At 47.8% G+C, this 65424-nt stretch overlaps 16 protein-coding genes and 1 non-coding gene across 17 annotated transcripts; 8 read left to right on the top strand and 9 right to left on the bottom strand.

Moving 5' to 3' along the window:
- The first annotated feature begins 9320 nt into the window (after positions 1-9320).
- QC764_209080 (uncharacterized protein) lies at positions 9321-10830 on the top strand. The gene is made up of 3 exons (XM_062944614.1): positions 9321-9954; positions 10020-10232; positions 10292-10830. Exons 1-3 carry the CDS (start codon positions 9791-9793, stop codon positions 10758-10760), a joined length of 846 nt encoding a protein of 281 aa, XP_062803464.1. The 5' UTR covers positions 9321-9790; the 3' UTR covers positions 10761-10830.
- A 386-nt stretch (positions 10831-11216) lies between these two features.
- QC764_209070 (uncharacterized protein) lies at positions 11217-15616 on the top strand. Its single transcript, XM_062944613.1, has 7 exons — positions 11217-11342; positions 11404-11502; positions 12121-12744; positions 13629-13834; positions 14026-14214; positions 14265-15167; positions 15210-15616. The coding sequence occupies exons 4-6, from the start codon at positions 13735-13737 to the stop codon at positions 15110-15112; spliced, it is 1137 nt and encodes a 378-aa protein (XP_062803463.1). The 5' UTR covers positions 11217-11342; positions 11404-11502; positions 12121-12744; positions 13629-13734; the 3' UTR covers positions 15113-15167; positions 15210-15616.
- Positions 15617-16127: 511 nt separating this feature from the next.
- On the bottom strand, positions 16128-19344 carry QC764_208720 (uncharacterized protein; the record flags this gene model as incomplete). The annotated part of the gene is made up of 2 exons (XM_062944581.1): positions 16128-18949; positions 18987-19344. 2 exons carry the CDS (start codon positions 19342-19344, stop codon positions 16128-16130), a joined length of 3180 nt encoding a protein of 1059 aa, XP_062803462.1.
- A 622-nt stretch (positions 19345-19966) lies between these two features.
- On the bottom strand, positions 19967-22185 carry QC764_209060 (uncharacterized protein; the record flags this gene model as incomplete). Its single annotated transcript, XM_062944612.1, has 3 exons — positions 19967-21222; positions 21271-21948; positions 22023-22185. 3 exons carry the CDS (start codon positions 22183-22185, stop codon positions 20540-20542), a joined length of 1524 nt encoding a protein of 507 aa, XP_062803461.1. The 3' UTR covers positions 19967-20539.
- Positions 22186-22278: 93 nt separating this feature from the next.
- On the bottom strand, positions 22279-23020 carry QC764_0040440 (uncharacterized protein; the record flags this gene model as incomplete). Its single annotated transcript, XM_062940286.1, has 3 exons — positions 22279-22376; positions 22484-22572; positions 22944-23020. The coding sequence occupies 3 exons, from the start codon at positions 23018-23020 to the stop codon at positions 22279-22281; spliced, it is 264 nt and encodes an 87-aa protein (XP_062803460.1).
- A 2067-nt stretch (positions 23021-25087) lies between these two features.
- On the top strand, positions 25088-28398 carry SWA2 (auxilin-like clathrin-binding protein required for normal clathrin function). The gene is made up of 2 exons (XM_062944582.1): positions 25088-28029; positions 28113-28398. Exons 1-2 carry the CDS (start codon positions 25327-25329, stop codon positions 28212-28214), a joined length of 2805 nt encoding a protein of 934 aa, XP_062803459.1. The 5' UTR covers positions 25088-25326; the 3' UTR covers positions 28215-28398.
- Positions 28399-28879: 481 nt separating this feature from the next.
- ubc7 (ubiquitin conjugating enzyme Ubc7/UbcP3) lies at positions 28880-29646 on the bottom strand (the record flags this gene model as incomplete). The annotated part of the gene is made up of 2 exons (XM_062944583.1): positions 29192-29646; positions 28880-29133 (listed from the first exon to the last, which is right to left on the bottom strand). Exons 1-2 carry the CDS (start codon positions 29436-29438, stop codon positions 28880-28882), a joined length of 501 nt encoding a protein of 166 aa, XP_062803458.1. The 5' UTR covers positions 29439-29646.
- A 250-nt stretch (positions 29647-29896) lies between these two features.
- Positions 29897-31936, top strand: QC764_208750 (uncharacterized protein; the record flags this gene model as incomplete). Its single annotated transcript, XM_062944584.1, has 1 exon — positions 29897-31936. The coding sequence occupies one exon, from the start codon at positions 29897-29899 to the stop codon at positions 31934-31936; it is 2040 nt and encodes a 679-aa protein (XP_062803457.1).
- Positions 31937-32371: 435 nt separating this feature from the next.
- On the bottom strand, positions 32372-32994 carry SMD3 (small nuclear ribonucleoprotein Sm D3; the record flags this gene model as incomplete). Its single annotated transcript, XM_062944611.1, has 2 exons — positions 32741-32994; positions 32372-32680 (listed from the first exon to the last, which is right to left on the bottom strand). Exons 1-2 carry the CDS (start codon positions 32786-32788, stop codon positions 32372-32374), a joined length of 357 nt encoding a protein of 118 aa, XP_062803456.1. The 5' UTR covers positions 32789-32994.
- Positions 32995-33312: 318 nt separating this feature from the next.
- On the bottom strand, positions 33313-34329 carry QC764_0040390 (uncharacterized protein; the record flags this gene model as incomplete). Its single annotated transcript, XM_062940285.1, has 4 exons — positions 33313-33602; positions 33635-33742; positions 33792-33799; positions 33842-34329. 4 exons carry the CDS (start codon positions 34327-34329, stop codon positions 33313-33315), a joined length of 894 nt encoding a protein of 297 aa, XP_062803455.1.
- Positions 34330-35946: 1617 nt separating this feature from the next.
- On the top strand, positions 35947-36445 carry QC764_209030 (uncharacterized protein; the record flags this gene model as incomplete). Its single annotated transcript, XM_062944610.1, has 2 exons — positions 35947-36213; positions 36269-36445. Exons 1-2 carry the CDS (start codon positions 36028-36030, stop codon positions 36443-36445), a joined length of 363 nt encoding a protein of 120 aa, XP_062803454.1. The 5' UTR covers positions 35947-36027.
- A 62-nt stretch (positions 36446-36507) lies between these two features.
- QC764_209025 (uncharacterized protein) lies at positions 36508-37116 on the bottom strand (the record flags this gene model as incomplete). The annotated part of the gene is made up of 1 exon (XM_062944609.1): positions 36508-37116. One exon carries the CDS (start codon positions 37114-37116, stop codon positions 36508-36510), a length of 609 nt encoding a protein of 202 aa, XP_062803453.1.
- A 211-nt stretch (positions 37117-37327) lies between these two features.
- Positions 37328-38973, bottom strand: ndk1 (nucleoside diphosphate kinase Ndk1). The gene is made up of 5 exons (XM_062944608.1): positions 38264-38973; positions 38079-38109; positions 37978-38021; positions 37803-37906; positions 37328-37738 (listed from the first exon to the last, which is right to left on the bottom strand). The coding sequence occupies exons 1-5, from the start codon at positions 38584-38586 to the stop codon at positions 37473-37475; spliced, it is 768 nt and encodes a 255-aa protein (XP_062803452.1). The 5' UTR covers positions 38587-38973; the 3' UTR covers positions 37328-37472.
- ROT2 (glucosidase II) lies at positions 38565-42689 on the top strand. The gene is made up of 2 exons (XM_062944607.1): positions 38565-39287; positions 39358-42689. Exons 1-2 carry the CDS (start codon positions 39203-39205, stop codon positions 42258-42260), a joined length of 2988 nt encoding a protein of 995 aa, XP_062803451.1. The 5' UTR covers positions 38565-39202; the 3' UTR covers positions 42261-42689.
- Positions 42690-43980: 1291 nt separating this feature from the next.
- Positions 43981-44595, top strand: QC764_208760 (uncharacterized protein; the record flags this gene model as incomplete). Its single annotated transcript, XM_062944585.1, has 1 exon — positions 43981-44595. The coding sequence occupies one exon, from the start codon at positions 43981-43983 to the stop codon at positions 44593-44595; it is 615 nt and encodes a 204-aa protein (XP_062803450.1).
- A 718-nt stretch (positions 44596-45313) lies between these two features.
- QC764_208770 (uncharacterized protein) lies at positions 45314-47350 on the top strand (the record flags this gene model as incomplete). The annotated part of the gene is made up of 1 exon (XM_062944586.1): positions 45314-47350. The coding sequence occupies one exon, from the start codon at positions 45314-45316 to the stop codon at positions 47348-47350; it is 2037 nt and encodes a 678-aa protein (XP_062803449.1).
- Positions 47351-59244: 11894 nt separating this feature from the next.
- QC764_0040320 lies at positions 59245-59315 on the bottom strand. Its single transcript has one exon. It is a non-coding gene; the product is annotated as a tRNA-OTHER (tRNA).
- Between the last annotated feature and the right edge of the window lie 6109 nt (positions 59316-65424).

Here is a 65424-nt window from a genome sequence, read left to right as displayed (position 1 = left end):
TTCGACAGAAGCAACACTGCCGAGACATGCCTACAAGACTGGGCCTTTCCCCGGACCAAAACGCCGCCGGATGATGATATCGGAAGCCAGCCTTGAAACCTGCTTTTTGAACCTCATGCTTATCGTGGCTGGGATATTTCCATTTGGCTTTCTGCCTCGCTTGAACCGTCGAACAGGATGCCTTGCGAGTAGGTACTCATGTGTCCTATTCCGTGACTTCGTTGCATGTCTGTTGCTGCCCCATTAACAAAAATCCCATGCTCTTTTAGTCATGGGAACTCCTTGAGTACCTAGGCAGGGTTCTTTTTTTTTTTTTTTTTTTTTTTTTTTTTTTGGCCCACTTCAACCTGCTTCAGCATCCAAACGTACCTACAATGAGGCGTTTTACTTTACAAAAAGGCCTCGCTGCCTTCTTATCTTGGCAGCCATGGGGTATTCATACAATACATCACCTGCTGTTAAATCTCCAGCTCAGGCTTCACATGCCAGATCCTGACCCAAAATATCCCCTTTTAAAAAGAATTGATGGAAATGCGCAATGGAAAAGTAATGAGAGACCAGGAAAGCGACGATCGGATCACTCACCCCCCCTTCCTCCCTCTCGGCTTCGGGTTGTCAACCTGCCGTGTAACCTCTTTCCAAGCGCCAAAAACAAAAACAAAAAAAAAGAAGAGACACATCCAAAACCTCACAAGGCAGAGACAAGAGACACCATCGGAGAGTTTTTCAAGACATTTTCCCCACTCAGCAGTCAGTCGCATTCATCTAAATGACAGGTATAGTCGCATGCGGCGTGCTATAGTGACATGCAGTGCATGTGTAGGAAGTATATTAAGAAATGTCCCAATATAGTCAAGGTCCATTCGGCAGTCATCAGTCAGTACACACCCAAAAGAAATAAAATTAAAAAATTGAAGAAGAAAAAAAAAAGAGCAGTGGGTGTTGTTGTTGAGCCTTACGAGGAGGGGGGTATTAATGTCATGCATATAGTATGCGGTTTGAGTTGTTATTAAATCGTCAGCGGCCTATTGAGACCATTATGAGATGCTTCCATCCGAGGCGATGCCTCGAGGAGGCTGATAACCGATGATGCCTTACCTTGTCTGTACAGTGTAACGAGTGGTGTGTTAATGACAACCCCCAGAGATCATCACATCATCAATGATATGATCCCCCCAAACCCCTCCCTCAAAAACCGATCGATCAAAACCACAACATGCCGTCACGGGTGGTGCGCAACAATAAAATCTCAATATCACCCACACCTACCCACCCATCCCTCCCAGCCCTATCCTTGCCATCAAGGTCCATCGTCACACCAGACCTTTTCGCCCGTGTCCCCGTTCCCCAACAGGCGGAATGTCGTGATGTTACCGGAAAATCGTAATCGGAAATTTATGTTGCACTCCAGAAAAAAAAAAAACACAGGGCTCATCCCAGCCCAGGCAATTCCCAAATAGAAACAAGACAAGCAAGCGAAGGGGAGAAGACAGGTGAAAAAAAAAACACATGGTAACCTGGTTAACAAAACGTAGAAAAATCAACGTCGCATTTTTGCGACAAAGCCGATGCTACACTGACGGTCAGTTTACCAAAACTGAATGTTTCTGAGCGGACAGGACGTGTGAGCTGTTTTGTTGGTGGCCCTTCCAGAAACATTTCGTAACCACACTTGAAGAGAGAAAGAAAGAGAGAGGTCCGTGTGTTTTTTTTTCTTGTCCTTCGGCGAAAGTCCGGACAGTTGGCGTGAATATGTGTAAAAAAGGGGTCCGAGATCATTCGTTTTGGCGATTCACTGCCTCGTTTATTTTCAACTGCAAACCATCTCACCTTACGGGTCGAGTATGAACTGGCTTACAGTATTGCAGTGAGCAATGGATGGTAGTGCCCAGGTCAATGCATCATAGGTATGTCGGTGGTGGGCAAAGACGCAGACACAACACGTCCATGCAGGCAATGATGCGCAAAAGTCAAGAGAAATTGTGTCCTGATCAGGAGCAAGGTGAGCTTGACCGAGGGCCACAATGCGAATTGACCGAAACTCCAAACCCCCACTTGCTTGGGAACGGTGACGGTGACGTTGAACGCAGTCCGGCGGCGGCGGCATCGTCAAACGTGTGTACTTCCTGGAAAGCCAATAGGCTCGCCTCGGGTGTGGATGCTCCCTGGGCTTGAAGAAGGCTTTGCCGTTCACGGAACTTCCTGCAGATGTGTTGGATCGTCTTCCTTGTTGAGCCTTTGGCCCCTGCCTCAACCTCCTTTTCTTTCCTTGAGGAATATCTGATGCAACCACGTCGGCTAGAGAGAGAGAGAGAGAGAGAGAGAGAGAGAGAGAGCCTGTGCCGCCGAGGTACATACGCGGTACTGTAGGGGGTGCTTTGGAATTCTCTAGAAGGCAACGATCCGGCCACAGAACTGGCCGGTCTTTTCATTGTTCATCTCTGCACCGCTGGCTGTGCCGTGATGCTACGTGTAGGGCTCTGGCCAAGGTGCAACACCGGCGTATATCCGCGTTGCGGTGGTGATGGATCACAAGGTGAGAAGTGGAATCCCTATGGGTAGCCGCGGTCTTGGCGGGATGGCGGAGCTTGGGGATTTGATCGGGAGTTGCTTGATCGGCCCTTTGAGCCCAGTCTTGGATTCGCCCGTTGCTCCCCGTTGCCCACCCTTGAACAGTCTGGGGAAAGCGAGGGCCCAGTCTGGGTGGACGCTGCGGTGGAGCAACGGACGACAAATGCCGCCGAGAAGTACCGGATCGTTGCCAGCACCTCCGACCACCGCAGTATCTCTTGTTTCGATATTGTTGAGGACTTCGACGTAGGCGAGACGAGGCTGCCTGTGTTATGATGTGTTGTGTGTGTTGTGTGTGTTGTGTGTGTTGTGTTGTGTATGCATACGGCAGAGGCAGATGCAGTGATGCGGCAACCACCTCGCCTCCCAGGTACGCGACTTCGACAGGAAAACAGAAACAGATGCCGGGTTGAAGACGGTGTGCCAAGAGACGGATCTTGTGTCCCTCCACTATCATCCAACCCAACCGTCAGCCTCTTTTGGATTTGACCGGCGAAAACGCCGTCGTTCATCATAAAAGGCAGATAACTGAATCTCATTCATCTCAAACATGCTGGGTCACCTGCCTGCGGTGCTGACTATGCCATCCTCTTCGTGTTGCCCTGCGGCGGCGTGTCATGCAATCCCACCTCCAGGTCCGTGATGGTGTGTCTCTTTTGCGTGTGTGCTGGCCGGATCGCCATGTGATGAGATCTGCCAGACATCAAGAAGGCTCCGGAATCACGGGCTGGAAGCTCTAACTGTAACTTGCTGTTTGTTGCCCACGTCAACAGGCACTTCTACCAGTGTCGTAGAGTAGAGCCTGCAGCCTGAAGGGCAAGCACCATCCACTAGGTACCTGCCGTCGTCTGCAGAGTGACATTACTAGACCCATGTGGGTTGATGATGGGTTGTCTCTTTCTAATAGTCTCAATCGACGTCGAACAGACCCCCCAATATACTACCAAAACTGTAATATAAGTCAGCATCATGCTTCGGGCTGCCGCTTCCAATAATGGGCAGGGAAGCCGTGCTAAGATCGACCGATATGTCGTGAGCTTGGGTCCTTTGCTTTGCTGTACACGCACGATGGCTGAGATGAGGGCCATTCGCATCACCATTCGTCGTCGGATGATGTGCTCTGCTCTGTCACTCTCCTCTGTCTCAGACCGTTCAGCTGAGCGAGGGCTGGTGCATACATACAGTGTACCCTTCTCCTGACTCGACTGCCGAACCCCCGCGGGACCCCGGAGTGGGTAAGAACATGAGTCTTTCCAATCACAATAATACAAAAAGCATGGCACTTTTCTTGGTTAGCCCGCCGTGGTCGTCCCCCCGGCGCGGCGAAACGCACGGAGCAAGCCCAGCACGCCGAGACAGCACGGAAACCAGGCCCCCCGGAAGCGTTGCGCTGAGACTTTCCGGGGGTCACGGCTTGGCAGGCAAGGGTTGCTCATCGTCTGGCCTTCTAGAATTACGATTTTGGGACAAGACACGCGAGGGGTGTCTCTGAACACGACGTGGCTTGCTGTTGCTACGAGGGCGTCAAGGTTTTTCTTTTTGTCCAGCTTCCGCTTCAGGATCAAGTTCCGGAGGAAGAGCGCTCAACTTTTCTTCCCGACGTCACCGGGTTGCAGTTTACAAGTGGGAGTCCAGCTGGTGGCGGCATCTGCATCCAACACTCTTGGCTAGTGTAGTGACTTCGCTCCTGTGGCTCCCTTGGATTCTGGGCCAGCCAGAGATGGTAGAGTTTGCGTCCGGATACGAGGGGCTGAGGAACCACTGTTGCTGTGCTGCAGACACCACGGCACCACGAGCCCCGATGGACGCAGCACTGGCCGGATGAGTTTGCGGAGCGGGAAGATGGTGCCGACGGTAATGCAGTGGGAGATCGCCGTTGCCCAATGCCGCGGTTTGGCGTGTTGAGCAACATGATGTTTTTTGTTCGTTGCGAGCTTGGTCGACGAATGAGGTGAGCCCGGAGCCGAGTGCAACATATTGTCGGAATGGAGTACCATCGCCTGGGCATCTGGGGTCTTGGGTGGTGGGGTTTGGGATGCACTCGCACTCTGGATTCGAGGTGTCATCTTTGCCTGTTGAGTGTGCTGTCTGGTGAGGATGATGCATAATGCCCTGATCGATGGCAGCCCCCTTTTGGGCAAATGCCGTAGCGTGCCACCTATCTATCTGTCAGACGGAGCAACATCTCGACGCTCCATGGTTACGCTGCTGGGATAATGGAATAAAATAAAAAAAGGCGATAACAGGCCGCCTCGCCGCCATCGACATAGCAAAACGGCAGCTAGGCTCAATGTGTCGAGAGGCGCAGCCTATTTTTAGGACCCGATACACCACCGCTCCATCCAGATGAACACCGATTTCGACTCTTGATCTGGTCCGTGTGCTGTGCAACGCTGGAAGCTCGCCTTGGGTCCAATCAGCAGCCGAGCAGAGCCGGCATGGGTGTTGGAACAGTGGCCCGACAGTGAAGCAATTGTCTCTGTCTTTCTTTTACCACCTGGCATAACGTCGAAGAGCCCACACAGACATCAACGTCGTCTTGTTGGTTCAGGTCGGCGACCCAACCCCAGGAACCAAACAACAGTCAACCCAAAAAAGAGAGTGAACCAGACGATCGAGCCCAAGAGACCCTGGCCAAGGCATCATCGGCTGTCTGTGCCCGGGGAGGCGTAATTTAGCGGCTCTTCACCACCTCCCTCGGTTCGACGATAACGTTGAATGCTTGTCCCCCTCGTTTCTTGCGCGGACGCCGCAATCCTCTCCCGTTCACCGTGATGATGGGTCTGATGGGTTGCGAGCGGCACAGTAAATTGACAGCTCATTGCTGCTCCGGTAACGAATCACGTTGCCTGTGCCTCGTGTGTGGCCGTTTCAACGTCTTCCGTCATGGCGATGGACCGGGCAATATAGAAACAGCAATTAGCCTGTGTTCGCATAGCTGGCAGAGATGCGACCAGGTCAGCTCTACCGCAGCAGACTCGCCTGCTGAGAGGAGAGCCTTCCCTCCCAGCTCTCGCCTCGGCAGGGATATTACGCCGCATCATGCATCGTTCTCGGCATTGCGCTCCGTGAAGGTGAGAAGAAGAGGAGGGGCTGGACAGGGAATGCGGCACGGCCCCAGCGTAACGGTCTGACCCCCTTGCCTTGTTTGCCCTGCGAGTTTCTTCCCCGCCTCCAGATTCCTCCTTGGCTTCTATCCGTGCCTATCATCACATTGTCCCTTTTCGTCCACCTCAAGCTCTAGGCAAGTTCCCACCGAGCTTTTCCACGGCACTTGCAGCCTTCGTTCCGCATCCTGTGGTGCAACTTGGAGACTGCCGTGCATCGCCCGAACAGGTCCTCGTCCATGGCTAGGCTATGCGAGAGGGCCACATCATTGGAACTTTGCGAGGCAGAGAAGCGGGGGAGGCAGCACACCATTCCCTAACTCTTGTGAACTCCAAGTTGCCCGTGCTGCATGAGCAATACCGATGCAATTTCCTCCTGCAGTCGTTGACAGAGGGAGAACCTCCTCCGACATGGGACAATCGGACGAACTCGGATTCCTGCAGGGTCGGTTGGCTGATATCAGATGAATTAACCACCATCTCCTGTAGTTCACGGCGTCGCGAGGCCGCCGCCGCGCGGAGGTGATGCCTTTTCCCACGAGGTGACGGTTACTTTCAAGGGCCCCCAATCTCCAGCCCGACAAACAGGATATCACGAGAACTAGATCTGCCGCTCCAGGCCACCATCGCATCTTGCCCAGACTCTAATAAAAGATCCTGAGCCGTGCCCCGGGTTTGGGGAAAATCATAGCTTATTGTCGCTCTTATAGCCAGGTGGTATACATCCAACCCGGCTTGCATCCGTACCAACCTTATCTGATAGTGACAATGAGCATCTAGTGATACACCAGGTGATGACATAGTCGAGCTGAGCTCACCAAGGCGAACTCCGAATGCAGCTTGCGGCATGTTGCAGAGTGGTACCGGGAATTTTCGACGGCGTGATGCATAGTTGTCTCTCTCCTCTGAAGATTCAGCAACAAATAGAAAGTACACGACGATTTGTTGACATCGTCCGAGAGACCACGAGTGGAAGCGCGCAAAGATGTATTTTGACCAGCATTCCTTTGAGCTTTGGCGCAAGCAAGACGCTGCTACCGCTGACAAAAGAACGCCAGATGTTTGGTGGGGAAGGACGGGTGCCTTATTGTTGAGAGTTTCGATAGTCTGTCTCGCATCTGCCTCCATGACAGCATACATCAATCTCGGCAGGATGCATGCATAAAAGCTAGTACCACACATACTGTAGTCCCGACGTTGTCTTGTCGTGGATACTGTTGTGATATGCGAGCGCGCCAACAGTAGAAGCGTTCCCGGTTTGGTAAGACTATGGAACGTTATGCAATACGGCTCCGCTCCGGCTTGTCAACCGGCGCAGGCAGCCGGAGTAGCATTATGAGTGGAAAGTGAGCTGAAAATAGTCGCCAATAACAGGTGACCATTAAGGTCCTGCGTCGGCAGCAGGATAATGGACAAAAAGCACCTCGCCAGGAACCAATGAAGGGCAGAGTCTGCGCCGTATGTCAAGCAAATGAGCCGGTTGAGCATATCCGAGCCGATCTTGGATGGGCATTGTTATACCCAAACTCCGAGGATGGTCTACTTGGTAGGCAAATAAGCGGACGACACCGGATCGGCAATAGGTTATTGCTTTGATGACGGGCGCTCCGCGCCGTCAAGGCCGCGCCGGGGGGCCCGATTGCTGACCTCCGTCCGCGAATTCGCCGTCGGGCCGATCACTTGGTGAGCTTTTGCCACGGGGCGCTTGCATATTGCCACGGAAAGACTGAAAGGTAACCGTCTGGCAGGTCAACAGTGTGTACTGACCTGTCTTGCTGTCAGTAAGAACGAACCAAATAGGGCTTCATGGCACACCACTGCAAGTAGACTAAGTCGGTGTAGGGTAAAAAGCAGGTCCAAGAATGCCCCAGCAACTTCAGCCGCGGAATGGCGCCGAGTGGACTCCGAGATGTGCCAGCAAACCAGGTTCGGTGCAGACGCCTCGTCCGTGATAACGCCGGGCGCTGAATGAGACTCGATTATGGTCTGTCCAGTTCTCCCGGGGCCCATGGCATTGGGACGGGTAGCACGCTCGAAGAGTGTTTGAAATGCATCTCCAGGCCATAAGCTTACTTGTGCAAAAGTTAGGTCTCACCACCACCTTTGTCGCGCCAAGATGGTTGGGGGCTGGTGTCGGCCATGTGGTAGCAAACCCTCCGAATTGGTGACGCCCAACACCACCGGCACTTGCTGAACGGCAGTGGCGCGCCGCGCATTTCGACAGGATAATAGGGGAGTGTTCTGGTAATTGTGTTCCCAGGCCTCTGTCTCTCACGCCCATCCTCTCTGTTGATGGCGTGGGCCATTGGCTGCTGTGAGCTGGCAGTAAAGTTGAACGTTAGTGCCAGGAAGGCAAGCCATCCAGCAATAATCGCCGACTCTGCTGCAACATGGTGGCAAAGCCTCAAGAGGATGGCGAGGAGATGAGCCTATTTGACGCTTTGCGACCCCAAACGCTTCATGTGATGAGCGATATGCGGGTGGGGCGGTGAGTTCTCCGTGATGTGCCTTTTCCAGTTACTCGTGCATGACAGCTCATTCAACGAGACAGCGTCCATACTCACCGAACTGTTGAACAGTCGTCGTAACGAATGGCACAGGCGTACGCTGGGTCTAGCGGAGGGTGACCAAGACCTCCAGGTCCCCGGCTGGGGGTCGAATCGCTAAGGGGCAATTCCACCAAAAGAAAACAGCCTGAGGTGATTTGGAAGTCTGTAGGTCTCTGGTTAGGTGTCCAGTGTCTGACGGTCTCAGGAGAGCCTCGATAGTCGGAAGTTGCGTGGAGCCGAGCAGGTGGGTGTTGAGAAGGGTCTTTTCAGGCGAACCGTGCTGCTGACTGTGTGCGTAGGTAGTCGCATTCCTCCCATCAGCGACATGGAGCAGTTGTACTGTAACTCCTGAAGGCTTGATAGCCGGAAATCCGAGGAGCTAGTATCCCGAGTCACGAGGCGGAGGGCTATGTAGATTCTTGTCGGCACCGGTTCGGTTGATGAGAGCCCCGTCTCGCGTTCCGCTGTGCCAGAAATGGATGTGCCGTCCCTTTTAGAGGCGGCGATCGGAACTCATTGCCTGTCAAACGGTCGTCCTATGCTGCGATCCCAGTACATGGCTGACGGTCTCAAGTAGGGGGCCCGCTTGGCCTGGCATGTAGTGGCATCATACTGTCCAGTGTGAGGCTCGAGTAAGGATCCGAGCTGCTAACCAGTTCGGTATGCAGCTGTTGATACTGTGTCAGCCGATTGCAGCAAGCAGAGGTTGAAGATTTGCACAAGAGGTACCTGTATCAGGTCGTATGTTCATGAGGAACCGCCCCGGACATCGTCATTATCTGACTTATCAAATCCTCGCAATAAAACGCAGGTATGCCGAAGTCGATGAGATATGAAACGCATTTTGGGCAGGAAGTGGGACAGCGAAAGGTTTCAAGTAAAAGGGTTCAAAGTTTTCAAGGCAGTGATTGACTCATTGATGTCAAGTGAAAGAGCGATCGATGGTGGTGGTTGAAGCTGCCCATCAAGGAGTTGATCAACGCTGGCAGCTGTCAGGCTACTCTGTGACAGCTGGTCAGGGCGGCTCGGTCAATCGTGGGGTCAACTGGTCAGGGTGTCGCGTGTGCGCTGTTAGGACTCCGTAATTCTGGATCCATTTGGGCCGGATTTTGAACGGTGTTTGGCCTCTGGCTTTCGGCGTTGGACCCTGCCGGCCTCTAGACCGGGCCCGAAAATTTGCAATTGGAGGACCCCGTCGCGTCTCCTGTTTTCTTCATTCTTTCTATCTCCGTTGTTCCGATTCTTGATTCTGGTGCTGCGGGTTGTTTACAGGGCTGTTCATCGAGGATGGCATGCGTCTGAAAGAACACCATATTTCAACTTCCGGTTCCATCCACCGTCCAATTCTTATCTCGGGCACTCCCTACGAGCCCGCCGTCCCTGCAACCTACAATTTATCCATTGCGACAGCGCACAGCGCACAACAGACGCCTCCGTGTCCCTTCGAACGTCCTCCCTCTTCGACGAATATAATATACCTTACCTTGCCTACCTTACCGCGCCCGCGCTCCCCTAATAATAGCAACACTCGCCAGCGAACGGGACAATATCAACCAACCCAACATGAGCTGGTTAACCACCTTGTCGGGGTATCTGACCCCGGGGTTCCTCGTGCTGTCACCGCTGCTCTCGTACAGTGACCAGGCCTACTCGATGCACCGCGCAAAGTCGAGCGCCGGCTTCTCGCTCGACATACCCCTCATCATGCTTGTGGCCTCGCTGCTCAGGTTCGTGGTCCCCGAGATGCCGTGTCTTTTTTTGGCTGCTTCTTGCTAACGCGCCAGCCCTGCAGGATATTCTACTACCCTGGTGCCAAATTCGACATTGCCCTCCTTATACAATCGCTTGTCATGACCGTCATGCAGGTCGTTCTTCTCAAGATTGCGCTCGACCATCGCCCCGCGCCCTCGTCAAAGGGCGGTGACGCTGCTGTCCCCTTCGCCAAAGTAAATGAGCGAGAGAGACAACGGCCGTTCAACTTTTGGCAGTGGAGGTCTCCCAAACCGTGTGTTCCTCTCGACACTATCATAATGTAAAGAAATCGCTGGCTGACGTTGGGAGCAGATACTGGCAGTTTATAATGTCCCTGTTTGTCGGCCTGGTGGCTTGCGAGCTCTTGCTCTCCCCTATTCCGTCGGTGTACCAGGGGTATTCTTCCTTGATCGGCTACATCGGGCTCGCTGTTGAGGCTATACTGCCTCTGCCACAGATTATCGCCAATGCGAAGTCCCGGTCCTGCAAAGGTTTCCGGTTCTCCGTCTTGGCCAGCTGGCTGCTCGGTGACAGCATGAAGATGTTTTGGTTCTTCACCTCCAAGACGACCATCCCATGGGCGTTCAAGCTCTGCGGTATCTTCCAGGCCTGCTGTGACTCCTTTCTTGGGGTTCAATACTGGATGTATGGAAAAGGCCCAACTGAGATCAAGGAGCATGAGCTGCCCAGCACGGCGACTTGGGCCGAGCCCAAGGCCGATATTTTTGCAGGCGGGCGCCGCAGAGGTACTTCGGTGCTCCAAGCTCAAAAGACGACATGAATGATGTAAACGAGTACATAATATTATATAGATCTTGTAATAAATTTTGATGTGATGATTGAAACACTCACGTTTGAACACCACCAACCCATTGTGGGTTGGGGAAGCCAAGACCCGCATCGCCTCCTCACTCCATATGTGCAGGGGCTCCAACTTTCTGTTAGAACAGGACTTCTGATCGATCGCATACTGAACTTGCCGAGGCGCCGATATGGTCCTTCGGTCCCTAATCAAGTCTGCTGGTCACTTGCATCAGAAGGCTGTTTTAAGTCAAGATAAATCCAATGCCGGCATCTTGGTGATAACTTGCAAGGCTGGCTTTCGAGGTTCCAACTGTCATGTTCTTGGCAACCAGGCGACCAGTCCCTCTTCACCCCTGGCTCTCAAAGTGGGGCTAGAAACACCAAGAATCTCCAGCCTCAGCGCTGGAGATTTTCTCCTTTTCACATGAAGGCATCACCTCTGCAACAGCCAGTTCAACCCCCATCGCGAGTCCGAGAGCAGCTGTCGCCCGCCAGATTAAGAAGCGTTCACTTTAATCAGTTGGAATTTGCTGCAAAACCCGACGCCTTTGATGAGGTGGTAAGTGTCCACATGTGGTCCTTTATTGACTTTGGTCACCACAGCGACTGACCCATTTCAGTTGCAGCCTTGTTCACGGGCTTTGTTAAACATATGCAGCTTCATACAACAATTCAATCGCCAGCTCTATCAAAAATAAGCATCAGTCTTTAAGTTATCGGTTAGTTGAGTCTGATTTCTTTTCATCTCTATAACAAAATACCTCTCAACTTGGAGCAAACTTTTGCTTTTTTCTTGGCTTCCACTGTACCCCTTTTCTTACCTTCAACATCAACACTGCAAAAAGTCATTGCAAGCATCATGTTAGTGCAACATCAGTGTAACAGCAGCCTTATTGGCTACTGTGCCTTTTCCATTGACTACCATCAGACATTCCGAATGAAAGTCTACTGGGCACCTACGTAGAGCAATGCATGTCCATCCCAGCATTTGCTCCATGCCTTGTAGTATATCCACCCCTTTCGTATAACCCCTGGCTGCCCGTCGAGTCCTCTATGGACAATGACAATGAAGCAAAGCACCTAGCTATCTATCTACTTGCCTGAATAGCTTGATTGAATGGCAAGGGAAAGATGAGCAGACTTAGCTGCTCGCTGTATAGTCTCTACCGCACGAGTCTGTGTCTTTGCTTACCTTGTCACAAAGTTAGAATAAGGAGATAGACAAATACCTAGTGGTATAGTTTGTCACGGCTTAGCATGAGTGTTCTTTTCTCCCCACATAGTTCATCTCAACATACAGACCGCCTTTCGAAGACCCATGTTGACGCATTATCTAGCGAGCTTCAGTCGCTCATCTCAACAAATAGACGGCAGCTGCCTTCTTTTTCTTCTCAAGACCCGTATCGACAATATCATCCAGCCGGCTCAGCCAACGCAGCTCAAGTCACGCAGTTCAACATATAACGCCGGCGCATTCTTTTTCTTTCCACGAAACATATCGACAGCTTCGTCCGAGCCAACGGCAGACATATCTCAAGTCCCACAGTTCAACATACAAACCTCCGACGTTATTTTTTTCCCTTTCTGAGACCCATATCAACGACATCCTGTCGTCCGAGCCGGCAGCGGACATAGCTCAAGTCCCATCCCATTGTTCGACATACAAACCGCCGCCGCATTTCATTTCTCTTTAGGACCCATATCAACAACATTGTCAATCCGACAGACGCATTATCTTCTTTTTAAAACTCATATCCACGGCATCGCCGTGCCGGCGGCGGCCGCAGTTTCAGTCCCGCATTTTAACACACAGACCGGCCCGCGCCCGTTTCTGTTCTCCCACAACTATATTTACCTCAGATTCTGCAGCCCTGTCCTTCTTCTGTTCTTCTTTTCTCTCGTAGGAATCCAAGCACTGAGCCACCACACCAAGGCCAAGGGCAGAGCACCATCACCGCTAGGTATGTACATTATTTTATTACTCTCCTCCTTTTGCCCCATTTCCTTTTTGCCTCTATCCCTTTTTTTTTTTTTTGCCTCTATCCCCCTGTCATCTCCTTTTTCATCAGAGCTTTTTTCTTCGTCGGAGTTTCTTGATCAGGGCTTGTTCTTCATCAGAGTTTCTTCGTCTGAGCTTCCTCTTCTCTCGATACTTCTCAAGAGTTTCTCACTTGGGGTTGAAGAAATTCTTCGTTGGAGCTTTTGAAGACATCACCGCTTGGCCTCCAGTCACGATCACCGCCAGGCTCCAAACAGCTGGCTCCAGCTCGATACTGCTGGCTTGGACACCCACGTTGTGGACAACATACCGAACTGGACACTGAAGAAGTAAGTCAACGGAGGATGGTATTTTGATACGCCTTGGAGCATGCTTAATGGGCTTCGGAAGACAGTTAATAGGCGTCCTTGCTCTCTTTGTAGGCCTATTGACTATCCTTTGAGGCCTGTTGACTATCTTTCGAGGCCTATTCCCTGTTTGGAGAGGTGTAAGTTGACTGTCAGTATACGCTTTGCTAACTCGCAGTGCCGGTTATTCTGTCCAGAGCGTGACAACATCTGAGCCAGGTGGCTACCCCTCCAAGCCAGCAGCATCGAGTTCGAGGAGCTGTTTACAAGCCGCAGTCATCGATCGTTCTTTCCATCTAGAGTCCTTTGGCGGAATCCTGCTCTTCCACCACCACGTGATCTATTTAAGCTATCCCCCCCCTGCCAACCTTCGCGGGATTTTCCTTTATTCACCTCTGCTCTCTCCCCCACCTCCCTCAACTCTACAGACCGACCTTCGGCTCTTCTCTTTCTCACAATTCGATCACTGGTTGACCTTCTTACTCTCTCAAATAAACAGCTGCGACTACACCTTGCCCCTCAAGCGAACACCTCCAACTCTGCTCGACCGACCTCGCCCTCCCGCCTACAACTGGACATCTTCGCTCGTACACATCATCGTCAAGATGTCGCGCAAGGCCGATTTCAAGAGTACCGAAACCCAACAGCGCTTGCTCGCTGCTCTCATTGCGAGTCAAGTCCAGAACATGTCTATTGATTACAAGAGTATGTTTGCTTCTTTCTTCTTCTACCCTTCCCTCGCGTGACCTTCATGTGACCCGCCCTGAGCCGCTCACCGCCGGATTGTTCTAGACTTTCGGGCTGTAAACAGAGGGCTCATTGCTGGGCTCGGCGCATCTTGTTTTGCCTTGGAGTCTAGAGCAGTCACTAACGTCGGTGGTTGGTGGTGTGAATAGAGATTGGTGTCATGGTGGGCATGACCGCCTCGGCCGCCGAACACCGCTTCCGTGGTGTCAACGCTCAAGCGAAGGGTCTTCGTCTTGCTTATGAGCTTCATGCAGAGGGCCGGGGCCCTCCTCCCTCGGAGTATGATTTCACCAAGATCACCTCCAACGTGTGGGGTAGAGGAGGTCCTCGGGCTGAAGGTGTGCTTGCTTGGATTCAGATGAAATTACATGACTAACACTTTGTTTAGATCTCCAGAAGTACTTTGGTGCTTCCACGGAGCAAGGTCTTCAGTACCACTTCAGAGCGATCAAGCAGCAGGCGAACGTGCTTAAGGAGGCCGTAGAGAGCGGACAAGACCCTGCCGACGCGTTTGAAGAGTATCTCCAGAACGGCGGCCACAGCGTTCGAAAGGGCGTCAGCGTGAAAGGCGGCACCACCAAGGCTGCCAAAGCCGCCACCGGAGCCAGAGCCTCCCCTGCGAAGCCTGCTCCCACCAGAAAGCGTGCTGCCGCCGCACCTGCTCCCAAGACGCCCCACAAGTCCCCCACCAAGAAGCAGAAGGTCAAGGGGGAGCCGGACGTCACCTCGCTCGATGATGAGCCCGAGCTCGTCTTCCCCCTTGATGATTCCCCCGCCTTGCCCAAGGTTCTCGACTCGCCCGAGGTTGTCACCTCATCCTCCGACGTCGACTCGCCTGAAGTTAACTACGATGCTCTCGACGAGGAGGCCCCCAAGCCGAAGGCGAACTCGCCCTGGAAGAAGATGGCTGGCCAGATTGGTAGGCCGGGCCAGTGGTCGAACCTCATGACTGGCGAGAGGGCCAAGTTGAAGTCCAAGAACGACCAGGTCATGGCCCAGCACGCGGCCAACGGCAACGTTATCGATCTCGACTCTTCCTCTTCTCCCGATAATGCGCTCCCTGGTCTCCATGATTCTGCCTCCTCTACACCCACTTGCCCCCAGCGCATCAAGAAACAGGGCGGTGCTCAACCCCCTAGCACCCCGGGCTTCAAATTCGACAACATTGACATCAACGACGGTGGAGATGAGGATGATGAGATGGAGGATGATGACGAGGATGATGGTGCTATTTGAGCAACATCTTTTCATCTCACAACAACAACAACAACAACAACAACAACAACAACAACAACAACAACAACAACAACAACAACAACAATAACAACAACAACAATATGAACTTTATGTCGGAATTTTGTAAAAAAGACACGCTTGCTGACGACACCTTTTATGCCGTTTGCTCACGCCGATGATCTATTTTTTTTTTCGGCGTTGGTAAACGCCTGGAGGAGGAAGGAGAAGATCATGGGATAAGAGGGTTATTAGGGCAGTGAGAGGAGGCAGATAAGGGTTGTGGTTAATATAGAGCGTTGTTTTCTGATATTTGATTTTATTTGTCTGCGGTTTTTTTTATCTTTTTTTTTTTGGTTTTTTTTTTTTTTTCATAACCCCACGCCCCTCGCTTTTTCACTTGGTATGGGCAAGAGGATTTAAATGAGAGGAGGAGAGAAGGAGACAAAAGTGGATGGGGCGTTGATTTCGATTTGTGAGGTTATGTATGTGTTGATCATTGCGGTGGCTGGGACGGGGACATCTAGGGCTCAGATGATGAGGGTGAGGAGAAGGGATCATAACACCTCAGCATAGGAAAGGGAATAAAGGCGTTGATTTTTATGTGTGGTCTGAAGGTGATGGTGATGTGATTAGACTCTGGATGTTATATATTCTTTGAGTGTGTTGCGAGTGAGTGAATAATGTAACTTGATGCCGTGACACCTATCATTAACATTCAATTTTGGGACGGTTATGTGTTATGTTGAGACGATTACGTGTTATGTTTGGACGATTGTGTTGTTGTATTGGGACGATGATGTGCTAATGTATTGGTGTGTCAAAGAAAGGGGCCATACATACAAAATAGGAGAAAGAACATGGCCAGAGATGTAAATGGCACAGCTCGATGGGTATTAAACTGTATTATAACGTGTATTATAATAAGAAAGCCGGACCCAACCTTCAAACTCCATACCGAAAACAGAAAAACATGTGGTATCCGCTGATATATACAACCTCCCCTTCCACCCCAAACTCAAACCCTCAACCTCGAAGGACTACTCTGCAGCCGATCCTGCTGCACCATCAACCCCCTCAACGGCGACCCGCCATTATTATTCCCACCACCACCAGCACCACCCCTCACAGGCGAAGTAATCAAAAATCCCTGCCTATCATACAACCCTAAACTCTCTACACTATTCCTCCCTGTCCCTGTCCCCCTTGCCCTCCTGCTCGGCGTCCCAAACTGCCCCAAACTCACACCCCCCCCCAGCCCAGCATACCCACTATGAAAAGTAAACTCCTCCCTCACCGGCAACTTGAACGGTCCTCCCTCTCCATCATTCTCCTTGTTACCACCACCACCACCCACCACCTCAGGCGACGAATCCGTCACCGTCTCCAACACACTCATCCTCAACAAACTCTGCCTCCGCTCATGCACACTCCCCGGCTTCCTCCTCTTATGCGGCGGCGACACATTCCCCGCCCCTACACTCCCACTCCACTCCCACCCCTCCTGCCGCTTCTCGACTGGATACGCCAGCGGAATAACCTCCCTACTCACCCTCGGACTCCCCAAACTGGTCTGACTGAGTGAGGCGTTCATCGCCCCACCTCCGTTCCCTCGACTCCCCCGTCTCCTATGCTGCGGCAAGGCAGGCTGGGAGTTAGATCTATCATGCGAACCACCGCCCCCGCCCCCATTGGCAACCGACTGACTCCTCTTCCTCCGCCTCGCAGTGTCAACATTCCCCCCAAGCGAAAGATAATTCCTCGCCCCAATCGACTTCCTCTTTTGAAAATTCTGCAAAGTCCCCGAAAACCGCTTCGGGTTCTCATTATGCAGCGAGGTCACACTCGAAGTCGACATCTGCGAGTTCATCCTCCTCAGCGAGGCGACAGTATCCGCCAGGGGGATGTCGTCCTCATCTTCTGACTCCCCCTCCCCCTCAGAGCCGGCGGCTGTGGTTGGTGGTGGGGAAGTCGCTGCTGACTTGAGGTTGAGCGGGTCAGGAAACAAGAGTGAGTTGGCAAAAAAGCTGGCGTTGTTCACCTCTGCCGATCTTTTGAGCACGCTCGCCGGGGCGTTGTCCACCGAAAAGGTTGAGCAAGCCGAGTCTCTGTTGCCGTTGCGGGAGAGGGAGAGTTGGAGTTGGTGTTGGGAGGGAGACATTTTGATGCCGGGCTTTTTGGATGGGCGGGTGGGGGAGTGGCGGGGGACGTTGTGGATTCGGGGGAGGTCGTCGGCGAAGGAGACGGTTTTGGTGGGGGAGAGGGTCTTGCGGCGTTGTTGGTGTTGGCTGAAGACCGGGCCGGGGGCGGCGGGGGGTGGGAGGATGGGGATTGTGCTGAGGGTGCTGGTTTTTGTGAGGCGGAGGAAGAGAGGGCCGGCTGGGATTCGTGGGATGTTATCATCTTGTTGTTGAATGAGTGTTGAGCCAGGGGCTACACTGGGTCCCGGGGCGAGGATGAGATCTTGGGTTGGGCTTGCGAGTGTCATTCGGCGCTGTATGGTGGACCGCTCGAGGCTTTCTCGGAACAGACCTTGGGTTTTGGGCTGTTGTCTCAATCCAACCGAGGTGGTGCTGGGGGAATATCTGTTGATGGACAGCGGCAGAGGAACTGGCGCCGTGATGAAAGGGTCGTTCATGGCAGGCGCTTGGACACTGGCGGCGGGCTGGGGTGCAACGACAAAGCCATTTAATGGCATGATTGCCTTTTTGACCTCATCTGGCATCTCGTCCTCACTGAAGACTGTCGACAGCGAGGAGGAGATGGAGCTTCTCGGCGATTGGATCACCATCTCCACCTGCCTTTCTGCCTGTTGGGGCTGTTCCTGCGCTGGCTTTCGAACCAGCCCACTGCGACTGGGCGACGTCAGTCCAGCCGGGTTCTCAGTCGGGCTCTCCTCACCAGCCAAGCTATCAGACTCAGACACGGCCGACACCTCAGAGTCCTGTCGTTTGTGGCCCATCCCCTTCTTCGGCAGCAAGCACTCTTGACTCGTGCCCGCCATCGACACGGTTCGAGCATTCAAGGACCCCATCCTCATATGCCTTCCTCGACCAACACCACCAGTCGCACTCCCGGCCCTCAGCCTCTTCTCCGTCGACTTTAAAATCTCCGACAATGTCGAATCGGTACTCTGCGCCCTCGACCGCCTCCTCGCGACAGCCCTCGGCGGTGTCTGAGGCAGCGACCGATGCGGCGGAGGAGGGGGAACAACGCTCGGCTGCACTTGAGGTTGTTGTTGCTGCTGCTGCTGCTGCTGCTGCCCACAACTCCCAACCATAGCCCCAACAGTATGACTCCTCACAATTCCCCCCTGTCCCCCCGTGACAACAGCCCTAGGCGGCTCAGGCAACACCCTCCCCGCCCCATCAGCAAACCCAGGCCCCAACCTCAAACACCCATACCCCCTGATCTTATCACTCCCAAGCCCAATCTCCCTCTCCTTCTCCTCCTGCTGCCGTCCCCACGCAGACACACCGCCGGAAGGATACCCATGAACGGTGTGATGAACCCTCGACAACCCCCCGGTCAACTCCCTCACCGGCCAGGACCCCCTCTCCCTTCTTTCCTTCAACGACCCGCCCCGGAAGAAACTCCGTTTAGGCAGCTCAACCCCCGCGGCAGCAGTCGTTTCGTTCACCAACCCCCCCTCCGCCTTCTTCTCGTCACCCTCGCCCAACCTCTTCATCTCACTAGGCCAAGCACACGACTGGCTCCTCGAAAGTTTGTTCCCCCCCTCTCTCTCCTTTCTCAAACCCCTCTCCTCCTCCTCCTCCTCCTCCTCCGTCAACCGCCTCAACATCCCCCCTCCTCTCCTCCCCCCACAAAACAGGAAGCGACCTAGCCCTTTTCTGCCCCCCCCCGTCACTCGCCATACTCGCTAGACTCGGCGCACTAATCTCAACAACCTCGAACGCTTCCTTGCTTCCCCATTTTTGGAGTCTGCTACCCTCTTGATGGGCATGGGTGGTGATGTGTGACCGTTCAGTTTCTGTGGAGTCACCAGCGCGGATCTCAGGCATGCCGCTTAGGCGGGCGGCGAGTCTGCGCTGGGCGGAGCGTTTGCGCTTGCGGAGGTAGAGGAGGAGGAGGGCGATTACGAGGCCGAGGGAGATGGTGGTTATGAGGACCATGACTACTATTCCTGTGGCCGAGGTTAGGGGGTTAAGGGAGGAAGGGGGTAGGGATTGGGAGGCTGAGCCGGAGCCGGGGTGGGGGTTGTTGTTTGGTGGCATTTTTTGCTGCTGTTGGAGCTGTGGTTAATTATGGGGGTCGATTGAAGGAGTGTGGTTTTGCTAAAGGAGCGTGTGGTGATGGTGGTGGAGGTGGTGGAGGTGAAACCACAACCCCGGTGGTGATGCAAAAATGCAAAGAAGGAGAAAAGAGGGCTGGTGAGTGGGTGGTGAGGGGGTGGTAAGAAAAGGTGTCGGGTGGTCGGCAGTGAGAAAGAAAAAAGAGAGAGGAATGTGGTCGTGCTGAGCAACGCCATTCCAGGCCTTGGGTGGGGGGGGGGGAGTTGAGACATGCTGTCATGACATACTGATGGGGGCGAGATGGGCACTGGAATGGGAGGGAAATGAGGTAAACATGAGTGAAATGTGGGATTTCTTTTTTGTCGGGATGGGTTGGTGGAGGTAAGGTAGGTAGAGTGGTGTTGATATAAACAATTGTTTGTTGACTTGTTGGTTTTATTCGAGCCTTTGAGGTTGAGGGGGATGACCAGAGATCATGCAGCTGAGTCTGGCACCAGATCTTCAGGGAAGAGAGGGGGTAAGGAGGATGAGGTAGGGGGGAGGGGGGTTGACTGTCGTGGTGTGGTTTGATGATGTATGGCAACGAGATACACGTTAGAGTCACCTTTGTTTTTTTTATTCTTTTTACCTTTTTTTTTTTTTTTTTTTTTTTTTGTTTAATTTATCAAAGAACACTCTGGTAGCGAAAAGTCTTCTGAGAAAGACTCTGGTGATAAAGTATTACCCCAACGGCATTGCAGATATCCTCCTCCTGCAGCAGGCCTCTTGTTTGGATAAGAACAGCCCGGCAGTTGTTAGGCTTCTTCAAGTTTAAGCAAAAAGGAATTCACATAACAACATGACATCAAGAGGCAATAGTTCATAAGAAAAGAAAACTTCCTCAATTTCATTTCATAATGCTGGATAAAATAAAAAAGCCTTCGCTGAATGCTCCCATTTTTCCACCCATCTAACCCACACCACCCCCCCTCCCCCATACCAGGTTCCATGTCAGAAAACACAACCACAAAATAATCCCCTAGTATCCACAGTGAAGAGAAGTGAAGAAAAGCCACCCCGCAAGTCCTGTTCTTCAAAAAGACTGGGCGAGATAGAAAAAAGATGTGACCATAACCCATATGTGCAGCTGGTAGATCATGGATCATAACACTACAAGGCAGAAATCAATCCGGCCTTTTTAGTGCGATCCCGCGTGCCTGTGGCGGTGGAGGTGGTTGAGCCCGCGGCGAGCCTTCTGGGCATCAAGAGTGGCTGTTACGGTGACGGTCTCAATCTCGGTGGCAGCAGCCAGCATGACGTACTCGACGGTCTCGATGACGACAATCTTGCTGACAACCTTGCCGTTGGTGACATACTCGGTGCGAACCAGTTCGTAGCCGGAGGGGAGGGGAGCCTCGGAGGGGGTAGGGGTGGGAGCAGGGGTCGGCTCAGGCTCGGGCTCGGGCTGAGCAAGGGCAGTGACCTTGACCTCCTCAGAACTTGAGCTCGAGTTGGAGCTGGGGGCGTCGCCGTTGAAGATACCGCCGGGTTGGTAGGCAGAGGACTCGGCAGGCTGGTAGGTGACGGTGGGAACCGGAATGTGGCTGGTCTGGTCCGCTCCTGGGGCCTGGACATTAGCAGGAGCCGGCCCATAGCGGATAGGAACATCTCCGGGAAGAGATTTGCCGCGCTTTCCAGTGACCTTCTCGTTGACAAGATCCTCGGGGAGCTCAATCTGGCACTGGCGCTGCTCATCCTCGCTCTGAAGGTTGAACAAGGGGCAAGCCGAAAGCAAACCGCTGGGGTCAGTGCAGGTCTCGACAGCATCCTGGAGGAACTCTTCGTCCCAGCCGCTGGCGAAGTCACCGTGGAAACCGAAACCTACAATTGTCAGTGACTTGTTCAAGTTCGGAAGACATCAAAACATACCCTGAGCATCACCGTTGGCCATGACAAACTCGCCAGGGATTCCCTTGAACTTGTTGGTCTCGTAGATGATTTCGAACATCAGACTGGGAAGCTTGGTGTCAAATCCCTTGGGGCACCACCCATCCGTAATAAGGTCGGGATATGCGACGTGAGACTTGTGGTTGGCCGAGTCCAAGTCCTTGCCATTCCAGCACGAAGGGAACATGAGCTCCAAACGGATGCCGTCGGGGCAGTTGCCATCGAGGTAACCCTTCTCGGGGAGATAGTGGCGCACCAAGGCACCCTCGGGGGTTTTATTGTAGTCGAGGCAGTTGAAGCCGACAGCACGCTGGGCGAGATCCTCCTGGCTCGTTTCGCCGAGCATGGCCCATAGAGACTTCTCGGGATCGGCATCCTTGAAGTTGCGGCTGCCGATAGAGTAGTTGCGGCGGTTGCTGTCGCCGGCAACCATGCGGAAGCCGTTGGGGAAGGCCTTGACACCCTTGTCTGGATTGCCAGCGTCCTTGTTGAGGAGATAGTATGCGAGCATACCGCCCGCCTGTGTGACCTCCTCAAAGGTGCCATCCTCGTGCTTGAAGTACATCTGGGGAGACCAGTAGGCCGACTTGTCCTCGACAGCGGCGCACGAGGTGCACGAGCCAGCAGCGAGCTCAGCGTGTCCCGAGTTCATGGAGAAACCTGCACTGACCCCGTTAGCTACTTGCATCCGCCAAAGTCTCAACGTTCAAATCGCATAGCCAGGCAAGACTCACCACTGGAACCAAAAATAGCATGGGCGTGCTGAGAAACCCTGCCAGGGGCGACAATGGGATCCAAACGGGCCAAGCCTGCGCGACCACGGCACTCCATGCGCCAGAAGGCCTCAGAGAGGCCGGCGGAGGCGAGAACCGCGGCGAGAGAGTTTGTGACTTTCATGATGATTGGGTTTAAAAGAATGACTCTGGTGGAATTGCAAACAAAAGAGTTGCGATGTTAAGGAGTGTGAGAAGGGTCGAAAATTGATGCTTTTCAGAAGTTGCTGCCGAAAGTACTGTCCTTGCAGAAACTCCTCGAGGCAAGATGCTGAGGGGATTTGACAACAAAACGATCCTGGTGTTTCGACAAATCTAGACAGATATCTGGTCAGCTTTGGTGGAAAAAATTGCATCGCGGCCAATGAAAGTTGGCCCTATCATGCAATGACTGACTGAGTGACCTTTTTCGAGTAACATACCAATTCGATCCAGTCGAGGCGAGTTGTCGTTTGTCAGGAATGGCACGCAGCAGTCCAACCACCCGATATTCAGAGCAAGCCCGTGACGTCTATTTCCACTCCTCAATTCTGGAGGTTACTGGAAGCAGTCGCTGACGTCGAGTTGACCGTGAGGAGGCACCTGCGCTGGGTTCTGTACCAGACTGTCGGAAACTGTGTCGTTGTCGTTGTCGTTGTCGTGGTGGGGGGGAAGTAAGTCGCAGAAAAGACGAAGAGCACCAAGAATCAAAAGGCCCGCAAAACAACACACAAAAAGAAATGAAATGTTAATGAATGAATGAGTAGTATTTGAAATGAGTGTGGTTTTCCCAAAGGGAAAGTTGAAAGTGAGCGTGAGCGGTGGGTGGGAGTGTTGTTGCGGGAGAGAGAGAGTGAGAGAGAGAGAAAGAGAGAGGATGGATGGAGATCCAGGTCAACAGACTCGGTCGGGTTGGAGGTTCGTTCGCAAAAAGGCGAGAGAAGGGAGCTGTCGCAAAGGGAGGACGGCGGATAAGACATGTGCCCACGCTGAAGATAAAACCCAAGCCGCTGAAGAAAACGGGGGCCTTGGAATTCGGGACAGGGGAAGGGACCCCTTGCTGTATACGCAGGACGCTCTTTCCCGAAGCGGCTCTCAGCCACAAAAAGGCCGTCTGTGATTGGCCGGGTGGGGGTGACCAAGACCTTAACAGTTGGGATTAAGGGGACGCTGGTGAACCTGGCTCCAAGGATCTGTCACCATAAGGTATGGGATGTGCTGCTAATAATTGTAGTTGGGTATTATCAAGTTTGTGTTTAACAGAGACGGCCCATGATAATGAGCTAAGAGTCTTGGGGGTCTTGGTAGGAGGAGCAGAGGAAATGCCGCCGCCTTCTGGAAGCAGCAAGACAGCAAAAAAGTGCTGAGCTATCATGTCATCTTGGACAAGACAAGATATACCACAGACCGAGCACTTCATTTCGGGTCGTGAGGTTACGGGAGGTCAGGGCAGAAACGACGGCAGCACCTGTGATCTTTGAACTGCTAGGTATACCAGATACACGTGTTATCTCTGCGTCCCGGTGGCTGCATGCTGGGTCGGACAAGCTGTAATTGCCCTCTCGCTGGGCCGTCCAATCTCATTGCTCTTGCAAACAACTCCACCGCAATCATCATCATCACCCACCTTGCACCTTGGCTGCATCCATCTCGCACAGCCTGGAAGCACATGTGCTGTACCTGCGTTAGCCTGCCGCTGTTGAACCGCTCTCTCCTGGTCACAACAGTTTTTGGTCAGTCTGCATGGTCCAGTGAAAAGTGATGTGAGCGGTGTCGGTGTTCGTATCAGATTGATGGATAGGAGAAGCAGTGCTCACCTAGTAGGAAGACCGTTGCATGAAAGAGTCGCCGCAAGCCCGCCGCATTGGTCGCTGGTGGCCGCAGTGGCGCGCTCTCCCCGTTGCATCAAGCGGGGTATCCCGGTACCCTTGAGCCCTGCCGACCCTGCAACGCCAGATAAAATGCGAGGGGCTTTGGGTCAAGCCAATGACGAAAGGTCATGGTTCCTGAAACGAGTTTCAAGCTTGTCGTTGCGCCAAAAGTCATTCCAGGGTTTTCACCCGATGCCAAACGCCCACCTCCAACCAATCAGAGGCCAAAATGGCGTCTTTTTGCCCAGAGCTCAATGGCACATCCCAAGAAACACCATTTCCTCGTGAATGGCATCCTGTTTCCCCTTTTCTGATGTTCGCTCACCTTTCCCTTTGCCGGCGCTACCAAAGAGGGAATTCTTGGTGCTGATGAGCCCAGCCGTTGGTGGGATGGTGGACCGTGAAACAGAGCAGGTCGTGCCGTGTGGTGCCGCTCGTTATTTGCCATTTCCCCTCTCCTTGAATTTCGCTCCCGTGTGCTGAGGATCAGCTAGGAGATCACTGGGATCAACCGTTCATCGAGCTCTCCCGGGTTCCTTGGTCCAACAAGAAAAAAGAGCTCATCAACTTCCTCAGCAGCGGTGGCATCACATCACATCACATCGCATCGCATCAACATTGACGCAGTTGCCCGTGGGAAGTGTGATCACGTGTTGATAAAGGTTGGTTGTAGACATCGGCGGTGGATGTGCAAGTGCGAGTGTAATGATGTGTGAGTACGAGCCTGATGTTGGGTGGTGTGATGGTCTGCGATGCCTTCATCCAAATCTATTCCTAGTGCCACACCAAGAAGACAGGCAGTTAATTGATCACTAAAGCTTCGCTGCTGGCTGTTCGGATGACGGTGTTTATTTATGGTGATATCTGATATTGAAAATATGCGAGGCACGATTCCCCGTCTTTGCACTCTGCAAAGCAACCAGACCACACCCTCTGACCAAAAAAAAGAGTGGTTTGTCCATTGTGCCTCGTCTTGGCATCTGAACCCCTTCTTCTTCTCCTGAAAGCCAGGTGAACCGTGCACAGTCTCTTCGGAGTTTGATGTCGGTGGTGAGGTGTGGCTGGTGGGCCGACTTGCCTTTATGGGACCCCACATTTGCGCCGCACCTTATTGCTGCCCCTTCAGCGCCCAAGGCTGGCACGCTGGCTGGCACGCTGGCTGGCTAGCTAGCGGGGTCACGCAGGGTCGGCCAGGTGGCATGCATTCAGGGATGAGTTCAGGCGATGCGTGTTCCATAGGGGCCGATTGATTGATGGTGGTGTGGCGCATCGACTACAACATACATTGCTTGCTTGCTGCATGGTTCACGATAAACAAACTACGTGTTGTCTCTTTGTTTGCCCCGTTCAAGATCCAAGCAGTCATTCACCAACTACGCCAGATGCCGTGACCGCCTCCGAAATCACTTTGTACGATGGATGATCTCGTTGACCTGACCTGGACAGCTCCCGATGCCGGGAAGAAGCCCGCGCAACAACCGACGCCGATCTCGAACCCCGCGACCTCCAACCTCTACCCTTCGCTGCGCCCGACTCCTTCGCCCTTCAACTCGGGGCGCAACACGCCGCTGTCAGTCCAGGAGTCCGGAAATGCTGGCGCCAGACCTCCCACCGCCAAGCCCGCGCAGGACAGCTTCAGCAACCTCCTCAACTTTGGCCCTGCCAAGAGTAACGCGAACCTGAGCTTGAAGGAACGGCAGGAACAGTTGGAGGCAGAGAAGCGCAGAAAGGAGGAGGAGAGAAGGAAACAAGCCCAGTCGAGCTTTGGGGATGGACGTTTCTTGGACTCGCTGGGACGGAACCTCTCTGGATCCCAGAGCTCTTTGAGGACACCTTCACCAGGGCTAGCTCCACCGCCGCAAATAGGGACACCGACCGTACAATCTGGATTACGAAAGGGAACAAACATATCAGAGGGAGATGAGGATTTGTTTGCAGCATTCAATGCCAGCACCAAGGTCGATAACTCGAGCCACTACCCACCACCCGCTTCCCATACTCCTTCGCCCGCGCCAGGCTTGGACTTGAGCAATCCAAGTGCGTGGGGTAAGCCAGCAGCTGTGGCTCCCACTTCTGGAGGATTTGGTGACGACGACGACGACGACCCGTTTGGGCTGAACCAGCTCAAGCCCAAATCAAGCACCCCAGCGCCCCCACCTCCTGCCGGTGATGACTTTGACATTCTGGGGGATCTGGGTAAGCCAGTGGATCAGATCAAAAAGAAGCCAACTCCAGCTCCGACATTCTCGCGAGAGCCCGAACCCGGAAAGGCCATTGAAGATTCATCTTCGGATTCTGAGGATGACCGACCACCACCGCCGCCACAACCCTCGAGACCATCCAGGCCATCGGATGATCCTTTTGACAGAGCGGTTGCTCAGCTGGTGGACTACGGATTTACCCCTGAAAATGCCAGAAGGGGGCTTACTGAAAGTGGGGCTGGGCTTAACGTTCAAGCAGCGGTAAACTGGCTTCTGGATGATGCCCACCGCCAGGCCAAGGAGCAGGCCAAGTCAAAGGGACAAAGCGGATCGCGAGAACAGCCCTCCAGAGGCGGTGGCGAGCGCGCTTCTAGTCAATCACGGAATGGTGGTCCTGCTTGGGCAAGAGAGGAGCACGCCTCAAGAAATAGAGACAACCAATCTCCCGTTTCCATGGTGGACGGTGACTTTGCGAAAACTGCTGCTGCCGTAGGTACCAGTCTTTTCAAGACGGCCAACAGCCTTTGGAAAACAGGCCAGAAAAAGGTACAGAAAGCCGTCGCCGAACTTCAGCAAGATGGTGACCCGAATCAACCGAAATGGATGCGGTCTGCCCAGGATCATTCGGGAGGGAGCGCCAGGAGGGAGCCGCCCGACGTCACGAATGAAGCCGCGATGTTGGAAGGTGGCGGGCCGCCCCCGAGGAAAACAGGAAGATCCGGTGCCGACAGTCGACCATCCAGCAACGCGCCATCGCGTGACAGATCTCCAGCCCTCCCGGTCCGGCCTGGATCGGGTGCCCAAGAACCAAAGTGGCAGCAAGGCTCCCGGCCAGTTCTCGATCCACGTGCCAGACTTGGCAGGCTTGCGGCCGAGGACGAGGGTGCTCAAGCCTATGTCAGTCCAGCACGCAGGAAGAAGACGACACCACAGCCACAGCCAGCACCGGCGCAGCCGGAAGAAGACCTGCTGTTTGGTGCCTCCTCAGCACCAAAGCCGCGACCCACAGCTCCATCTCGATCACCTCAACCGTCACCCGCCCCTCGTCCAGCAGCAGCCCGTTCATCACCAATGCCCAAGCCAGCCCCTGCTCGCCCGCCACGTCAGATCCCTCCAGTATCAGCAATCGCCCTCCAGTCCTCCACCCAACACCGTCTTCAAGGCACCGCCCACTTCAAGCGCGGCGACTACGCATCTGCTCACGCTTCATACGCCTCCTCTCTCGCCGCCATTCCAAAAGAACACCCCCTCGCCATCCTCCTGCTCTGCAACCGCTCCCTCACGGCCCTCAAAACAGGCGAACCCCGCCAGGCGGTCGAGGACGCCGACAACGCCGTCAAGCTCATTGGCCCGGGCAGGGGCGAGGGCGAGCACGTCGAGGTCCAAAGCGAAACCGGCACCACCGAAAAAAGAGACATGCGCGAGCTGTACGGCAAGGCCCTCACCCGCAAAGCGGAAGCTCTCGAGCAGATGGAGAAGTGGGCTGACGCCCTCGCCGTCTGGCAGACGTGTGTTGAGGCTGGTCTTGGTGGTGCCACCGCCGCGGCGGGAAGGCAACGCTGCCAGAAGGCGCTTGCGCCGAAACCCGCTCCGAGACCGGCCTCTGCCCCAGCTCGTCCGAGACCAGCGGCTGCTACCGGTCATAAAAGCGCCGAGGCTGTGAGGAGACTGCGGGAGGCGAATCAAGCTGCTGAGAAGGAAGGGGATGAGAAGTTCCAGCTGGCTGATAAAGTCGATGCGAGGATCGCGGCGTGGAGGGATGGCAAGAGGGATAACTTGCGGGCGTTGCTCACGAGCTTGGATGGTGTGTTGTGGGAGGGGAGCGGGTGGAAGAAGGTTGGGTTGCATGAGCTGGTGATGGCGAACAAGGTCAAGGTTGTTTACATGAAGGCTATTGCTAAGACGCATCCTGATAAGGTACGATTTTTTTTTTTGTTTTTTTTTTCTTTTTCTTAGATGAGGCAACGTGGAGATGGTCTGGCTAACGCGATCGGGAATAGATTGCGCAAGACGCGACGACGGAGGTTAGGATGATTGCCGGGACGGTGTTTAGCACGCTGAATGAGGCGTGGGATAAGTTCAAGGCGGAGAATAAGCTGTAGTAGTTACTGGGAGTTATTGGGAGTCAAGCATGGAGTGGTTCTTTAGGGAGGCGTAGAGTAAAAGAAATGGAATAGAAGATCATGCATGTTGCGTATGGGTTGGTCTTGACCAAACTCGCGGAAGTCGTGGATGATAGTGTTGGCTAGAGGAAAACCACAAATAATTGAACCTCAAAAGGAATCGATCCCTCAACCAAGGCATTCCAGCTCAAGGCCTCACTGGGTGGGGTTGGTTTCCGAGAGACCAGAGCGACCCAAACCGGTGGTGCGAAGGAATCCACGTTCTTGTCGCGGTTGACCGATGCGCCATCCAGTCTGGAGCACTCCTTTACTCTCAGATACTAGGTGCTCCAGAACCCTGACCTATAAAAAGCAAGGCAGGAGCAAGAGGAGTCCCCGTGGCCAACGGTGTTGGGAGAAGAGCAACACACCAGGTGCCAATCCCAGACCTGACCAGGTAGGTAGATTTGCAAAAAAAACAAAAAACGCATGATATTCCCATCCGCTATGTATCACCCCCCCCCATGCCGCTATTATAACCAGTAGATTTTAACCCCCCCACCCAACCCCACGCCATATAAACACCAAAACCAGTGCCATGCTTATAACATCAAACCAAACCAACCCAACCCAACTCAAACCAAAGTCCATATCTTCCCATCTCATCACAACCCCAAACTCTTCCTCACCCCCTCCCTCACCCTCTCTTCATACTCCCCCCTCTTCTCCCTCCACATCTTCGCAGCCTCCACATTCGCCGGGCTCTCATCGTTCGGCTCAGCAAGCATGCTCATGACGCTAATCAAGATCTTTTCCACGCTCTGGATCGGGGACCAGCGCTCGCTCGCGTGCTCGTAGTGGTTCGGGTCGTCGCCGGGGGGGTGCAGGATTGAGATGCAGACCATGCCGGAGGGGTAGACTATTCCATCAATATCATCAGTGCAATACTACCTTATTTGGGGAGGGGGGAGGGCTACCATTAGGATGCCAAACATCACACAGAAACTTCATCGTTGGTGGCGCGAGGGGGTAATCCCTCGGAAATTTTAACTCGGCGGCAAAGACGCCTCCTTCGAAGGGGGTTCCTTCGGGGCCTTGGATCAGCGCTTCCCAGTGGAGGAGGTCGTCTTCTGTTACGGGGCCGGCGGTGATGCCTTCGGGGGGGTTGTTGGTTAGGGCGCGGTATTCTTGGAGGAGGCGGCGGTGGGCGGTGGAGGTTGCCATTTTCTGGTTGGGGCAGGTGCACGGAGGGAGAGGGGGGGGGGATATATGACGCGCTCGTGGTTTAGGTGGTGAATCGTAGGATGCTGTTGTTGTTGTTGTTGTTGTTGTTGTTGTTGTTGTTGTTCGTGTTAATGTGAATGTTTAGCGGGGGGAGGAAATACAAAGGTGGCGTTGGTGATGGTGGTGGTTGATGGACAGGGGGTTACCTGGCTTTGAAAGCTTCCCCAAAAGTCTGGGGGTGGTTTGGGGGGGGAGGGGTGGGGTTTGGGGGGCCGGCTTGGCATGGAAACTGCCGGAAAGAGCCGGCAAAAATGACGCTAAAGTTTTGGGGCGGACCGGGGGGAGCTAGCCTGAACCTGACCTCGACCTTACGTAGCTCGGCATTTTGGCCGTTGTGATAATTCGCGATTTTGAGGTGGACATCATCACCTACGAAATTCTGGCGACGACAATTTGCCATGCCGCCGACATTGGCGCTTAAACGGGCGCTGGGGGGAGGGATAGCGGGGAAGAATCAGGGATTATTCTCCTGGGGGAGAACGAGGACGTCGTCGATATGCCTGTTTTGTTCCTTGTCTACACGACCCCTCACTACTACTACGAGACGACGACCGTTGCCATTGCGAGAACAGAATACCAGATTGCTGGCCGGCGGCGCACGCAGTTTCCATACGACCGAGACCTTGATACCGTCTGCGACACAAATGCAAGAACAGCAAGCGGTTGAACCACCCCGCGCGAAACTAGCTCGTCTGCTTCGAGAGCTTCAAATACAGATCCCCGAATACGTCAAGAGCGAACGTTTGAACCTCGCCTTGCGCAATTTGTCGGAGCCACCAGGACAAGAGTCAATACGTGTTGCGATACTCAACCCGGCTCGAGAGGATGGACACGAGAACACAGAGGCTTCAAAGAGTTTATTACGGGCTGCCCTCGCCGACGAGCTTGGAGAACAGGCGGCATGGGAGACACAGCTGGAACGCCACAATTTGGCAGAGGAACCTTTGATCGTGCGGGTAAAGGCATCTGAGAAGGGGACAGCAGCACTGGACACCCAAGTGCCGACAACATTTCCAGAGATCACGGCCTACTCACCAACGCTGGGCCGGAATAACCTCGAGCTGTTGTTGGCAAAGTTCAGGCCGCAAGCAACCAAAACCGCAGAAGAGTTGGAGGCGGAGCTTCTTGTACCTGGCGTACAAACAACCAAGCCCACCGCAGTGATATCAACACCGCAAACAACTCTGGTCCCCTCAGCAGTACACATGACGTTATTAGTAGGCAATGGTCTCAGAGGCGCGCTCAACGCTCTCGAACTCGCCAAGTCCAACCCTTCCTCTGTGATCAAAACCGCAGTAAACCTCAAATCCGGGACCGCGGTCAAGGAAGAGCTCGAAATTCAATCACAAAACTACGCCTACTCCCCATCACAACCCCACGGCCTCCTCGACCCCAACAGCAGCCTCCCCTTCTTCACAGTCGACTCCTTCGCCGCCATCGAAGGCCTTGACGCCCTCCGCGCCGGCAGAGCAGAAGTCTTCAGCGAGCTCTGGACAGAAGGCAACGTCAAGCAGATCCGCGACTGGCTCAGAGCCAACACGGAAGCAACCGACAAGATCAAGCCCCCAGTCCAGCACCTCATCGGGTCTATTCTTTCCCGAGCTAAAGAGGGCCTTGAACAGCAAGAAAGACAACAGCAACTCTCCCAGCATAACCAGGCTAATCTCGTCGAAATCGAAGCAACCATCAGGCGCCTCGACCAGGAGATTGTCTCTTGGGCGCAGTCGGCCCACGAGGAACTGCAGAGTCGGCTTGACTCTGCTTTTTCCAACCACCTCTGGCGCAGCCTTAGTTGGTGGAAACTGTTTTGGAGAGCGGATGATGTCACGCTCAACACGTCGGAGCTGGTGATGTCTTATTTTTTGCCGAGGGCAGAGCAGGAAGTGGTCTACCTAGCTGGTAAAGTCGCTGCTTCATTTCCCACCATCAGCCCCGCGATAAGCTATCCTGTCGACCCGGAAGAGAAGCTGGTCTCGACACCGGGGCCGACTGCGGTTGAGATGGAACACCATGGGAAATGGCCTGTTCAAATCACGTCCACGAGACAGTATCTGCTTGAGACTACGGTCCCTGCCTTGCAGGCGTTGGCGCAGAAGCTGGTCGTCCAATCGGCTAGCTTGACTGGGTTGAACTCGGTGCTGGCGGGGTTGGTATACTTTAGTGGGTTTGGGGCGTATGAGTGTGGTGCTATTGCTGCGTTGGGGTTGGTGGTGGCGTTGAAGAGGATGCAGAAGAGGTGGGATGAGGCGAGGGGGTATTGGGAGGAGGAGGTGAGGGAGGAGGGGAGGAAGGCGGTGAAGAGGGTGGAGGGGCAGGTGGCGAGGGGGTTGGGGGATGTTTTGTTTAGGGGGGTGAAGACGGAAGGGGTGGGAGGGGGGAGGGGGGAGAGGGTGAGGGAGGTTTTGGAGGAGGCGGACGAGGTTTTGAGGAGGTTGTGAAAGATCGGGGATGAGATTGAGGGTGAGGGGCAGAGGATTGCCTGGCTAAAGAGGGTTGATTGATGCCTGGAGGGACGCTAAAATGAGATGTATATAGTACTGCTGTATGATATGTTTTGTCTGATGTCTGCTCGACAGTAGTGAAAAGGTCGAGTTGAAATTTGGGTTCACATTGACCATTAATTACACGCTGCCCAAGAAATGGACCATGTGACGTTTGTCCTTTTGGTTTATTTATTTTTTATTTTTTTTTTTTTGGTGTTTTTGAGCCCAGAATAAATCCGCGCCACAACAGCTTTCATTTTCTGTCTTCTCCGCTGTCCATGTTTTAAAAAAATTCCCTAAACGCCAAACCAAACAATCCATCCATAAACCCAGCCACACGCGAATCTTTCTCCCCTTCCACATCTCTTCTTCCCATCGCGTTCCCAGTTTTTACCTCCCCCCCCTAGGCGGCCCCCCGCTCGCCCTAGCCCTACTAACCGTCGCCCTCCCCCTCGCCAATCCGACACCCCTCCCCCTGACGTTCCTGCTCCTGAACATGGGCGCGTTGCGGAGCATGTCGGGCACGATGAAGAACCGGACGTGAGATCCCCGGATGTAGACCTGCTCGAGGTGGGAGACGCGGCCGTCGCGGGCCGTGACGGTGATGTCCTTGAGCTGGACGTTCATATTGTCCTCTGCCTCGATGAGCTTGCCGCGGTAGGTTTGGCCGGAGGTTATTTCCAGTGTTACGATATGGCCCTACCCAAACAGACAGATTAGCATGATGATTGGGAGGGGGGAGGGAGGGGAAGAACTGACTTGGGCCTCGTTGAGGAGTTTGATGGGGATGCCGATTGTGGAGGTCATTTTTGGTGTTGATATGGCGTTTGGTTCGGATGTGATAGTAAGTGCGCGGACAGGCAGAGGTGGAAATAGTCAGATTTGGCCGTCGCGAATATCGGTGGTGGTGGTGAATTGTCGTCGATGGGAAGCTTGTCGCGTTGAACAAGCAAGCGTCGCAGTTGGCGCGGTGGAGCTTGTTGAATTTCCCAGAATTTCAGCCTTGCCTAGCTGGCCCCACTTTAATGCTTGAGGATGGGCTTCCACTTTCAGCCTCACCCACGGCAGATTTACTTTTTAACGGCACACAGTTCATTGCAACACAGATATATGCATAAAAGCTGCTTAACTCAGGCAATCCGCCGTTGTAATCTCCATTGGCCATCGTGCAACCCGTATTCTACAAAACTCATCATCTATCCATGCCTCCTGGGTATGTCCATGCCCCTGATCCATCCCCCAAAAACAAACACTCAAACAAACCCCTGCAAAAACCTGTCCCAAATCTCCCCAAACCTCCCCTTCTCCATAATATAGCAACAGCAAACCTCTCATCCTTCTCCCCTCGCCTCCATCCCCTTCTTGGCCTGCTCCGTCTTCAACCTCTCCAACACCCTCCAATCAAAGATGGGGATATATTCATGCTCATCCAAGCCTCGTTTCCTCAACTCGAGCGATGTAATGACGTCAAAAAAGGCCTGAGTAGCCTCACGTCGCTGGGCCTCAACCAACGCCAGTCTTTTTGTCGAGGCGAACCGTTTCTCCTTCCAGCTATTGGCATCTATGACAGGCTCATGGATTCCATGGCTTCTGAGTAAATCCCCAACATACGGAAAGTTGGCTATGCAAGGAGACAGCAGGACTGAAAAGGACAATAGCCCGCATGAGGCCTCAATTGATCGTGTCCTATTTGCAGAGTATTCTCGTCGTGAGCGTCCTGGGAGAGTACATCACGGTCGCGGTCGCGGTCGATGCCTTCGTCTGAACACTGTTAGAAACCAATCATTTCGACTATGGTTCATGTTCTTACCTGCTGCACTATCATACCCCTGTGAACGGCCTGCAGTCTATGAGGCTGACAAAGACAAGGGGGCGCTCAAAGTGGCAGCGCCGATTGGGACGCGGCGGTCAACTCGAGGCGAGACATCACCCCGGGGGCCTGGGGACATGGTGTTCCGAGACGATACCAAGGACCGCTGAGAGTTGGTTGCGGTGGACTGGCTCGAAGACTCGATTCCTTGAAGATTGGCGATCCAAGTGAAAATCTCTTGAGTGCCCTCAGGGGTTGTCATGTTCCTGGCCTCTTCTGCTAATTCTTGCAGCTGTTGAAAAGAGATTGTGTCGTGGAAGGTTCTGTCCCAGTGTACTTTGGTGGCGACAGGAAACCTTGGGCTCCAGAAACCAGTGTCCCCCTCTTTGTCAAAAGAAAAACAGCGGAGGTCCACGACGGGTAGCGTGGGGAAAATAAAAACCGGTCGTCGCCCCTCATCGATGCCTGGCTCGGTCCGCAAGTCAATCGGACAGTTGTCGTCCACCGATACGCATTCCGGGTTGGCATAAGCCACCATCGTGGCCAGTTGTGTTGTATCGAGTTCAACCACCTTGGTCACCACAAACTTTGGCTTTTGCCAAACCGTCCAACCTCCTCCCTGTTTTTCCAAGCAACCCACATAGAATTGTGCCCACTTGAGGTGAGGAATGTTGTAGTTCTGGCTTTTGCAGCGTCATACCGGGCACCAACTATTGCAAAGGCCCCAATGTCTCCAAAGTTGCCGATGTATTCCTTCTTTAGCTTGATGGCACAGCATCTATAGGGTCTTCGCATGCTGTCAAAGTCGAAGTAGGGGCCATCTGACTTGAGGACAAGCCCCTCTCCCTTGGCCGTGATACACTCGGCAAAAGCACGGCGCAGGTCCGATTTGGCTGCACGCCTGTCACAGTCGATAAGAATATGTTTGACCAGGGCCGAGTGGCTTGGGATGATCGTAATGATTTCCTTGAGCTTTTGGAACCTCGATGAATTTTGACTGAAAATAATGATGTGTCGTCAAGCATGCGGACGTCATAGTAGACAATCATGAGGTGTTCCCAGGAATGTGTCCTACAAATGTCAGCACAAACCCCGACAAAGAGGAGGTCGGTGAGAAGCATACTGTGAATCCTGTGCAGTTCCAATGAAGGTCCCAGATCTGAAAATGTGCTTTCTGATCTTGTGAAAGTTGAGAATTCTATGTTCCTGCGAAATGTTAGTGATGACGTGTGTGTAAGCACGGAAGCAAAACTACCTTGCCACTGTAAACGGCAAGTTCCCCTTCCAAGATGCACCCCTTTGTGATAGGGCATGTGGGCTGGCCTATTTGTAGGGAATCCCCGATGGCACTGTCGTTCATGTTAGCCCATGTTGAACTCTGCAAAACGACAACTTACTCATGCAGCTTAGAGTGATCCCGCGTGGAGTCTTTTCCGCTCTTCGAGAGATCTGTGTGCAATCCTTCCCCTTGCTGAGGTCAATGTGAATCTGGCAGTATTCGCCATCCAGCTTTCTCAGAACTAATCCTCCCGTGCACCATGTCCAAGCAGTGCTTTATACTCCTCCCTTTGATCCACGTCTGCCAGCCAATCTTGACTCCCAACCTCGGCTTCAGATGCTGCGCCAGCTCATTTCTCCCAGTTACTGTCCGTTCCCTCCTCTGTTTATTCAGGATAACCCCGGCAACAGCGCTGTCGTCCTGGACCTTCAGAATGGCCGGTAACAAAGGATGTATACATTTATAGGTAGGGGGTGGTGAGTATCATGCTGAAGTGAAGTCGGAATGACATGTATCGAATCAGTTGTTTGTTTGTTAGTAAACACGCCAGTCGTCAAGTCGCTGGAGCTATATCCTTGAAGTTCTCCCTCAAGTAGGCAGAAGCAGAAGGATCGAGAGCAGGTTGCTCAGCACTGGCAGGCTCCAATTGTCTGTCCTAATTCACTTCTGTCACAACTCGAACAGAGGGAGGGTAGGCACGGGTCGCGTTGGTTGTACAATTGGATGAATGGCTTGGCGTGCGGCACGTGGGCACGTGAAGACGTGAAAGAGAACCGTGTGAGAGAGTTGGTATGACGTAGTTCATACTGTATGTCTATATTCACTTGCTCACCCAAAGACCGTATGAACTGGCACTGGTATCGTTCAAGCACTGTCCACCTTCAACCTTCACGACCAGGGCAACCCTTTCAACAACTACTCCTCACGAGATCAGGTGGATGATATCAGGTCAAGATAATGACCCCGTTCTACCATGCCTTGATCCGAACTCACCACATCACCTCCCGCAAAAAGGTTGCCCACCTCCGCAAAGCAGCTCGTGAGTTCGAGGTCTATGCTCTCCTCCGAAGCGGTGGTTGTCCAGGCATCATGTACTGCAAGGGCAGCGAACAAGGTGTGAAGTCCTGGGTGGGAACTGTCCAGGTAAGGCCCCCTTATTCCCCTTCTCTTCTAACCCACCAACTCATCAATACCCAAGAGACTCCGCTACAAAGACTTCCACCTAGCCTCCAAACCATCCCTTACACTATCCCCCGAAAACCAATCCCAAGAACCCACCGGCCTCTTTGAACTCTCCGCAATCAACGACTTTGCCTCAGCCATGGAATCCCGCGGCATAACCACCTGGTGGAGAAAAGCAATGGACTTTACCTAACCCTTCACCTTGCCCACCCATGTGACCATCTAAAAGCAAACAACATCCCAACCCATCCTCCCTCAACCCCCCCTCTTGAAAACCCCCCCCCACCTCCCAATCCCTCTGGCCAACCAAGGCGTCCCCCACAAACTAACCCCAATCCTTACCGGCAACAAAAACTTGCAAACCGCCCACGCCACACCAACCTCCATCACCAGCTTATACCTCCCATTCTCCCTCCAATGCTCCATTATTCCCCCCTTTTCCCCTTCATCCCCCTCCGATCCCCCCTCCCCCTCATCTAACCACCCCTTTCTCCTAGCATACCTCTCGAAAATCCCCACCCCCTCCTTAACAGTCTCACTTTCCCCTAACCACCCCACCGGCAGCCAGTTCCCATAGTGAAACACCCCAACCAGCCCAACCAAAGGCACAATGGCAGTAATCTCATGCAGTATCAAAAACGCGACCACGTGCGTAGTGGGCGCGGACCGCAAAGAGGCGGTGTATTTTTGCAAGGGGCGTGGCAGTCTGGACAGAATCTTTTCTGCGCGGGAGAGTTTGGCTGACGACTGCGGTGGTGGAGGTGGGGAAAAGGTGCTGCTGTTTCGAGGTCGTGCGACTCCTCTGAGTTGGATTGGTCGGCGGGGCTGCCGGAGGAGGGATTGGAAAAGTGGTGGGGGGCGCATCGTTACGGCCAAGGGGGAATTGGGTTAGAGTTGAGAGGTTGACTGTCCTGGTTCGGTGGTTGGTTGTTGAAAAGTGCGATTTGTAGGCTGGTTTTGGAAAAGAGAGCTTGTGATAATCCCAAAGCTACCAAGTCGCCAGAGGCAAAGGGTTAGGGTTGGTTGTCACCATTCTCGAAAGACAACGCTCAACAATTCAAAGACAAGACACAAGCATTGGCAAAACGTGTGAACAACTCAAATCGGTCTCTAATTTCCAGAGCTCTAACGCGCTACATATAATCAAGAGGACCAGTCAAATTGCCCTTGCCGCAGATACGGGCAAGCAGCAGTTTCTATCTCAGAAACGAACCGCTTAATTAGGCCTTCTCGTAGACCCAGTCAAAGGCAGCAGCCTTGTAGCTGTTGAGCTCCTCAGGCTTGAACCAGAGGGCAATCTCCTTCTTGGCGTTCTCGACAGAGTCGGAGCCGTGGCAGACGTTGCGGCCGACATCGATGGCGAAGTCACCGCGGATGGTGCCAGGAGCGGAGGCAAGGGGGTTGGTGGCACCGAGGAGGACACGGCCGGTCTTGACGGCGTCACGGCCCTCCCAGACCATGGCGGCAATGGGGCCGGAGGACATGTCTGTTGGAGGGGTAGCGGTCAGCAGCTGGGGGTGCAGCAGTAGGCATCGCAGGGTGTCACATACACTTGATGAGACCAGGGAAGAAGGGCTTGTCCTTGAGGTCCTCGTAGTGCTTCTGGAGGTGCTCCTCGCCGGGGGTGACGAGCTTCAGGGCAACGAGCTTGTAGCTGCGTGTGATGTTTGTCAGCAGATGGCCAGAGCTGGAGAGAGCTTCAAGCTTGGGGTGGAGTTCACGTACCCACGGTTCTCGAAGCGAGAGATGATGGGACCAACGAGGCCACGCTACACCGATTATCAGTATCAAACATGGTCGACAAGCTGTGCCGTGCTCTCGCGTACCTGGACGCCATCGGGCTTGATAGCAATGAAGCTGTTTCACCGTCAGTTCATGAGAATGCGAAATGGCGGGGTAGAATCAGGACGAGAAAATAAGGATGGCGGGGTAATCGAGGGGCAAGCCAAGGCGAAAAAAGCAGGGCGATGGGTGCTCAGAAAGAGGCAAAAGCTGGGGGGGAAAGACTTACGTCTGCTCGGTGGACATTTTGGCTGGTTCTTGAGAGTCTGCTGGAGAATTGACAAGAAGTGGTGGAGGAGGAGAGGAGGAAGAGGGAAAAAAGGAATTTTGTTCAGAAGCCGCTGGAGCCCGAACAGCTGAGGAGGCTCGGGACGAGGTGGGGTCGAAGCCGTCAGAAAAGACCACAGCCGTTAACACAACGACCCACATTAGGAGGACATAGAATGCAGGAGACTCGTTCCCAAACACGCCCCGACACCTCGCCAGCCAACCACCGCCGCCGCCATCTCGCTGCTGCTGTCGTCTCGGAACAGCTGTGTCTGTACTCGGCATGACGGGTCGAATCAGAGGCACCCGATCTTTCTGAGAGCTCGAGGCGGTCGGGCAACTAGGTAGCTATCGTCGGGATGCTTGAAGGTGGCTTGTTGATAGGGGGTGGTCTGGAAGATAGCCAACGAAACAGCAATGGTTATTGACGAGGTTCAGTCTCCAATAACGAAAAGAATACAGCACGTCCGGCTTGTTGATGTCTTCAACGATGTACAGCCTATATCTTGGAGCCCAATCGCGAGAATGTCCACCAGCGCTGGCTAAAGTCATCATTCAGGGTTAGGTACGGCCAGGGTGCCAGGCAATGTGCCACTTGGCAGCAGGGTTGGCTATGGGCGGAGCGCCAGCAGGGGCCCGGTCCCTCTCTCAGGAGAAAGGTGGCCAATCCAGATTGGGAGCTTTGAAGCAGTTGTCAACTCAAAACATCCCAACATTGAACCTGGGGCAGAAGCCATCGCATTTTTATTTTATTTTTCTTTGCTGCATTTCGGAGGATTACCGGATGCACAAAGTGAGGGCTTGAAGGCCATCTCACTCCTTTCTATCGCGTTTGCTCTTTGTTTTTCCAGCACACCGAGAGTGCCTTGCGACAGCGCCTTGAGCGTCGCTAGCCGCTGCCATGCACCTCTCAGGCCCGCTGTCCGGGAGGTGGACAGCTTATCTTGGGCTGATATCTACACTTTCTGGCGTCATTACACCAGCAGGTAGGGAACTGAGGTGGTCTTGGGTATCTAGATTCTCTGGAACATTGTGATTAACCTCTTTCTGTATCAGTTGCCGTCAAGGAACATGACTTCAAAAAGTGCGCCCAGTCGGGCTTCTGCTCGCGAAACCGAGCGCTTGCTGACCATGTCCTCTCCACCAACTCGTGGTCGTCTCCATACTCTATCCTTCCCGAATCCGGGTCCTTCAAGGACGGACAGTACCAAGCTGTCGTATTGAAGACTATCAACGACAATGGCGACACCGTCCGGCTTCCATTGACCGTTTCCTTCCTCGAATCCGGCACCGCTCGAGTTACAATTGATGAAGAGAAGAGGCAAAAGGGCGAGATCGAACTGCGCCATGACAGCAAGGCCCGGAAGGAGCGATACAATGAAGCCGAGAAATGGGTTATTGTTGGAGGGCTAACACTTGACAAGGAAGCCAAGGTGGATTTCGAAGACAAGTCACAGCTCACTGTCAAGTACGGACCTACCTCCAACTTCGAAGCCGTCATCAAGTTCGCTCCCTTTGGAATCGATTTTAAGCGCGATGGAGTCAGCCAGATCAAGTTCAACGACCAGGGGCTGCTGAACGTGGAGCACTGGAGGCCCAAGATTGAGAAGCCAGCGGTTGAGAACAAGGACACCTCCGAGGGCGAGCAGAACCAGGAGGACAAGGAAGAGGAGAAGAAGGAGGAGGAGGAGGAACCCAAGGGCGAGGACGAGAGCACCTGGTGGGACGAGTCCTTTGGCAGCAACACCGATTCGAAGCCTCGTGGCCCCGAAAGTGTTGGCCTCGATATCACCTTCTCGGGCTTCGAGCATGTCTACGGCATTCCTTCTCACACCGGCCCTCTGTCACTGAAGACCACTCGCGGCGGGGATGGCAGCTACAGCGAGCCCTACAGGCTCTACAACGCCGACGTTTTCGAGTACATTCTTGACAGCCCGATGACGCTTTATGGCTCCATTCCTTTCATGCAGGCCCACCGCAAGGGCTCCAGCGTTGGTGTTTTCTGGCTCAATGCTGCCGAGACCTGGGTCGATATCACCAAGGGCAAGGACTCCAAGAACCCCCTGTCTCTTGGTATTGGCTCCAAAACCAGCACCCACACTCACTGGTTCTCGGAAAGTGGTCTTCTGGACGTCTTTGTTTTCCTGGGCCCTACCCCCAAGGATCTTACCGCCAAATATGGCGAGCTCACCGGCACCACCACCATGCCTCAGGAGTTTGCCCTCGGTTACCATCAGTGCCGCTGGAACTACGTCTCGGACGAGGATGTCAAGGATGTCGACCGCAAAATGGACAAGTTCAAGATGCCCTATGATGTCATTTGGCTCGATATTGAGTACACGGATGATAAGAAGTACTTCACCTGGGATGAGCATAGCTTCAGGGACCCCATCGGCATGGGCAAGCAGTTGGAGAGCCACGGTCGCCAGCTGGTCACTATCATCGACCCTCATATCAAGAACACTGACAACTACCCCGTCGTTGCCGAGCTCAAGTCCAAGGACTTGGCTGTCAAGAACAAGGATGGCAACATCTTTGAGGGCTGGTGCTGGCCAGGCAGCTCCCACTGGATTGATGCTTTCAAGCCTGCCGCCCGTGAGTGGTGGGCTACCCTCTTCAAGTATGCCTCGTTCAAAGGCTCCATGGAGAACACCTGGATTTGGAACGACATGAATGAGCCTTCGGTCTTTAACGGTCCCGAGACGACCATGCCCAAGGACAACCTTCATGATGGCAACTGGGAGCATCGTGATGTCCACAACCTTAACGGCATGACCTTCCACAACGCCACACACCATGCTCTCAAAACCCGCAAGCCTGGCGAGCTCCGCCGTCCATTTGTCCTCACCCGCGCCTTCTTTGCCGGCTCTCAGCGCATCGGTGCCATGTGGACCGGTGACAACACTGCTGAGTGGGGCCATCTCAAAGAATCCGTCCCCATGATTTTGTCCCAAAACATCGCCGGCTTCCCCTTCTCCGGCGCTGACGTCGGTGGCTTCTTCGGCAACCCTGACAAGCAGCTCTTGACTCGTTGGTACCAGGCCGGTGCTTTCTACCCCTTCTTCCGCGGCCATGCTCACATTGATGCCCGCCGCCGCGAGCCTTACCTCATGGGGGAGCCGTACAACACCATCATCGCTGGTGCCCTCCGCCTTCGTTACAGCCTTTTGCCATCATGGTACACTGCCTTCCACCAAGCCCACGTCGACGGCACTCCCATCGTCAAGCCGCTGTACTACACTCACCCTGACGAAGAGGCCGGTTTCCCCATCGACAACCAATTCTTCGTCGGCAACACCGGCCTTCTCGTCAAGCCTGTTACCGAGGAGAACAAGGAGACTCAGGACATCTTCATCCCTGACAACGAAGTCTACTACGATTACTTTACTTACAATGTCGTTGCCTCTGGCAAGGCCGGGAAGACGGTCACGGTTGCCGCTCCGCTGGAGAAGCTCCCCCTTCTGATGCGTGGTGGCCATATCTTCCCCCGCCGTGACATTCCCCGCCGCTCTTCGCAGCTCCAGAAGTGGGATGACTACACTTTGGTGTTGACCATTCCCAAGGACGGAAAGCACGCGGAGGGCGAGTTGTACGTGGATGACGGCGACTCTTATGACTTTGAACAGGGGCAGTACATCAACCGCAGGTTTGTTTACGATGGCGCCGCCAAGACCATCACGTCGGTTGATAAGGAGGGCAGGGACACCAAGAGCGTCAAGCAAGGGGAGTGGCTCAAGAAGTACAATGGGGTGAGGGTGGACAAGATCGTGGTTGTGGGGGCGGAGGAGAAGGTGTGGGGGAAGAAGACCGAGGTGGATGTTGTTGATGAGAGCGGGAAGGGGGCGTGGAAGGCAAAGGTGGAGTTTACTCCTGCTGACAAGGCCGCCGGGAGGGCGAGCTTTGCGGTTATCAAGAGGGTGGGTGCGAGCATTGGGAGTGATTGGAAGGTTGAGCTCTAAGCTCTGAAGGGCTTTGGTATATGTTTTGTGTTGCGAGACAAAAAGAAAGCGTTGGCATCAGCTGAACTTGTGGATACTGCTTTGATGCTGCTGTTTTATCTAGCTTTGCTTATACATTGCATGACGTTGTACGACAGGAGACTGTTTTGTTGTGTTGTGTTTATTTGTTTGCATCACAAAGACAGGTTTTATGCTCTTACACATGCACAGCCTTTGGGGGAGGAAGAGGAGGAGGAGGGGAGAACCTTGTGCGAGGAACGGAGGCTTTCTCGCGTCCTTTCGGTTTCTCGGGGGTGTTTTTGTACAATGTGTTGGCGTGGCCCTTTTTGCCTTTGGATATTGTAGCCGGTGGTCATCATCGGGGCTTCTCAGCTCACCGTACACCGGACCCTTCTCTCACCGAATGAAGCTCGGGGAATGGAAGAACATACGAAGTTTGACACGAGCGGCACGAGCGGTAAGCCGGCTAGAAAAGACGGTACCTTGCATGAAGACAGCCCGTGTATATACAACGGGCGCCGCGTAGCTGCAGCCTGCACGTTACGCGGGTCGCACAAGACATGCAGCAGCACACGCGATTTTTGGGGTGACGGGGGGAGGGAGAGACTAGAAAACTGATTTGGAAAAAAGTGGCTTGCTTTTACGCGCCTTTTGTTTTATATATATATATATATATATATATATATATTTTAAAAAAAAAACAAATCTTTCTAGAAAACGAAAAGACTTCGTATTGGCAAAAGACCGACAGGACGAGATTGTAGCACGGCTTTTTACCGAGCCATGCACAGAGTGAGGGTTAATTGATTACTGGGTGAGAGCGTTGATCAAGAGCACAGCTAGTGTTGTGCCACGCCGTTTGTGCCTGCTGCGCCGTTGGATACCAGGCTACGACTTAGAAAACGGCACTACCAAGGATCGGAGAATTTGGGCTTGGGGGAGTGGCAGAGGAGGGGGAGGGAGGGCCAATTGATGGGTTTGAACGATTTTGCCAGCGAGGTTTTACCATAACCAATGGAACAAAGAAAACGGGCAGTGTGTTGGGTTCGGTTGATTGGTAGGTTTGCTGCTGTGTTTGGAATTGATTGTCGCCCTTTTGGCGGGGAATAAAAAAAGGGGGGAATGTGGTACCCTATAAAAGGGGGAGGGGGGCGAACCATGACATGCACCCCTCCCTGGTTGTTGTACCAAAGAGGAAGATCTGCAAGGCACCCACATCCGAGAGATCCTTTTTTCCGTTTTGTTTAAAGGGATTTTCGCCTGTCGTATTTTTTTTCTTTTTCCCTTTGAACTTTGGAAAAAAGATTTGTGTTTTCTGTTTTCTTGTTGGTAGTTTTTGGTTATTTACTTTCCAAGGGGGCGGCGCATCATCACTCGTTTGACTCGCATCATCACTCACCACTTACACCCACCAACAGTCAACACACACCAAACAACTGACACCATACTTATCCTTCCCTCAAAATGAAGTCCACCACCCTCCTCACAACCCTCTCCCTCGCCTCAACGGCCCTCTCCACCGCCATCCCCCTCCCCATCCGCACTAACACCCGCCCCATCCGCCTCCTCCACAAGCCGCCCCTCTCCCCTCCCTCCCAAGGCGCCCGTATCCTCTCCTCCCAGTCAGAAGAATCAACCCTCGGCGGCGCCCATCTCCCCTCCCCCCCCCTCAGGAAAAGTAGCCTCCGTCACCGCCACCTTTACAATCCCCCACGCCTCCATGCCCGTCACCGGCCCAACAGCGAACAACACCGTAGGCCTGTACGCAGCCTCCTTCCACATCGGCATCGACTCGTTTTCGGGTCTCTGTCCCAACAATAGGTTCATCCGTGCGGGGGTGGATATCTTTTGGGATGGGACCATAGGCGGGGAGCAGACTCCTTGGGTGTGGTACCAGTCTTCACCTGCTGATGAGGACGGGATGGGTTTTGGGAATTTCTCTGCAAAGGCGGGGGATGTGGTGCGGTTCGTGGTTACGGGGAGCGAGGTGAAGGTTGAGAATTATGGGAATGTGACCTGCACTAAGGGGTTGAAGGCTAGGCAGGTTGGGGTTCAGAGGGTGGATGGGGGTGGGCTTTGCGGGGGGGAGGCGGCGTGGGCGGTGGAGGATTTTCCGCTGGCGGGGATGCCGGATTTTCCTGTTGCGTTGGCGGATTTTGGGGGGGTGGTTTTCAAAAATCTGGAGGTTGGGTTTGGGAATGGGACGGTGGTGAGGAATGCGGAGGGGGCGGGGGTGAGGGATGTGAGGTTGGCTGCTCAGGGGGGACGGTTGACGGATTGTGTGGTTGGGGAGGGGGGGGGGAGTGTTAGGTGTGACAGGGTTGTGGGGGAGTGAAGCTGGACATGGGGTTTAATAGGGGAGGGGAGGTGGCCGGTTATGTTTGTGGGCGAGAATAAAAGAAATTGTGATGTAGGAGTAATGGTGAGGGGGGGAAGTTGACATTCAAAGACAGCTGATAGGCCTTTAAAGATAATGGATGGGTCTTTTCTTCTATGTTATATTCTACATTGCTTGGTTCACAAGGTGGGATTTTAGCACAAAGGTTCTGGTGTATCACGAAAGAACTGTGAATGATGAACATGAACACGGAAAGAAACATCAGACAGGAGACTGGTATATAGGTAGACCGTGCATCCATCCCTATCTCGGTGCTTGCCCCCATCTCAAGCATTCCGAGGCCATCTTCTTCCCAGTCACAGGCAATGCGTTGACGTGCCCGCCATCGCTGACATGTCAACCGACGTGGTGAGCTTAGAGAGAAGTCAACCAGGTGGTGAGCAAAAGGCTGAGACCTTTTTTTTCCCTGCTCTACGTTAACTATCACGGTTTTACAAGGGGAGTCCTGCATACCTAAAAGAGGTAGGTAGCAGCTACAACAACACCTTGGCAAGGTCTTTCTGGCTTTACACTCTTGCGAGATCTCTAATTGGTTTAACTGCCTCTCAGGCACCAACACACACCAAAAATCCTTGGCTCCTCCGTGTCACAATGCCAACCTGGCCTTTTTTCCACAGTTCAGAAATTTGACATTGGCGACATTCCACTTTAGCAAATGGCTAATCACCTCTGTCGACCGTGCCAAAAGCTCAGTTTCGACAAATTGCAGAGTACCCAGCCCGAAGACCTCTCCGACGAAGATGGGCGACTGATCAAGCGGACTTTGTCCCCGGACTTGATCGAGAGCTGCGATTTATGCAACTTCTTTGCTCGGGCAGCTCGGTATTATACCGGGGACTGCAAGGAATATCTCAATGCGGACGGGGTGCCTGAGATATCTCTTCGCCTGGGCAGGTGGAGTCGGAGAACGCCGTGTCTTCGCGACGACCACGACCTGGTGATCCTCATTGAGAAACAAGATGCCGAGAAAGAAAAAGCAGGGAGCCGCTTGATAGAACCGGACCGGATTGACTACTCGTTATTGCGCGGTTGGTTTTCCAAATGTGAAGATGGCTACATGCGGGATTATTTCAAGTACGATATCGACAGCCTCCGTGTCATCGACTGCGGGGATGTTGGGGACGGAGAGCAAGAGCCAAGGTTGGTCTCATGGGCTTCAGTTGGCAAGCAGTTGGACGGTGATCCCCCAGAATATGTCGCCTTGAGCTACGTGTGGGGAGCAGCGCCAGGCGGGCTGCCTACTTTGGCGGTAAACTCGACCCTCCCTGGGCCCCTTCCAAAGGTCATCTCGGATGCCATTGTGGTGGTGAGGAATCTGGGGGGTCGTTACCTGTGGGTGGACCGGTACTGCATCCCACAGGGCGACAACGACGAGAGGGAAAGGCAGATCCATGCGATGGGACAGATTTACCAGTCGGCAAAGTTCACCATTATCGCCGCGGCTGGAGACGGGCCGGACCATGGACTGCCAGGCGTTACCACTACAAGACGTCTACCTCACCCCTTCATAAACATCCAAAATCACACTCTTACTCTCATTCCCCAGCCAGACGGATACATTCACCATACCAAATGGGCTACCCGCGGTTGGACCTTACAGGAGGGCTTTCTCTCCAGCCGGCGTCTGGTGTTTACCGATCACCAAGTCTTCTACGAGTGCCAGTGTATACAAGCTGTCGAGGCGCTTGTAGGTACATACTGGCACCCATACTCGTACTCATCAAGAGAGCTGTGGTTCCACGTGTTCGCAGGCGATACGAGCAAAAGAAAAGGGAGGGGCCGGCCGGGCTTCCATTACGTCGAGCAGCTGCACGGCTTTATTGAGAATTACATGACGCGGGATCTGACAGACGCCAACGACGGTCTTAATGCTTTCCGGGGTATTCTGCAGCACGCTGAACAAAACTGGCGAACACCAATCCATGAGGTTTGCGGACTGCCAATCTATGTCCCGGAATATCTGGGTACGCCAAACAACAATTCGGCCATTGCCGTCAGTCTCTCGTGGAAGATGAGTGATCTGAGGCGGCGACCCGAGTTTCCCAGCTGGACGTGGATCGGGTGGAGGTCGGTCAAGAGGACTGGAGGGGGGTCGTTTTATCTTGCTACGGATGAACGGTGGTATTCATCGGCGGATTCAAAACATTACATCACATCGGTGGATGTCGCTTTCCGCGATGGCCAGGTCATCCAGTGGTCCGACTTTGATGGCAGGGGAGACAGAGGGAAGGTCTTTGAGAAGTCGTCGATGCCGGGAATGTCTGAGCTACCACAGAGTTTGTTGGTGACAGGCTGGCTGTTCGATCTAACTGTTGTTGCGGTGGGTGATCCAGAGGACGGACTCGCCACGACTGAGTTCCACACTGTCGAGATCAGGGAGCAATATCGGCGGCCCATGTCTTTTGGAGTTGAGCGGGAGCACCTGATGCCGTTCTTTCCTGCCAACAGCGATGGCAACAGAAAATATACATTCACCTGTTTGCTACTAGCTGAAGTCGACAAGTCCAACGACCGAAGCACGCTTGTGTTCCTGGTCCTTCGCCCCGTTCTTCAGGCCGAAGCTTTAGTGCAGACATTTGAGCGGCTGGACTGCTGGACTCTGACATCAAGCACGCCCATCGTACAGGTTGACGGTACGATCATGAAGGCTGGGGATTGTGTATTCAAGAATGATGCTCTGGTTCTGCAATAGCCTTGGCATGGTCTTGTATGTAGCATCTTTGAGAAAGCATGGACGACCTTAGACTCCAGATATGTAGTCTGATTCAGAGCCTAACAATCACATACGACCATAGATAGCTGAAAGCTCGGGATCCCGTCCGCTCTCCCCTAGATAAACAGCTAATCGTTATTTTATCTTTGGGGGTGTTAGAAACGGTGGTTTCACTGTTAGTGCTTATTTTATGCCAAAAGTAAATTCCTCGCCGTATTCTCCGTTTGTTTCAAAACGGTACCTCCTCCGCCGCTCCTTACTTTATTTGATTATTCTTATGTAAAAGATTTCTGGTCCCCTCCTCTTTCTTTGCACCGCCTTCCTCTCCCCTCCTCTTTCTTTGCATCGCCTCCCTCTCCCTCCGCCTCCCCCTCCGCCTCCCTCTCCCTCCGCTTTCCTCTCCCCCTCCGCCTCCCCTCCGCCTCCCTCTCTCTCCGCCTCCTCCCTCTCCCTCCGCCTCCCTCTCCCTCCGCCTCCCTCTCCCTCCGCCTTCTTCTTTATTTTTCTCCACTACCTTCTCCGCCTACCCCTATCCCTTAGCTCATCTCCCTCCGCTCTCCTCAGTGTCACAGTTAAGCCAACAGGCAGGACGGACCGTGTGCGGGGCACAAGACGCACAGACAATCGCTAGTAGGACCAATCAGGGCAAGGCTACGCGATCATGGGCAACAGACTGGGAAGACACAGTGATCGCGGCAATACAACCAATAGGGAGTCATGGAGGATCATAGCGATCATTACGATCATTAAGAATGAGCGGAATAATCACCATGATCAGGGCTTAGCACGAGGTCTATATATACGGAGGAACTGGCTATGTAGATAGATAGTTCCGCAGTATGCAATTCAAGCTTGTATTCACGGTATCTAGTGTTTACATTGAGACATCTTATTGTGCACTGTTTAGCTACACCGAGCCACGATTATTTAGAAGTGCCTTCGACCAATATCCCTTTCAGAGGTTCTAGATAGGGGTTCGTCATACATTATATACTCACTTCAACTCTATCACGAATAAGTTAAAGGCGTCTTTTTACCACTATAGCCGGACCTAAGAATATTTAGATAGGAGGCGTCCCGCCTAGCCCAGGTAGCGAGGGACCTTCTACTAGCACTAGACCTGCACTCATTACTATAGAATAGGTCGTTAAACGCCTTAGGGAGCTTAAGGAAGAGGCTTAGTAGATCCGGGAGTAGATTATCGCTATTACGACCGCACTTAAGTTAACCATTAAGTTCCCGGTACTAGAGCGTTATAAAGGAAGAAAGGCAGAGCTTAGAGGATTCTTAATCTAGCTTAAAACCTATTTTCGTTATTACCTAAACCAGTTTATTAACGAAGAGTTAAAAGTAATCTTCGCGGTTACTAAACTTAAAAATAGGGCTCTTACGTAGTTTAAGCCTATCTTCGATAATTATTACGAGTAAAAGCCGGAGGATTAAAAGAAAATTACCGTAGAATACTTCGAAAGCTATCGTATCTTTAAGACTAAACTTAAAGAGGTATTTAAAGAGTACGATAAGGTAAGACGCGCGTAAAAGAGGTTTATAAACTTACGTTAAACGCGCTTAGCGGCTAACTACGCGGTTCTATTTAAGATCGATAATTTACGTAATATTATTAACGATAAGGAGTTAATATAACTCTTCTATAACGGCCTTAAGGAAAAGGTAAAGGATAAGTTATATAAAAAGTTAAGGCCTAATACTATCGATAAATATATTACTATAGCTATTCGGATCGACGATCGGTAATTCTAGCGGCGTACGGAGAAAAAAAGTAATAAAGGTTACTACGGTAATAATAATAATAAAAGATATTTCGGTAATAACTATCCTAACGATAAGTAAAAGAGAAAATACTTTAATATTAACTACTCCGGTATTATATACGTAAAACCGATAAAAGTCGACGTTATATAGTAATAAAGACTATAAAGTAGGGGCTAAGGTAAAAATAACTTTAAGTATTTTAACTACAGTAAAGTAAAATACTTTAAAAAGGACTATAAGGTATTTAAACGGCTCGAATAAAAAAAAAAGATCGTATTAATTATTATATCGAAAGGACCGAGGGTTATAAAAATAATAGCTATCGGGTATTAGTAAAGTAAAGTAGTAAGCTCCGAAAAAGATTTTAATTAATACGCTAAATAAAAAGATATAGAGTTCTAGGAAGTAAAGGAAGCCCTAAAAAGGCTAAAGGTAAAGTACAAGGAAAAAAATCTTTAAATATAAATATTATAGGATTAATTAATATAGATTATTATAGAAATTATTACGGAGGTCGTTAAAAATAAGGGTTTTATATAAGGACCTATTAAATAAATAATATTAAAAAAGTAATATAGTAAATACGGAATTATTATTTTATAAAATATATTATAGCCTATAAAGCTCTTATATAAAAGCTAAAAAAAGTATTAGAAAAGTAAGAAGGTCGTTAATATTAAAATCGTAAAGTTACTAAAGGATATACTAATACCTATATAGTATATACTTTATAAAGGAGATACGGTATAGCTTTATTTTAGGTATCCGGAGTATTAAAAAGTATTTTAATTTTAATATATTATATATAGATATATAGAATATTATTAAAGTAAGTCGCTATATAATTATTAACCGGTACGTAAAGTAAGTAAAGAAGGTAAACTATAGTTAATTAGAAGGATTATAGCCCGATAGGAAAAGGCTTAATAGAAGAACCTAAATAATTACGTTTTATAAAAGGTTTAAAACCCGGTTAAATTAAAGGATAACCTTTAGGTTATATAAATCGTATTAAAATATACAAGGTACTACGTTAAATATATAAACGGTTAAAATATAAATAATAGCGTACGTTTATAGGAGAAAGTAATATTAGGATAGTACTTAAGCTTAAACTATATTATATATTTATAGGAAAAAATTAAGTAATATTATTAAGTAAAGATATTTAAGTAAACGATTAAGTAAAGGAACCGCTATCGGATATAAATATAAGGAAATGCTAAGGAAGTAAGAGACGGAAAATAGGAGGAAGCTAAGTAAGTATAGTTAAGGGACTTCGTATAGCTAGTTAATATAGAGTAGAAAGATACTTTTAAACGATATAACCGCTTAAGAAACGACTCGCGGCCCTTCGCGGAGGCCGGTAACCTCTAACGGATTACAAATAATATTTTTATAAATATTGGTGTAAGGTAAAGGTATAGAATAACGACCCGGCGCTTATTAGCGAGGTCGCTACCGTATAAAGAAAAAGTAAGAAAAATAAATGCCTTTAGGTTACTATACGATAAAGGAATCTCTAGGTAATAGTATTAATAAACGGTAGTACGGAAACGAATTTAATTTCGCTATAATTCATATATTAGGCCCGTATATTATAAAAGAAAAAAAAGGAATAAATAATTATATAAGGTTTATTTCCTACGTAAAAGGTTTATAGGGAGATATTACCTTTAAATATTATAATCGAAGAAAAAATAATATTAATTATATTCGATATTATAAATATAGGACCTTCGAAAAATATAATCCTAAAGTAACTATAGTATAAAGACTATAACCTAAATATCGATTAAAGGGATAGTAATTACTTACGATTAAAAGAGCCTTAAAAGTATTTAACTAACGATAGAAGATTAGGAGCACGTACGGAGTAAAGTGTAGGACGAGTACCCTCTACGGTACTACCGTAAGGAATATAGGAAGTAATAGTATATTCTATCGATATAGGCGGTAAGATCGAAAAAGTAAAGTTAACGATATTAATAGAGATATCGGAGGTTAATAAATATATTTATTATAATAATATAGAGAAAGGCGAGAAAAAGGCGATACTAGTAGAATATCGAGGATACTTAGCCTTTACGGTTAAGTATTTAGAAGGGCTTTTAAAGCGAGGACTATAGGATTACGAAATTAAATTAAAAAAAGGAGTTAAACTATAGCTATTTAAGGTTTACTATACTAATAATAAATAAAGTAAAGAGCTACGGAAGTACTTAAACGAAAATTTAAAAAGAAAATATATTAAGGAATCTATATCGCTAATAGGATATCCCGTATTTTTCATATTAAAAAAGGACGGTAATTTATAACTATATATAGATTACCGGTAGTTAAATAACGAAACGGTAAAAAATAGTTATTCGTTACCGTTAATATTTAGGTTACGGAGTTAATTAGTAAGAGCGTAATACTTTATACGTTTAAATATACTTATCGGGTACGCCTATATACGGATTAAAGAAAGAAACGAATAGAAAATAGCGTTTCGTATACCCTATAATTATTTCGAATATTTTATAATATTATTTAGGTTAACTAATGCGCCCGTAACGTTCTAATCTTTCGTTAATTATACTATATAGAAGTACCTCGATAAAATAATAATATATTATTTCGATAATATTTTTATTTACTTATATACTTTAAAGGAGTATAAGCGATACGTATAAAAGATACTCGACGCGCTATACAGAACCGGACTTTCCGTTAATAAAGAAAAAAGCGAGTTTTACGTATAGAAAATAGTATATTTAAAATATTTAATATCGTTAAATAAGGTTTATATAGAATTTAAAAAAATTACGGTAGTTAAAGACTAGCCTATATCGTAATTATAAATATATATTAGAAAATTCTTAAGGTTTATAAACTTTTATCAGATATTTATCTATAAATATATAAGTATCGTATAGCTATTTAATTACTTAATTAAAAAAGACGTAGAGTTCCGGTAAGGGCAAGAAGAAAAGTAAGCCTTTTAAAAACTAAAAGAGGCTATTTTAGAGGACCCGATACTTAAATTACTAGACCTTAGTCGACTATTTAAAGTCGAAGTAAACGTATTAAACTATACGATCGGTAAATAGCTAGGATAGCGAGACGATAATAATAAGCTATATTCGGTAGCCTTCTTTTCGAAGAAACTCGAGGAAGTACGTTAAAACTACTTAATCTACGATAAAAAGCTACTCGCTATTATTAAAGCGTTCGAAGAATAAAGGCTATACCTTAACGGTACTAAGTATAAAGTATAGGTCTATACGGATTATAAGAATCTATAGTACTTTATTACTACGAAGGTCCTTAACGTATAGTAAATACGATAATTAGAATTTCTTTTAGAATTTAATTTCTAAATTAATTATAAAAAGGGCTCGGAGAATATTAGGGCAAACGTATTTAATTAACGTACCGACTATTATAAGGATATACTTAGGGAGTTACTACTACTATTTAAAGAAGCGCTAGATAGTACTTTTAAGTATCTATTATAGCCGTAAATAAAGTATTATATAGTATATCGCGAAAAGGCTACTTTTAATAAATATTAAAGGAAGTTAAGTAGCGATATCATAGAGTAATACTAATAGGAAAAGCTAAAGCTATAGAGTATCTAGAAAAATAATTAGGGAAGATTATAATATAAAAATCGAGTATACGTAATACTAGGTAATAAAACGGTATTAATAATAAAGATCTACGTATCGAAGTTCGGAGGATATATAGGTATTATTAAGACTATAGAAAAGATTAAGTAGTACTTCGATTAATTAAAGATTAAGGACGACGTTAAGAAAGCTATTTAATTATACTATACGTACGAAAGAATAAGGGTTGCGAAGTATAAACCCTATAGATTTCTGGAACTATTACCGGTAGTAAAACGGCTATAGAGTTTAGTGTCACGGTTCTGGAAGACAGTGGGGCCACGAGGGACCAATCAAGACTGGACCGCGCCGTCGAGCGGGGCTCACGGTCCAGAAGGGCAACGGACCAATAAGATAGGGACCGGGGACCGCGGTGGGGCTCACGGTCCACGGTCCGGCATCGGCCAATCAGGAGCGGACCGAGGACCGTCTGTAAGTCAACGGTCCACGGTCCACGGGTCTATATATACGAAGGAACTGGCCGGCGTAGATAGATAGTTCTGTAGTATGCAATTCAAGCTTATATTTACGGTATTTAGTATTTACATTAAGATATTTTATTGTGTACTATTTAGCTACACCGAGCCACGATTATTTAGAAGTACCTTCGACTAGTATCCCTTTTAGAGGTTCTGGATAGGGGTTCGTCACACGTTATATACTTACTTTAACTCTATTACGGATAAGTTAAAGGCGTCTTTTTACTACTATAGCCGGACCTAAAAATATTTAGATAGGAGGCGTCCCGCCTAGCCTAGGCAGCGAGGGACCTTCTACTAGCACCAGACCTGCACTTACTACTATAGAATAGGTCGTTAAACGCCTTAGGGAGCTTAAAGAAGAGGCTTAGTAGACCCGGGAGTAGATTATTACTATTACGACCGTACCTAAGTTAACCGTTAAGTTCCCGGTACCGGAGCGCTATAAAGGAGGAAAGGCAAAGCTTAAAGGACTCTTAATTTAACTTAAAACCTATTTTCGTTATTACCTAAACTAGTTTACTAACGAAAAGTTAAAAGTAATTTTCGCGGCTATTAGACTTAAGGATAGGGCTTTCGCGTAGTTTAAGCCTATTCTCGATAACTATTACGAGTAGGAGCCGGAGGACTAAAAAAAGATTATCGTAAAATACTTCGAGAGTTATTATATTTTTAAAATTAAACTTAAGGAGATATTTAAGGAGTATAATAAGGTAAGGCGCACGTAGGAGAGGCTCGTAAACCTACGCTAAACGCGTTTAGTAGTTAACTATACGATTCTATTTAAGATCGATAACCTATATAGTATTATTAATAATAAGGGGTTAATATAGCTTTTTTATAACGGCCTTAAAGAAAAAGTAAAGGATAAGTTATATAAGGAGTTAAAGCTTAATACTATCGATAAGTATATTACTATAGTTATTCGGATTAACGATCGGTAGTTCTAGCGGCGTACGGAGAAAAAAAGTAATAAAGGTTATTATAGTAATAATAATAATAAAGGATACTTTAATAATAACCGTTTTAACGATAAATAAAAAAAAAAATACTTTAGCATTAGTTACTCCGGTACTATATATATAGGACCGATAAAGGTCGATATTATATAGTAATAGAGACTATAAGGCCGGAGTTAAGGCAAAAATAACCTTAAGTATTTTAACTACGGTAAGGTAAAATACTTTAAAAAGAACTATAAGGTACCTAAATAATTTAGATAAAAAAAGGAAATTACATTAATTACTATATCGAAAGGACCGAGGGTTATAAAGGTAGTAGCTATCGGGTATTAGTAAAGTAAAGCGGTAAGCTCCGAGGAAAACTTTAATTAGTATACCGGATAAAAAGATATAAAGTTCTAAAAGGTAAAAGAAACTTTAAAAAAGTTAAAGGCGGAGTACGAGAAAAAAGATTTTTAAATATAAGTATTATAGAATTAATTAATATAGATCGCTACGGAAGTTACTATAGAGGTCGCTAAAGATAAAGGTTTTACGTAAGGACCTATTAAGTAAACGATATTAAAGAAGTAATATAGTAAGTACGGAATTATTATTTTATAGGATATATTATAGCCTATAAAGCTCTTATATAAAAGTTAAGAAAAATATTAAAAAGGTAAAAAGGTTATTAGTATTAGGATCGCGAAGTTATTAAGGGATATACTAATACCTATATAGTATATACCTTATAAGGGAGATACGGTATAGCTTTATTTTAGGTATCCGGAATATTAAAAAGTACTTTAATTCTAATATATTATATACGGATATATAAAATACTATTAAAGTAAGTCGCTATATAGTTATTAATTAATATATAAAGTAAGTAAAGAAAATAAACTATAGTTAGTTAAAAGGATTATAGCCCGATAGGAAAAGGCCTAATAAAAGGATCTAAACGATTACGTTTTATAAAAAGTTTAGGACCCGGTTAAACTAAAGGATAGCCTTTAAGTTATATAGATCGCACTAAAGTATACGAGGTATTACGTTAAATATATAGATAGTTAAAATATAAACGATAATGTATATTTATAAAAGGAAGTAATATTAGGATAGTACTTAAGCTTAAACTATATTATATACTTACGGGAGAAGGTTAAATAATATTATTAAGCTAAAACGCTTAAGACTAAATAGAAAAACCGCTATCGAATATAGGTATAAAAGAATATTAAAGACGGAAGATAGGAGGAAACTAGGTAAGTATAGTTAAAAGATTTTATATTACTAAATAATCCGGGGCAGGAAAACGTTTTTAAACGATATAACCGCTTAGGAAACGACTCGCGGCTCTTCGCGGGGGCCGTTAACCTTTAACGGACTATAAATAATATCTTCGAAGGTATTAGCGTAAGGTAAAAGTATAGGATAACGATCCGGCGCTCGTTAATAAGGTCGTTACTATATAAAAAGGAGGTAAGAAAGACAAATGCCTTTAGGTTACTATACAATAAAGGGATCTCTAGATAATAATATTAGTAAACGGTAATACGAAAATAAACTTAATTTTACTATAGTTCGTATATTAAGCCCGTATACTATAAAAAAAAAAAAAGGAATAAATAATTATATAAAGTCCATTTCCCACGTAAAAGGTCTATAAAGAGATATTACCCCTAAATATTATAGTTAAAGGAAAAATAATATTAATTATATTTAATATTATAAATATAGGACCCTCGAAGGATATAATCCTAGGGCAACTATAGTATAAAGACTATAACCTAAATATCGATTAGAGGGATAGTAGCTACTTACGACTAAAAGAGCTTTAAAAGTATTTAATTAACGATAGAAGATTAGGAGTACGCACGGAGTAGAGTATAGGACGAGCACCCTCCACGGTACTACCGTAAGAAGTATAGGAAATAATAGTATATTTTATCGATATAGGCGGTAAGATCGAAAAAGTAGGGTTAATAACGTTAGTAAAGATATCGGAGGTTAATAAATATATTTATTATTATAATATAGAGAAAGGCGAGAAAAAGGCGGTACCGGTAAAATATCGAAAATACCTAGCCTTTACGGCTAAATATTTAAAGGGGCTTCCAGAGCGAAGACCGTAGGACTATAAAATTAAATTAAAAAAAAGAATTAAGTTACGGTTATTTAAGGTTTATTATATTAACGATAAGCAAAGTAAGGAATTACGGAAATACTTAAATAAGAACTTAAAGAAAGGATATATTAGGGAGTCTATATCGCTAATAGAATACCCCGTATTTTTCGTACCGAAGAAGGATAGTAATTTATAACTATATATAGATTACCGGTAACTAAATAACGAGACGGTAAAAAATAGTTACCCGTTACTATTAATATTTAAATTACGGAGTTAATTAGTAGGGGCGTAATATTTTATACGCTTAAATATATTTATTAGGTACGCCTATATACAGATTAAAGAAGGAGATAAATAGAAAATAGCGTTTCGCATACCCTATAGTTATTTCGAGTATCTTATAATACTATTCGGGTTAATTAATACGCCCGTAACGTTTTAATCTTTCGTTAACTATACTATACGGAAGTACCTCGATAAGACAATAATATACTATCTCGATAACGTTTTTATCTACTTATGTACTTTAAAGGAATATAAGCGATACGTACGAAAAATACTCGATACGCTATACGGAACCGGACTCTCCGTTAATAAAGAAAAAAGCGAGTTTTACGTATAAAAAATAATATATTTAGGATATTTAATATCGCTAAATAAGGTTCGTATAAAACTTAGGAAAATTACGGTAGTTAAGGACTAGCCTACGCCGTAGTTATAAATATATATTAAAGAATTTTTAGGGTTTATAAACTTTTATCGGATATTTATCCGGGGCTACGTAGGTATTACGAGACTACTTAACTACTTAACTAAAAAAGATATAAAGTTTCGGTAGGGGCAGGAAAAAAAGTAGGCCTTCCAAAAGCTAAAAAAGGCTATTCTAAAGGACCCGATACTTAAACTATTAGACCTTAGTCGACTATTCGAGGTCGAGGTAAATATATTAGACTATACTATCGGTGGATAGTTAAGGTAGCGAGACGATAATAGTAAGCTATACCCGGTAACCTTCTTTTCGAAAAAGTTTAATAAAGTACGTTAAAACTATTTAATTTACGATAAGGAACTACTCGCTATTATCGAAGCGTTCGAGGAGTAAAGGCTATACTTTAGCGGTACTAAGTATAAAGTATAGGTCTATACGGATTATAAAAATCTACGGTACTTTATTACTACGAAGGTCCTTAACGTATAATAAATACGATAATTAAAGTTTCTCTCGGAATTTAATTTTTAAATTAATTATAAAAAGGGTTCGGAGAACGTTAAGGTAAACGTACTTAGCCGGCGAACCGATTACCATAAGGATATACCTAGGGAGTTACTATTACTACTTAAAGAGGTGCTAAATAATACCCTTAAGCATCTACTATAGCCGTAGATAGAGTATTACGTAGTATATCGCGAAAAGGTTACTTCTAGTAAATATTAAGGGAAGTTAAGTAACGATATTATAAAGTAATACTAATAGAAAAAGCTAGAGTTATAGGGCATCTAGAAGGATAATTAAGGAAGACTATAATATAAGAACCGAGCGTACGTAAAGCTAGATAATAGGACGGTACTAATAATAAAGATTTACGTATCGAAGTTTAAAGGATATATAAATATTATTAAAACTATAAAAAAGATTAAGTAATACTTCGACTAGTTAAAGATTAAGGACGACGTTAAGGAAGCTATTTAATTATATTATATATACGAAAAAATAAAGGTTACGAGGCATAAGCCCTATAGATTTCTAAAGCTATTACCGATAACAGAACGGCTATAGAGTTTAGTTACGATAAACTTTATTACTAAATTACTAAAGTCTAAAGATACGGTAACCGGCGTTAAGTATAATAATATATTAACGATAATCGATAGGCTTACTAAATAAATATATTTCCTACCTTATAAAGAAACTTAGTCGGCAAAATAATTAATAAATATAATACTACGGTATATTATATTAATATATATATAATTAAAGGAGTTTATTATAAACCGCGATATTAAGTTCGTATCGAAGTTCTAAAAAACGTTAATAACGAGGCTAGGGGTAATAAGTAAAGCGTTTTCGGTTTATTACCCTTAAACGGATAGTTAGACGGAACGGCTTAACTAAATCGTAAAATAATATTTACAAAATTATATTAATTTCGAATAAAATAATTAGGTTAAACTATTACCTACAATATAGCTAATATATAATATATCGCTAATTAAAACGATTAAAGCTATACCGTTTTTCGCGAACTTCGGTTACGAGGCAAACCTACGGTAAGGACCTGCGGTTAAGGTACTTAGGGCTAGGGTTAAGGTAAATAAAATATATATACTTTACGGTAAGCTTAAATAAAAACTAAAGTTTATAAGGGAAAGGATACGGAAATATTATAATATTAAAAAGCTCGAAGGACCTTACCTTAAGAGGAAAAATATAGTATTCCTTTCTATACGTAATTTATATATTAAAAGACCTAATAAAAAGCTGGACTATAGGAGAGTAGGATTATTTAAAGTTAAAAAAAAGTTATTAAAAACGGTATTCGAATTAGAGCTACCTAGTACGATATATCTACGGTTATATACCTTTTATATCTTACTTCTGGAACCTATACTATATATAAGTAAGGCTAATATATAAATAATAGCGGAGGATAAAAAAGAAGAATATAATATAAAAAAAATATTAAATTTACGGTTTAACAGAAGCTAATTAAAGTATTTAGTTAGTTAATTAGGATATCCGGCTATAGATAACTCGTAGGAACTACAGGCATACCTTAACTATTTAAATAAATAAAAAGAATTTTATTAACGATATCCGGACTAACCAAAACCTAAGTAAGTAAAAAGACTCGGCCCCGGCATATAGCCAGATAGCTATAAGACGGAGCCAAGAGAACCTCGACGGGAGTCGAACCCGCGCCTTCGACGTAATAGTCGACGTGCTACACACTACACTACGAGGTTAGAAGGTATAAAAGGGACTAAATATAAGTAGTACTACGCGCCTCAGGCACCTTAGGAAGTAGAAGGCGCGCCACTAGCGGTATCTAGCGCGGTCAGGAAGGAAGGACCGGCCACGCCAGGATCGAAAGAAAGGTCGGAGAGCTAGTCCAGGCCTAAGGAAGGATCCAGGGCGTAAGGAGACTACGGAACGGTATCTTAGGCGGCGTCCGGCCGCGTAGGAGCACCCGGCGAAGAAGCAGGAGGCGCCGTAGCGGCAGACTGCGCCACCTGGGCATCCTCCTCCTAAATATCCCGCGCGAAGAGGCACTCTTCACGTACGCGAAAAGAGTAATATATTCGTTTTACCCGGATAAACTAAGTAATTAGTTACGAAAATTAATCTTTAAACTTTTGTTCTTTACGCTCGAGTCTATCCTGCTCTTCCATCGTTCGGGTTACTATAAAACGGTTAATTACGGTACAGGAAAAAAAGGAAGATCTACCCATAGGTAGAACCAATATTAGATCCATTATATAGGATCTTACAGCGCACGCACTCGGCGCACCGTAAGGACCTAGGGGCCATAATATAAAGGGATTCGGCGGTAAAATAAATAGAATATAGCATTACGGTAGAACTACGGCGGCGGATTCGGGAGGAAAGGGCAGAGGCCTATTTAGTCTTATAATAACGTTTCTATATACGGTTAAATATAATAAAGGTAAGGAAAAAAGGGGAGGAAAAACTTACGATATAGTTAGCAGTGGAAGAAGACTAGGCCGCAGGGGCTTCGGCCTAGAGAGGGAATATTATATTACGGTTCTGGAAAATAGTAGGGCCACGAGGGACTAATCAAGACTAGACCGCGCCGTCGAGCGGGGCTCACGGTCCAGAAGGGCAACGGACTAATAAGATAGGGACCGGGGACCGCGGTGGGGCTCACGGTCCACGGTCCGGCATCGGCTAATTAGGAGCGGACCGAGGACCGTCTGTAAGTTAACGGTCTACGGTCCACGGGTCTATATATACGGAGGAACTGGCCGGCGTAGATAGATAGTTCTATAGTATATAATTCAAGCTTGTATTTACGGTATCTAGTGTTTACATTGAGACATCTTATTGTGCACTATTTAGCTGCACCGAGCCACGATTATTCAGAAGTGCCTTTGACCAGTATCCCTTTCAGAGGTTCTGGATAGGGGTTAGTCACATTTAGTTATAATAGACTTTATTATTAAATTATTAGAGTTTAAGGATACGGTAATTAGCGTTAAGTACGATAGTATATTAATAATAATCGATAGGCTTATTAAGTGGGTATACTTCCTGCTTTATAAAGAGATTTAATTAGTAAAATAATTAGCGGATATAGTACTATAGTATATTATATTAATATATATATAGTTAAAGGAGTTTATTATAAACCGCGATACTAAATTCGTATCGAAGTTCTAAAGAGCGTTAATAACGAGGCTAGGGATAGTAAGTAAAGCGTTTTCGGCTTATTACCCTTAAACGGACGGTTAAACGGAACGGCTTAACTAAATCGTAAAATAGTATTTACGGAATTATATTAATTTCGAGTAGGACAATTAAGTTAAACTATTACCTACAGTATAGTTAATATATAATATATCGCTAACTAAAATAACTAAAGCTATACCGTTTTTCGCGAACTTCGGTTATAAAGCAGACTTACGGTAGGGACTTGCGGTTAAAGTACCTAGGGCTAGGGTTAAAGTAAATAAAATATATATATTTTACGGTAAATTTAAGTAAAAACTAAAGTTTATAAAGAAAAGGATATAAAAATATTATAATACTAAAAGGCTCGAGGGACCTTACTTTAAAGGAAGGAATATAGTATTCCTTTCTATACGTAATTTACGTACTAAAAGACCTAATAAAAAGTTAGACCACAGAAAAGTAGGCTCGTTTAAGGTTAAAAGGAAGATATCGGAGACGGTATTTAAACTAGAGCTACCCTATACGATACGTCTACGGTTATACACTTTCCACATCTCACTTCTAGAGCCCGCACTACAGGTAAATAAGGCTAATATATAGGTAATAGCGGAGGACGAAGAAGAAAAGTACGATATAGAAAAGATATTAGATTTACGGTTTAATAAAAGTAAATTAAAGTATTTAATTAATTAATTAGAATATCCGGCTATAGATAACTCGTGGGAACTATAGGTATACCTTAACTACCTAAATAAATAAAAGGAATTCCATTAACGATATCCGGACCGGCTAAAACCTAAGTAAGTAAAAAGACCTGGCCCTAGCCTATAGCTAGATAGCTATAAGATAGAGCTAGGAGAACCTCGATAGGAATTAAACCTGCGCCTCCGACGTAGTAGTGTCACGGTTCTAGAAGACAGTGGGGCCACGAGGGACCAATTAAGACTGGACCGCGCCGTCGAGCGGGGCTCACGGTCCAGAAGGGCAACGGACCAATAAGATGGGGACCGGGGACCGCGGTGGGGCTCACGGTCTACGGTCCGGCATCGGCCAATTAGGAGCGGACTAAGGACCGTCTATAAGTTAACGGTCCACGGTCCACGGGTCTATATATACGGAGGAACTGGCCGGCGTAGATAAATAGTTCTATAGTATATAATATAAGTTATAATCGTTAGTATTTAGACTATTGTAATAGAGATAAGCCGTTATTATATATTATTTAGCTATACCGGACTAAGATTATTTAGAAGTACTTTTAACTAGTATCCCTTTTAGAGGTTCTGGATAGGGGTTCGTTACACGTTATATACTTACTTTAACTTTATTATAAATAAGTTAAAAACGTCTTTTTACTATTATAGCCGGACCTAAAAATATTTAAATAGAAGGCGTCCCGCCTAGCCTAGGTAATAAGGGACCTTCCACTAATATTAAATTTATATTTATTATTATAAAATAGGTCGTTAAGCGCTTTAAGGAGCTTAAGGAAGAGGTTTAGTAAACCCGGAAATAAATTATTGCTATTACAATTATATTTAAGTTAACTATTAAGTTCCCGATACCGGAGTACTATAGAGAAGGAAAGGTAAAGCTTAAAAGATTCTTAATTTAGTTTAAAACCTATTTTCGTTATTATTTAAATTAGTTTACTAACGAAAAGTTAAAGGTAATCTTCGCGGCTATTAGACTTAAGGATAGGGCTTTCGCGTAGTTTAAGCCTATCTTCGATAATTATTATAAGTAAGAGCCGGAGGATTAAAAGAAGATTATTATAAAATATTTCGAAAGCTATTATATTTTTAAGATTAAGCTTAAGGAGGTATTTAAGGAGTATAATAAAATAAAGTATACGTAGGAGAGGCTCGTAAATCTATACTAAACGCGCTTAGCGACTAATTACGCGGCTTTATTTAAGATCGATAGCCTATATAATACTATTAATAATAAAAGGTTAATATAGCTTTTCTATAATAGCTTTAAGGAAAAAGTAAAAAATAAATTATATAAAGAGTTAAGGCCTAATACTATCGATAAGTATATTGCTATAGCTATTCGGATCGACGATCGGCAGTTTTAACGGCGTACGGAAAAAAAAGGTAATAAAGATTACTATAGTAATAATAATAATAAAAGATACTTTAGTAATAACCGTCTTAATAATAAATAAAAAAGAAAATACTTTAATACTAATTACTTCGGTACTATATACGTAAAACCGATAAAAGTTAACGCTATATAGTAATAAAGACTATAAGGCCGGAATTAAAGTAAAAATAACCTTAAATATTTTAACTATAGTAAAATAAAATACTTTAAGAAAGACTATAGGATACCTAAACGGCTCGAATAGAAAAAGAAAATCGTATTAATTATTATATCGAAAGGACCGAGGGTTATAAAGGTAATAACTATCGGGTATTAATAAAGCGAAGCGGTAAACTTCGAAAAAAACTTTAATTAATACGTTAAATAAGAAGATATAGAGTTCCAGAAGGTAAAGGAAGCCCTAAAAAGGTTAAAGGCGGAATACGAGGAAGGAGATTTTTAAATATAAATATTATAAGATTAATTAATATAAATCGTTATAGAAATTACTATAAAAGTCGTTAAAGATAAGGGTCTTACGTAAGGACCTACTAGGTAAATAATATTAAAAAGGTAATATAGTAAATACGGAATTACTATTTTATAGGATATATTATAGCCTATAAAGCTCTTATATAAAAGCTAAAAAAAGTATTAGAAAGGTAGGAAAGTCGTTAATATTAAAATCGCGAAGTTATTAAAGGATATACTAATACCTATATAGTATATACCCTATAAGGGAGATACGGTATAGCTTTATTTTAAGTATTTAGAATATTAAAAAGTACTTTAATTCTAATATATTATATATAAATATATAAAGTATTATTAAAGTAAGTCGCTATACGGCTATTAGCCGGTACGTAAGGTAAGTAAGGAAAGTAAACTATAACTAATTAAAAGGACTATAGCTTAATAGGAAAAGGCTTAATAGGAGGACCTAAATAATTATATTTTATAAAAGATTTAGGACCCGGTTAAACTAAAGGATAGCCTTTAGGTTATATAGATTATATTAAAGTATATAAGGTACTATATCGAATATATAAACGGTTAAAATATAGATAATAACGTACGTTTATAGGAGGAAATAATATTAAAATAATACTTAAGCTTAAACTACGCTATATACTTACGGGAAAAGGTTAAATAATATTATTAAGCCAAGACGCCTAAAACTAAATAGAAAAACCGCTATCGAATATAAATACGAGAGAATACTAAAGACGGAAAATAGAAGGAAGTTAAGTAAGTATAGTTAAAAGACTTTATATTACTAAATAACCCGGGGCAGGAGGACGCTCTTAAATAATATAACCGCTTAGGAAACGATTCGCGGCTCTTCGCGAAGGCCATTAACCTTTAACGGACCACGAATAATATTTTCGAAGGTATTAGTGTAAAGCGAAGGTATAGGATAACGATCCGGCGCTTATTAGCGAAGTTATTACTATATAGGGAGGAAGTAAGAAAAATAAACGCCTCTAGGTTACTATATAATAAAGGAATCTCTAAGTAATAGTATTAGTAAACGGTAATACAAAAACGAACTTAATTTCATTATAGTTCGTATACTAGGCCCATATATTATAGAAGAAAAAGAAAGAATAAATAATTATATAAAGTTTATTTCCTACGTAAAAAGTCTATAGGGAAATACTATCCCTAGATATTATAGTCGAAGGAAAAACGATATTAATTATATTCGATATTATAAATATAGGACCTTCGAAGGATATAATCCTAAGGCAACTATAGTATAAAAACTATAACTTAAATATTAATTAGAGAAATAGTAATTACTTATAACTAAAAGAGCTTTAAAAGTATTTAATTAACAATAGAAAATTAAAAGTATATATAGAGTAGAGTATAGGACGAATACCCTTTACGGTATTACCGTAAAGAGTATAGGAAATAATAGTATATTCTATCGATATAAGCGATAAAATCGAAGAAGTAAGGTTAACGACGTTAGTAAAGATATCGGAGGTTAATAAATACGCTTACTATAATAACGTAGAGAAAGGTAAGAAAAAGGCGGTACCGGTAGAATATTAAGGATATTTAGCCTTTACGGTTAAGTATTTAGAGGGGCTTTTAAAGCGAAAACCGTAAGACTATAAGATTAAGTTAAAAGAAAAAGCTAAGCTACGGCTATTTAAAGTCTACTATATTAACGATAAGTAAAGTAAGGAATTATAAAAATATTTAAATAAAAACTTAAAGAGAGGATATATTAGGGAGTCTATATTACTAGTAAGATATCCTATATTCTTCGTACCGAAAAAAAACAGTGATTTACGACTATATATAGATTACCGGCAGTTAAATAATAAAATAATAAAAAATAGTTACCCGTTACCATTAATATTTAGGTTATAGAGTTAATTAGTAGGGGCACGATACTTTATACGTTTAAATATACCTATTGGGTATACCTATATATAAATTAAAGAAAGAGACGAATAAAAGATAGCGTTTCGTATACCCTATAGTTATTTTAAGTATTTCGTAATATTATTTAGGTTAATTAATACGCCTATAACGTTTTAATCTTTCGTTAATTATATT

This window comes from Podospora pseudoanserina, chromosome 2 (genome assembly GCF_035222485.1).
Source record: "Podospora pseudoanserina strain CBS 124.78 chromosome 2, whole genome shotgun sequence".
In the NCBI taxonomy this organism is placed as follows: domain Eukaryota; kingdom Fungi; phylum Ascomycota; class Sordariomycetes; order Sordariales; family Podosporaceae; genus Podospora; species Podospora pseudoanserina.
Note: the sequence above shows the minus strand (reverse complement) of the source record. Positions and strands in the feature narration are given on the sequence as shown.

Bases quoted from the DNA above. Each gene is read 5' to 3' on its own strand.
- ROT2 (XM_062944607.1), top strand. From the start codon at position 39,203: ATGCACCTCTCAGGCCCGCTGTCCGGGAGGTGGACAGCTTATCTTGGG. The intron at 39,288-39,357 runs GTAGGGAACTGA...TTTCTGTATCAG, and splicing joins TGGCGTCATTACACCAGCAG to TTGCCGTCAAGGAACATGAC.
- SWA2 (XM_062944582.1), top strand. From the start codon at position 25,327: ATGGATGATCTCGTTGACCTGACCTGGACAGCTCCCGATGCCGGGAAG. The intron at 28,030-28,112 runs GTACGATTTTTT...GATCGGGAATAG, and splicing joins CTAAGACGCATCCTGATAAG to ATTGCGCAAGACGCGACGAC.
- QC764_209080 (XM_062944614.1), top strand. From the start codon at position 9,791: ATGAGCTGGTTAACCACCTTGTCGGGGTATCTGACCCCGGGGTTCCTC. The intron at 9,955-10,019 runs GTTCGTGGTCCC...CCAGCCCTGCAG, and splicing joins CTTGTGGCCTCGCTGCTCAG to GATATTCTACTACCCTGGTG. The intron at 10,233-10,291 runs GTGTGTTCCTCT...CGTTGGGAGCAG, and splicing joins CAGTGGAGGTCTCCCAAACC to ATACTGGCAGTTTATAATGT.
- QC764_209070 (XM_062944613.1), top strand. From the start codon at position 13,735: ATGTCGCGCAAGGCCGATTTCAAGAGTACCGAAACCCAACAGCGCTTG. The intron at 13,835-14,025 runs GTATGTTTGCTT...TGGTGTGAATAG, and splicing joins CATGTCTATTGATTACAAGA to AGATTGGTGTCATGGTGGGC. The intron at 14,215-14,264 runs GTGTGCTTGCTT...CACTTTGTTTAG, and splicing joins AGGAGGTCCTCGGGCTGAAG to ATCTCCAGAAGTACTTTGGT.
- ndk1 (XM_062944608.1), bottom strand. From the start codon at position 38,586: ATGCCGAGTACAGACACAGCTGTTCCGAGACGACAGCAGCAGCGAGAT. The intron at 37,907-37,977 runs GTACGTGAACTC...CATCACACGCAG, and splicing joins TCTCGCTTCGAGAACCGTGG to CTACAAGCTCGTTGCCCTGA. The intron at 37,739-37,802 runs GTATGTGACACC...CCCCTCCAACAG, and splicing joins CTTCCCTGGTCTCATCAAGT to ACATGTCCTCCGGCCCCATT.